Source organism: Mytilus californianus, unplaced genomic scaffold (assembly GCF_021869535.1).
Source record: "Mytilus californianus isolate M0D057914Y unplaced genomic scaffold, xbMytCali1.0.p SCAF_14, whole genome shotgun sequence".
Lineage (NCBI taxonomy): Eukaryota > Metazoa > Mollusca > Bivalvia > Mytilida > Mytilidae > Mytilus > Mytilus californianus.
The window spans coordinates 4,097,348-4,169,436 of NW_026262626.1; positions in this window are offsets into that span (position 1 = coordinate 4,097,348).

Sequence of the window (72,089 nt, forward strand, 5' to 3'; positions counted from 1 at the left end):
GGGAAATCACATTAATTCATTGCAACCAATGTAATAAAGGTTTTTAAAAAGGTAATCAACTTACTACTGCATCTGCCCATGACTTATGCCTATTACTGATGAAGTAGCAGGAATTTCCAAAGTGCAACCATCCTCGCTGACATTCAGACTGCGCATCAGATATTAAAACTGTTTAATGATTGAAAAATAACATTACAGAAAAATGTACAGACTAATTTCAGGAATACCATGAATTTAATATCCAGATTTGAAAAAAAATGAATGAAAGAACAAATCAGTAAATACGAAAATAAAACTATGATATCAACTAATAATGAGTGCTTTGTTTTATGTAACTTTTAATATTTCGCTCGAGACAAAAGTTGAAACGAATGGCATATAAAACAGACAATAAACAACAAAACAAAACAAAACAAATCAAAGGTATCAACTTACCTAATTATTAAATGTACACGAACAAATACTAAAAAAAAAAAAAAAAAGATTGATACAAATGCCTATAATATTTGAAAAAAACCTTCAACACTTCAACATATATATATGTAAAGAATCATATCTACTCTAACATTGTTAGGTTGATTTTCTAGGCACTTTATAAATATTCTAACGCCTGGTATTTCTTAATCATAAGAAATCCGTTGACAAGGTATAATTTGCAGTTGTCACTACTGGCAGAAATATCTAATTATAAATTCATAGTGATTGTATGCTTCTAACAATAGAATAGCATCATGTAATTATACTGAAGAGATGAGTAGATGATCATACCTGTACACTTAAAATTTTTTATATGTGTGCATGCAAAACAAATTTCTTGGTAGAGGGGTTTAAATACAGCACAAACAACATTTTCCAAAAGACCACAACAAGTGAAAAAGTATATTTTAACAAAACGCATTTGACTAGCAGGTCGAACAACGGATGTTCTTAAACCCTGCTGACTGCCATTGGCGATTGCCAAATAAACGGATCAGCAGATGTAACAAACTGGATCTTTACTATTAATTTAATACCAAACAGAAAACAATAAACTTGTGGATAAAGATGGTATACCGCAAACAAACAAAAGGTGCAAAAATTAGTACACCATATCCGGATTTCGACAATTAATGTCTCTTCAGTGATGTTAGGAATCGAAACGGTATTTGGAAGACCATATAAATTACCTCAATTTAGGATAGACTCTTGAATCTTGAAGACTCGAAATAGGATGAATGGATCATATAAACCCGAAGGCAAATATAATACAAGTCCAAACGAAAAAATATAAACAAGTCTAAATTGAAAACAACGTTTAAACCTATGATTGCGTTGAATAAAAACCGCAATTGTTATACGTGTGCATGCATAACAAATTTCTTGGTAGAGGGGTCTAAATACAGCTCAAACAACATTTTCCAAAAGACCAAAAAAGTGAAAAAGTATATTTTAACAAAACGCATTTGACTAGCAGGTCGAACAACGGATGTTCTTAAACCCTGCTGACTGCCATTGGCGATTGCCAAATAAACGGATCACCAGATGTAACAAGATGGATCTTAACTATTTATTACCAAACAGAAACAATAAACTTGCGAAAAAGATGGTATACCGCAAACAAATAATAATCGTCAAAAAATGACATATGAGAAGCCAAATCGTCAAAAAATGACATATGAGAAGCCCTGAAGGAAAGCAAAGTGATAATGATTTTCTTTCTAAAGTATCGTTGTTCAGGTGTTAAGAAATCCTTTTCATGTTTGACAGTTTTGCTTTTTTATTTTGACTTACTTTTAGCTTATTTTGCGCTGAGAATTAGGTTTGTGAAATCAAATACATTTTTTTGACGCTAAAAACGGACGGCAAAACGATGTTTAACTTTCAGATGAGCTTAAATTTTGTGACCGTTGTCTTGTGATGTCAATCCAAAAAGAAAACACATGCCATTGTAATGACTAAATGAAGAAGAATGTATTAATAAATAGATAAAGGAACGGATTCATCTGTCCATCGATGACCAAACAAGATTAAATCTGCCGAAAATGATAATTAATTGAATTACTTAAAATCTATAAAACGGCGGAAAATTCAAAATTGGTGTAAACAAACGGTTTCAAATTTCTTTTCTCTAATAAATCCATATAACTTTATATATTCTATTGAATGTAATGCGCTTACCTACAAGCTATATAGATAGACGAGACAATATTTGTTAACATCAAAATGTAAAATTATCAAATATTGAGGATAGTTCAGATATGACTTCCTGTTACTTTTAACATGGTCCAATAGAACTATCTCTAATTTTAGTATGTCTTGCCTGCTTATCTTAGATATCTGTATTAGTATTTCCTTGTTGTGTCGTTATCCTGCACTTCTGTCATAACGGCTTGTCTGATAGTACTGTCTGCCAATAGTATAGGAACAATGCCATGTCCGCTTCTGACAAAAATTTTAATTCTTTATAATGTAAAGATTCGATGTGTGGCAAAAACATGATTTTTATTACAATATTTGGTTTTTTGATTCCTTAAGCATATATAACTTATATATAAACAAGTCTAAATTGAAAACAACGTTCAAACCTATGATTGCGTTGGATAAAAACCGCAATTTTTATACGTGTGCATGCAAAACAAATTTCTTGGTTGAGGGTCTAAATACAGCACAAACAATATTATCCTAAAGACCAAAAAAGTGAAAAAGTATATTGTTACAAAACGCATTTGACTAGCAGGTCGAACAACGGATGTTCTTAAACCCTGTTAACTGCCATTGGCGATTGCCAAATAAACGGATCACCAGATGTAACAAAATAGATCTTAACTATTTATTACCAAACAGAAAACAAAGCGGAAAAGATGGTATACCGCAAACAAAAGGTGCAAAAATAAGTACATCATATCCGGATTTCGATAATTAATGTCTCTTCATTGATGTTAGGAATCGAAACGGTATTTGGAAGGCCATATAATTTACCTCAATTTAGGATAGACTCTTGAATTTTGAAGAGTCGAAATAGGATGAACGGTTCATATAAACCCGAAGGCAAATATAATACAAGTCCAAACGAAAAAATATAAACAAATCTAAATTGAAAACAACGTTTAAACCTATGATTGCGTTGGATAAAAACCGCAATGTTTATACGTGTGCATGCAAAACAAATTTCTTGGTTGAGGGGTCTAAATACAGCACAAACAACATTTTCCTAAAGACCAAAAATGTGAAAAAGTATATTTTAACAAAACGCATTTGACTAGCATATACATATATATAATAAAACAGGGACGAAAGATACCAAAAGGACAGTCAAACTCACAGATCGAAAACAAACTGACAACGCCATGGCCAAAAATAAAAAGACAAACAGACAAATAATAGTACAGATGACACAACATAGAAAACTAAAGAATAAGCAACACGAACCCCACCAAAAACTGGCATAATAAGTTGTGCTTTCGTTGCTATAGCATACGTAATGCTTTCTGCAATAAAGTATTCATTCATTCATTAATTCATTCAATTCTCGTTTTAATTATATTGTCAATTATTTTTCTTTTTTTAGTAATGCTCTTATACTACATGTATAATAAATGAAGCATTATTACTATGGGTTTATGATTACAATATCTATTAATCTGCTGATTAGGCACTGGTATCAATCTTTATTAATACTAGAGCTCAAGTTAAATTTTGCCACATATTGATTTATGCATCTTTTATACTTCTTCATTTTATTCGTTAAGTCAGATATTTCCATTATCTATTATTTAACGTTTTAAATACTGTAAGTTCAGATATATTGCGAGGTTTTTATTAATGGCAATAATGCGACTGGGTGAGTATCGCAAAATATATATATATAATATAAATTACGTAATTGTCCTGAAAGTTATGTTGCAAATCCTCCAGGCAGTTGAAATGAAACCGATATATCTACTCTGTTTATAGTCATTTTAGTTTTGACTCCTTTTTTCAGGCCTTAATACGACTTTTCGATGAAGAACCGCGATATAAGCGTGCCTTTGCTTAAGTTTTTTCTTTTTTTTTTCTTCATTAGTTTGGTGTAACTTTGTGTCAATGGTTTATGACCACAACCTTTGTTTTAAATCAAGAACGATCCACGTATTAGGCTTCATAGCAAACGTCCGAAAAGTCTTTTCTAAAACATATACCATTTTTGGCTGGAATCTGTATCATACTATATCATACATATCTATGTAATACTTTCCCAAAGGTTAATTACCAGGACCATGGAAATACTATATATATCGAAAATACAGTACTTTCATGCAAGGACCAAGTCCAATAATTTAGTGATGCTACTATAGTCAGAGACTGTAAGGGCTAGCAATAACCTTCGGTTAAAAAAATGAAAACTGATTATTTTAAATGTTCTTGCTTTGATTTGCTCAGAGAAGTACATTAATTATTAAGACAGTCGCATTTTATATTTTATTAAGCAGTTTAACACTTTAAATTTAAAGAATGACCCTTCTCGATATCCAGTTGGACAGTGACATTGGTTACTTATCAAAACGTGTCTTTAACTTAACAAAATACATGTACATGTATTATTGTCATACAAAATGAAATTTCAACATTGCAACAGTGAAACTGTTCATCTGAATGCACTATATACTATATCCAGTTTACTTGTTCGTCCGAAAAGTCGTTAACATGACGTTAATGAAGGGATGAATCATGAACCCGGTCTCGCTACTTTTGAAGTTCATGCGATTCTCTCAGTTTTAGTTTTTACCTTGATTTGTTTCTTCTTGGTTAACTACTGTCTAAATGTATGCCTTTAACGGGACGAAAACAAAGACGTTGACAAAAGTACCATTACCTCACCCTTCCAATCAATAGACTAGGAAAAAATACTTTTGGCTAGGATAGAGCATGCTTTAAGATGAGTCTGAGCTGACTAGTATTTATTTTTCCGCCTCATCGTCACGTGATTGTCACCGAAACATGAAAATACCAATTAAACCAAAACCTTTTTGATTTTATCAGCTCTTCAATTTTATTTTTTTTTGTACTAAATTTTGGATATTGGCCGCTACCTTCATCGATCGTTAATGCTATTATTGAGTGTTTCGTTGGTTCCCGCTGAAGATGGTGCAACAACATCTAGAACTTAGGACAAGCACGCTAATTACTACGAAACTTTCTAGGCGGTTACAAAAAAACTATATAAATTAATCATTAAAAACTATGTGTGCCGGACAACTAAATCCAACTGGTAATATAAGAAATATCAATGGAAATAAAACGAATATCGATTAAATGAGTTTTGATGTTACTGACATTGATTCACTTTCGTATTCTGATCTCTCAAAAATATGAAGTGCCGTGTTCAATGTCTTCATAACAATTCACAAGAATTTTCGAGAATAAAACTTTTATGCATTTACATCCTCGTTGGTATTGTAGGAGCGTGCTCGTGTCGAGGGCAGGAACTAGTTGATTCGATCTATGTCCGATTCAAAATTATTGGCAAGATTCATAATCATATCATATATATATATGTTCTCGTATATATATGCTTTTAATAGATCCCAATCCATCAAACAATTAAACAATTTTCAGGCAGCAAGAAGTGGGAAATATTTTATTTCGATTTCATCGTTCGAAGTTTATCCAAGAATGCCTGCTCCTGATGTTGGAAATCTGTAAAAGAAAATGCACATTCTTATATCATTTGTAAAAGGTCTCAAGTTCGTTACATGATTATGAGTTATATTTCTGGTTTTTTTTCCTCTTTTGAATCAACGTTGTTTTGAGATAGATTTAGACTGGCGTTCGTTCGTAATTTTGTATTTAACACAAGTAAATCAAATACTCTTCCAAACCTAAGAGTTAAATTCATTAGGGATATTAAGAACATTTCCAGAAACGATGACATAATGATTTCGGTCTTTTTTTTTTATCTAGGTGATTATACTGCAGTATATTCATTAGTGTGGTATTGGTTGTTGGTTTTAAGCCAGACCCCAACCGGAAATCAGCAATCTCAGGATACACTCTCTCTCTTTCCGGTTAGCTAAAAACGACGACATTCATATACCTAAACTAGCCAGACAGAACCTAGACGAATCTGACAAGATCAGTACTCAGCGAACTTGGTAAGTTGCTTACAAAGTATCGGCAATTACAACATTAGGAAACAATTGTCTTTTGCTTTTCCCTGCACCTCCTTTCAAAAACACTGTTTCATTTAATGTAACCTTTATCGACAATTAATTGTATATTGTTATACTTCGCGCTAAAATGCCAAATTTAGATTGGTTAATACGAGGGAGACATTTTACTCTATTGCTTGGTTTATTATTAAATTACCCTTCACAGACATTTGATCATACAAGTGCCCTTAATTAAATACGGATGGTTGGTATGTACATGACGTCATAGTCTTTTACTTTCAATTCAAAATTCAAATGACAATTAAGTATTATAAGTCGAAAAGCACGTAGCTGAGAGGGTGACAGACCAGATTGTTGCCCCTCGAAAAAAACACTTTCAATTTTTGCTTCGCCTCGGTTGACAGTGTTTTCTCCAAGGGAAAAATCTGATCTATCATCCTTTCATTTATGTGTTGTTTATGGATTACCTCCGCGCACTCTTTTGTCGTATGATAATAGAATTGCTTTTTTTTTTTCTAGAGCATGTATTTTGCCAATATCTAAGTTGAATACTATTGGTTTGTTTAAAATCCTCTAAAAATGTAAAGCTATTAGACAAATGAAACGAAGGTTCAGAAATACTTAGTTTATATACAAGAGATATTAGCCATATATAGATTCTACCACTGCATCGAATATCATACTATATTCTCTATACAAGAGACAGTTAAATATCAAAATTAATCAACGGGTCGGTAAAGGTACAAAGAGGCTTAGAATAAGAGAAACAAATAGATTTGTGTTTTTATTTTTCATTAACACACACAGTATTTAACTAACAAATGAAAAAAAATTGTGAACTCGTGTTAAAACAACCAAATTACAGACCTTTCCATCTTTTCAGTACATCAAACAACAAAGAAAAAAAAATGAAACAAAATGTTTGCTATTTAAGTTAAGAAAAATGAATACATAGTGTGTGTCCTTCTGGTAAATAAACTCTCAATTATTCAAACAACGTGATCTTGAAAGTCAACCTTATAATTGAACTCAGTGGAAAAGTTAAGCATTCCTTATGTTATTGAAACTTTTATTGGTGTATTAACCCTTTAACATTCATGGAATTTTTACATTTTCTACCCAAATAAACGCTGTCCAATTTCATTCAATAGTACATTTAACATAGTTCATACAAAGGCCAACTTGGACTCATCTGACAGATAATTGATTGAAGTTTCCAGAAAATTTAATTTAAAGAAAATAATCATTTCCTTGGTCACATGGTATCTCTCAAAAAGTCACGTGACTTGCTGAAAAAAATGTGGAAAATGTACGATTCAAGGGGAAAAGTTGTAGTACAGGCATTTTGTTACCTAACCAGAACATAGGTTTAGTGTAAAAGCAATGCACGAAGACTTTTATAAACGTGTCGAAATGGTTTAAACGATGCATGGTGTATCCCCTTTTAAACAGCTTTTGTCCACTACATCTAAAGTTAATAGTGCAAACAGAACTTAATTATTAGTAATGTTAATCGTAAACAATGAATATGATAACGCAGAAATATTATCATCAACATCATGATTTCACAAATAAAAAGTAAATATAACGTAAATGATAAATGACATACTAGAACCTGAATTGGTCACGTTTTTAATTAACAATTATCCGCAGTTAGTCAAATGGGTACAAAACAGGTACCGTAGAAGTAAAGAATACGAAGGCCGGAATTTCGGGTATTTGTTATCAAAAATCTTTTCCCAAGATCAGTGTCAATGTTTTCATTACACCTATATTATATAACACCAAATTGTTTGTGTCTGCTTCTATTAATAAAGTTGAAAATGGAAATGGGGAATATGTCAAAGAGACAACAACCCGACCAAAGAGCAGACAACAGCCGAAGGCCACTAATAGGTCTTCAACGCAGCGAGAAAATCCCGCACCCGGAGGTGGTCCTCAGCTGGCCCCTAAATAAAATTGTGTACTAGTTCAGTGAAAATGGACGTCACACTAAACTCCAAAACATATAAATGAACTAAAATTAAAAAAAAACATACAAGACTAACAAAGGCCAGAGGCTCCTGACTTGGGACAGGCGCAAACATGCGGCGGGGTTAAACATGTTTGTGAGATCTCAACCCTCCCCCTATACCTCTAGCCAATGTAGAATAAAGAAACACATAGCAATACGCACAGTAAAACTCAGTTTAAAAGAAGTCCGAGTCCGATGTCAGAATAGGTAACAAATGAAATTAAGCAAAATGACAATGATACATAAATTAAAAAAGGACTACTAGCAGTTACTGACACGCCAGCTCCAGACCTCAATTAAACTGATTGAAAGACTATGTCTTCATCATATGAAAATCAAGTACAATCCCTCCCGTTAGGGGTTTAGTATCATACCATCATAAAATATATGAGAAGAACATAACCCGTATCATGCCAACAACTGGTTTTAGAATAAATGTTTTTATTTCCGATGCAAAGACCCTATGAGTGAATCAATATAAATACTAAAATATGCAATCCTTAATGATCTGACAACAGTATCGTAACTATATCCCTTCCAAATAAGTCTGTTTAAAGGTTTGGTTAGCTTTTGAGGTGAATGCCGACATTTTTGTGCTTTGTAAAGAATATTACCATAAAATATTGGATGTGAAATACCTGAAAGTATAAGATGTCTGCATGTTGATTTATATTTACGAATGATGTCCTTGTACCGATGATAAAATTTAGTAAATGTTTTGACTAGTTTGTGATATCGAAACCCCTGGTGTAATAATTTTTCAGTAATACAGAGATTTCTTTCGTTGAAATCAAATATGTTGTTACATACACGAGCGAATCGAACAAGTTGAGATATATAAACACCATAAGATGGTGACAAGGGAACCTCACCATCTAAAAATGGATAATTAACAAAATGAAAAATCATCTCTTTTATCATAAATTTTGGTATTAAGCTTCCCGTTAAAGATATAGATATCAAGATCCAGGAAAGGGCAGTGTTCATTGTTAGTATTAGCTTTATTTAAAGTCAGTTCGGCAGGATAAATCTCTTTAGTGTACATACTGAAGTCGTCATTATTGAGAGCCAATATATCATCTAAATATCTAAAAGTGTTATTAAATTTTTTGAATCAAATGTTGTTTTGATGGGTCTTTGCTGATTTTAGTCATAAATTGTAACTCATAACAATACAGAAACAGGTCCGCAATAAGTGGTGCACAGTTAGTCCCCATGGGAATTCCGATAACCTGACGATATACGGAATCTCCAAAGCGAACAAAAATGTTATCTAGTAAAAATTCAAGGGCAGTTATAGTATCAAAGCAGGTCCAATTGACATAGTTCTTTTGTTTGTTGTTACTAAAAAATGACCTAAAGGAGTTTGAACATATATATATTTGCATTTCGACTTTTAAATGCCCATTTAATCAGGTGTGTGAATGTTTTCTTAATAAGATTATGAGGCAAATTGGTATATAGGGTAGAAAAATCAAAACTTTGAACAGATTCGAAATCACCAATATAAGCATGCAATTTATCAAGTACTTCCAACGAATTTTTCCAAAAGTAATTAATTCCACTATTTTTCAAAGGCCTTATTTGAACAATTTATTATCAGGTTTTTTATTGTACCAAGTGTACTAGTAAGTAGAATAGATAGTTTAGTAGTGGAACAATGGCTTGAAGACGAAATAAATCTATATTTGTAAGGAGTTTGTGCAGCTTCGAAAGCCAGTACATAGTTGGAACTTTCATTGTATTTGGTTCTGCTTGTAAAGAGGTAGCTAAAAGTTTATGTTTGTTACAGATGTCATTTTCAGAAAATGGAGTCAGTTGAAATGTTGGTGAATTCGTGATTTCCTTTTTTAGAACCTCAATGTAAAATTTACGTCAAACAATAATGACATTGTTAGCAGCCTTATCAGCCGGGACAAAACAAATTCCTTGGCGAGTTCTTTAAGCTTATGTTTGATACGAGAAATAGGGCTATTATGGTTGTTGTTAGCAGTAAAATGATCTTTAAAATGTTGAATACGTATATCAACTATGTTCATTACCGAATTAAAAAAAAGAATCTAATGATTTCTTGTCAGCTTTTTCTCGTTTTATCCATTTAGAGCAGTAAGTACGGAATGAGTCGTGGATGATGTTACGACACTCATTCCAATTAATAATTGACGTAGGACGATATTTAGGTCCTTTACTGAGGAAAGATTTCAACTCTCGGTCACGAACGATGTTAAGGTCTCCTGTTATAACATTGGAACTGGGTAACATATGCTGGCAGAATACTTCATGAATATAATCATCAATCAGAAGTCAGACAGGACTTAAATGTGAATATCTGAAAGGCGTAAATTAGATTACATTAACTTTACTATATTATGAAATGACTATTGTGTCTAAGATTTGAAGGCGTAAATATTTATAATTATGTATAAATTACTGCTACTAATTTATTATGTTTATTCTCAATTTCTTCAATCAGACATTCAGCATGCATTATATTTCTTCGATATTTATACTTTTGAAACTGTTTACTAAACGTGATGTTTGCAAATTCAATACATAGTATTTTTGTTTTCGATTTTTCCTTAGTTGTTTTTTTTTTTTTTTTTTTTTTTGCATTCTTTTTGGTTATTTCGAGTTCATTAACCCACAACAATTCATTTCTTAGATTTTCTTATATTTAGGTTTTGAGAAATGAATTTTCAATATAAGCAAAAAATAATTAACTACCGACTTCCAAGGTAAATTCAAAACAGGGGAAATCCATAAAATTTGACAAATTCAACGCTCAAGTATTTCAGGCAAAGTGATTTTTTTTTTTTGCAGCATTTCTTAAATTTGTTATACATACTCCATTTCACAGATAAAGTGCAATTTTTCCAAACAGTTGTCATCATTCCATTTTCCCACGTTGCCTGGCCACTGGACTATCTTAAGACAGTTTTCACCATTTGATTTTGCAAGGGTTGCATTGTTCAACTCAGTTTTGTAATAATTACTGTAACTTATTGGTATTCCACTCGCAGCCCAGACCCATACACCCTCAATTACTTCATCTGTTCCGCCTATCCAAAAACCTTCAATAAATAAAGGTAACAGTAGTATACCGCTGTTCGAAACTCATAAATCGATAGAGATAAAAACAAATCCGGGTTACAAACTAAAACTGAGGGAAACGCATCAAATATAAGAGGAGAACAACGACACAACAAAAACACAACATTAAAATGTAACACACACAGAAACGAACTATAATGTAACAATGGCCATTTTCCTGACTTGGTACAGGACAATTTAAGAAAAAAATTGTGGGTTGAACCTGGTTTTGTGGCATGCCAAACCTCCCGCTTTTATGGCAATGTTAAATATAACATTAAAATGACAACATTACAATGACATGACTACAATACAAATAAATGGAAGAACATATAGGACAAAGAAACACACGAATAATAGCTAACAAAAGGTACTAGGTTTAAAATTTAATACGCCAGACGTGCGTCTTGTCCCAACAAGACTAACCAGTGACGCTCAGATGAAAAAAGTTTGAAAGCCAAAACAAGTACAAAGCTGAAGAGCACCGAGGACCAAAACTTCCAAAAAGTTGCGCCTAACACGGCCAGGGTTTTCTGCCTGGGACAAGAACATCCTTATTATTTAGAATAATTTATACTTTTGCAAACAGTAAATTTTATAAAATGACTATATAATAGATATAAATGATAAAACCGAAGTGGGACTAACTACAGAATAAAAACAGATACATTACATAAAACAACTTAATCCAACACATAAAAATACACAGCCGAGTATTTAAAATATAAAAAAATAAAATTTAATAAAAGAGATTATAATTATATCGTTATTTTTTATGGTTTCATTTCCTTTTTCTCTGTTTTAAGAGGAAATTTGGTGGAATATTGATTTAGTACTTTGAATGACCAAATACAAATTGATTTCCAATTTTAAATGCAGCAAATACATATAAATCGTATACGTACGAAATAGAAAACAAGGTCAGTATTTATGAATTATTTTTTATGAAATAGTCGTATATTTTACATAATTTAGTTGTAATAGGTTATATACTGCAACAACTCTTTTATTGTAAATAATATCTGTCAAATTTACAAGAACTTTTAAATATGTAGAAACCGAAATCATGATTTTAAGAATTTATATATCGAATTTACTTGTTTTATAATTTCAGAATTTACTGGAAGACCGAACAATTAAGTCATTATTATATAGCTCAGGGTTGAGAAAGGAATACTGAATGGGCGCTCGACGTACATATACATGTACATTATGTATAGGATTGTGAATAATAATATCAACCTGATACTTGTGTTTTCCAAAAGAGGGGTTTAAAATTGTCAAATTTCGCGAAATTTATGAATGCTTATTGCATTACACTATTCAACATTGAAGATGATTATATGCTTACCATCACCAGTAGATAAAACGGGTAGCGATGTGGTACTAACTCTGAGTGGATTCTTTGTGTAGATTGTTGGTGGTGTTACATGTGGTCTTGTTGACTCTGCGTGGTGAGGCCCTTCATTCCAAAGAGATTATATTGATACAAGTTTTGAAAAAAGCTTATTTTCTGTATACTCCATAGTTTAAAATTGTTTAAAATATTATGTACACTATACAAGTAAGACAGGGTAAAAAATACTAAACGATCTATCTGATCTTTATATGTTAAATAAACCAAACTCTTTAGTTTGAAACATCAAGATATAAATGAAAAATACAAAAGTCACAAACTACATGTATCATCAACGTGCTTTACTTGGTTAAGCAACCCATGTGTCAGTCCTTTATAACAATCCAATAAGTTTGATCCTAGACCAATTTCATTTACCTCATACATACCATAATCTTAATCCTCATCTTTTTACATGCCCTCATATTTATTAAAGTTATTCCTCGTTCTAAACGTGTGTCTAATATCCTCACATTTGTTATACATACCCTCATATTTATCAGAGTTATTCCTTGTTTCTTTAAATGTTATATATACATAAATCTACTTTATAAGAGTTATTCCTCATTTCATTACATGATATACATACTCTTAAATTCATCAGAGTTATTCCTCGTCCCTATCGAAATGCTCATCTGTTGCAGTAAAATTGGTACCGTTCATGTTATTATATGCATATTATAGATATCCTCACATATATCAGAGTTATTCCTCTTTCCATGGTATTTTATACATACCCTTACAATCATCAGAGTTAATCTTCATTCCTTGATATTTTATTCATACCTCACATTTACTTATGTTATTATTCATTCCTTGATATTTTATACATACCTCACATTTATTGTAGTTATTCCTCGTTCCTTTATCCCTTCACATTTAACACACACCTTTACATTTATCTGAGTCATTCTTTCCATGTTATACAGACCCTCGCATTTTGGGGGTTTTCCATGTCCCTTTACATATGCTATTCATGCGCCCATAATTATCGTAGTTATTTTTCATCCTTTTTATGTAGGAACACCCACATTTATAATAGTTATTCCTTTGTTTCTTACATGTTACGCATAGCCTCACTTTTATAAGAGTTATTCTTCATTCCTTTATATGTTATACATACACTTACATTTTTCACGGTTATTTTTCATCCCTTTACCCGCACATGTATAAGAGTTATTCTTCATCCCCTTATACGTTATTCATACCCTCACATTTATCAGAGTTATTTGTCATCTCTTGATATGTTATACATACCCTCACATTTATTACAATGTTTTCTACAGTTAGTCCCAGACCAGCCACGATAAATCGATGCAGTACAAATATTATCTCCATATAAGTTACAATTAGGAATCTTGTCTACACATGGTGGTTTATCTGGAAGCAGATGAAGCTTTGATTAAAGGACATAAATATCTTTTATGCATTAGTGAAAGTTAAAATATCACTACCGGGATGGTGCTGGGTAGATAATTTATCATTTTGGATTAATACTTCACGTATGTTGAAAGGCTAGATTTTGATTGGTTAATCCGAGGGTGACATTCTACACTATCTTATGATGTTCATTATATAAATTTCACTGAGACGCCTGTATTAAGTCAGGAACATGATAATTTTTAACTATTCGTTCCGTTGGTTGATATAGTCGAGCGTTTGATTTTGTCAGGTTTATTGGTCGTCCCTCTTTTTTTAATTTACCTTAGCGTTCGGTATTTTTGTTAATACTTTTTTATCATTTGTGTGGTCTTTAAATACAAAAAGCTGTTATGTACATGACGTCATTGTTTATTATTTTCAATGTATCATTTAAAGACAACAATAAGAAAACAATCCGTATAATAAATCAAATAACGTATAGCTGAGAGGGTTATAGAGCAGACTGTTGTCCCGTCAAACAAAAATTGTCAACCTTGATCCCTCTCAGTTATGTGTCATTTATACATCGGTCAAAACACTGTTTGTCATTTCCTTTCTTTTTCACTCAATAATCCATATGTTAAAAAGCAATTTCATCTATTGCCTGTAGTCGTTTAATTCAAGACAGTTCGAAAATTTTATGGGAATCTTCAAATTGTTTATGTGATTGTCCTGGTTGTATTTTGACGGTTTCTGGTGGTTGAAATTTGATAAATTTAATATTGTGTTTGTGTTTTGATTAATACTTTTTTATAAAACTTCTGAATTTCTTCTGTCTGTGAAAGTGGTATAGATCTGGAGTTCATTCGAAAAATTTACGTCTTGTTTGTTTAACATATTGAAAAACAACATTTTGGTTTAAATCATGTTGCAATATTTATAACTCTTTGTGTTTTCAAGTCATGTCATAGGAAAGTAGAGCGAAAAAAATCACCCGTTTACTGATGACGTACAGTATTATTATCTAGGGGAGGTTATTTATTTTCTAGTAATGCACGGTATTATTTGTGAACATCCAAGTTTATTGTATAAGTAACCAGACTGCAGAGACAGTGCCTCCTTTTACAAATTTGTAAAATTAGCAGAATTAGAATATTTGGGGTACTGAATTTATGTTAGGAAAGAGTTTTATCAAGCACGTCAATATTCGTGAAGTTTTTTAGTAGTTCATATTCTCCCCGTTTCTTTATATTACGTTTATTATTTAATTTGAACAATATAAAAGAGAAAGATAGTCATGGCATTGCATATGGATCACAGTTACAGAAAACGTTGACAATATATAAGTAGTGCAGTCGACGGACTCTGATAAAATTGTAATGACAAGACAGTACAGAACTTATTCTATGAGTTCTAAGTTGGACCATAGTACCGGCAAATATAACGATAGAAATAAAAGGTAGCTATAGACAGCTCTCTTAAAAGCAAGCAACCATTAACTGCCAAATATAAGGGCATATTGCATGTAAATTTGGAGAAAAAACAATATCTCTTTAGATAATGTAATAAGATAAATGAAGACATCATACTGTGTATTGACATTAAAGCTAGTATCACACCATCATATATAAAATATATACATATTATACATACTGATATATAATTTATATATCTATGTTAATGCGTAAAAGTCTTTTGAAAAGATGTGTATATAGAATTAAAAAGCTGAACATTATAAAGCAAGACAAGAAATAACATTGCTGTATTGTCTAGCTTAGGAGTTGCTTTCCTACGAACAGCGATATAAAATTAGGCATGGGGTAATCAGTAATCGTGGTCAGCTGTAATCAACTGAATCGATTATAATGGAAAAAAACGATGCAATCATGATTACTTATAGATAACATCCATATGATTACTTGCTGATTACAAATGATGTATATGAATATTTGTTTTTATATACCAGCATGACTAACAAAATCAACCACCTAGTTTTCACTACGATATGATTGAACATATAAACTATTTAACTATTTCAGGTTTAGAATAACTATACATATGTACTTGTCTCTGTAAAAAACCTTGTATTAACAAAGTCAAGTTAAGATATCAAGATACATTTTTACAATGACAATTAACCTTGGGCAAAACTCTGTTAGCAAGGGTACCATGTCTTCAATTTTAATATGTTTTATCCAATGCGAAATTTGTGTAATGTTAATATATATTATGTCATAAACATTTCAATAACCTGCTTTAACGAACAATTTTCTCTTTACATTTTCTATTTTACAGGAAAATTCCTGTCACGGCACTTTTAACAATATCTCAAATTGAAATTTATTAAGTTTTATTTTCATCTTTTGAGGTTTCCTTTATATTTCATCAAAACTACGTCTCCAACATCATAGACAATTAATTTGGGGTATTCAATTCCATTTTTGATTATGATGATCGACATAAACAGAGACATACAAATGCCTATTTAACATTAAATTCAGACACAATTTGAATTTTTTTTGTTTCCATATAAATTTTAATATGGGTTTTTATAAGTATCAAATATTGAAATATTTCATAGAATCTTCGTCATATAATGAAAGTAAACTACACATAACTTGATTGATTATTGTAATTAATACAATTCATTGTTTCTACCCAAGCTCACCTATTGTTTGTCATAAAATATGAAGTAGTGATTAACACCTTTACAACACATATAAATGCCAACTAAGCCCCTATAGACAATAAGACTATATGACCATTAATAAGTTTCTATTATCAGATATTTTTGTTAATTGACAAAATGAATTGGACTAAAATGTTAATAAAAACAATGTTATTTCTTTTAAATACAAAGTTTCACAATATCTTCTTGAGCCATGCGACGATGCATGTGAATCATTCATTACTGGAGGGATCACACTGAGATAATGCACATGCTTGCAAAACTTGCATGGATTTATCTCACCTTCCTGCTACTTCTGCTTCAGTTAAACAGCTTTAGGGTCACTGGGAAAGTTTTTAGGAGCACACTTTAAAGTTACTGATTTTTTTAAATGATGATGATGATAAGTGCAAGGAAAAATATGTTTAAACGACGCTTGATAAACTTTTAAAAAAAACATTACCGCGCTATATAGCCTGTTTGTTCTGATGCGGCGTAAAGCAATCACCAATCAATCATTCAATCAATCAAATGAATAAATAAACAAGTATTACACTGATCATGTTATATGTTCATAATGACATGTTTAAACATTAAAGATATTAAAAACATAATTTTTACTCAAATCTTGCTTTTTCATGTGAGGATAAAATGTTTAAACAGTTTCTTTACTATCATGGTGTACAAAAACAAACCATAAGTAATCCAACGCCGCTATCATGATTACTTTAAACAAAATTACTCTAATGTAATCCATTACATTTGAACGTAGGTGTAAATGTAAAGTAATCGGTCACATTAAATTAGCAAAGTAATTGTAATGTTATCAATTACTTTTTAAGGCAATTGGCCCCATATCTATAAACAGTACAGCAATATTTAAACTATCTTGCTATTTAACTTCTATATTTACATCTTGATAAGGTATCTCGAATATCATGACAGGAAACTTAATGTTATGAGTTGTTCGGACTTAAAAGTACACAGTGTAAATATCACATACCAGGACAATAGCCACACCTATATGGACAGTTTGCTTTGGCCCAAGGTGCAAAAATTCCCAAGCAATATTCGACAGCATGGTTCCAACACTGGTCTTTTTTATCCATACACCCTGAAATATGATTTTAACTTCACTTTAACCTCTGAAATATGACCCAAATTACAGTTATAATTCAAGCAAACATTTTTAAGATTTAATATGCATGGTTTAAATTCGAAGATACCTTTTATTACAACTACTGATCAAAATCCAAAAAATAGACCACAACCTTTGAACTTGGGGTCAAATTGTAGGTCGTTAATTGCTGAACTTTTAACTCTCAATACTCTTTCACTATCTGGAATATTTTGTTAGATATGTTAGTAAAATTGTAAAATTTCCACACAAAGTATTAATAAAAACCATATACTTTCCGGTTCCCATAGCAAATGTCCTAGCACCCTTTAGGTCAAATTGAAGGTGGTTTAAAGCTCAACCTTTATCACTCAATAGTAATTCACTATTTGTAATATTTTGTTAAGATATTTGTGTAAAATGATAACTTTCCTAAAAGATAAAAAGATAGATTATTCTTTTTGCTTCGTTCTAGCACCCAGAATCCCAAGAAAAGTGACCCCTACCAATTTGGTTGTCTCTATATTATAGGGAATTTTTTTTAATATGCATTGCTATTTTGTTAGACAGGCATTATGTTTTTGAAAAAATATTAACAAATACTATTAAATGAAATCTGAATTTGCATTGGAATTGATACTAAGTTGTTTTTTACTGCCAAACTCCCAGAAATTTAAAGGAAAACCCATGGACCTGGTGCAACCATGCCGTAGCAACACTTTGTTTTGCATTTTCCTATTTTGTTTTCAACTAAATACATGGTTGTGTTAAGTTTCATGAACTAGATGAGCATGCGTGCTAACCCCTATATTAAATGGTTAGTCATTACCGAGAATTGCTATTTAAACACATCTTGAGATTACAAACTATCAAATAGTACTGTAGTATTGGTAGGGTTATTTTTAGGTCATCAGATAGACCATCTAGAGATGTACCGAAGAACTACCCAGGAATCAGCCTCTTCCGGTACATAAATAATGGCTAACAGACGAAGTTCATATTACTGAAGAGCAATCCGGCCGTTCCTGACATAGGACCGACCATCCAATGTATCTATTGGTATTTAGAGATTAGTTGGGCGACACTTTAGTACTAAGGAAATGTAGTTACTATTGCTTTCTTTGGCAAGTTTATTTTTTTTATCAATCTTCATTCACCTTTTCTTCTGATAGAATATGAGATTGGTTTTTTTTTTTAATTATCAACGTCGTTTTGTATTCTTTATATTATTGCATAAATACATAGGTCGAAAAAAGAGGGACGAAAGATACCAGAGGGACAGTCAAACTCATAGATCGAAAACAAACTGACAACGCCATGGCCAAAAATAAAAAGACAAACAGACAAATAATAGTACAGATGACACAACATAGAAAACTAAAGACTCAGCAACACGAACCCCACCAAAAACTGGGGGTGATCTCAGGTGCTCCGGAAGGGTAAGCAGATCCTGCTCCACATGTGGCACGCGTCGTGTTGCTTATGTTATTACAAATCCGGTAAATAGTCTAATTCGGTAAGTCACATTCGTGAAAAGGGAAGGGTATTGTAGTTACGAAATGATCTTTTGATATATAAAACTAACTAATTGAGAAAAGTTTAAAATTGCAACCTTCTATTTTCCTTCGATTTAGAGTGGTGCGTTTTGATGTGTCTTTAGTAGGTTTTTTTTACGCAATCAAATGTATGAACTGGCACCTATTTAACTAAAGGGGTTAGATACAGTATTACTATACCTGTAAGATTAGTCTTTTCTACTGTAGACTTGTGTTCATTTGGCATTGTTGGAACCGAGTCTGGAAGGACAATATTTCAAATTTGTTATACAGGTCAGATATAATTTCAAAGCCAAGTCTGGAATCTGTAACAAAGCATTCTTTTATGGACGCTGAAAAGCTATTTGTGAGTAACATGCCAGTCATTTATGTAATACATAAATACCCCCCCCCCCCAAAAAAAAGAAATAAACGAAACAACCAAATCTGTTCTTAAAATATTATTTTTTTCAAAAATTAGCGTGCTTGAGACATGAAAACACGTGACCTCTTAGGGTCAGCTTTTGTAACGCTGCACGTGGAAGGCGTACGGGTATAATAAGGGGAGGTAGACGTGGAAAACATTGCCTCATCTTTCAGCCGGTTTATTTGGTATAATAGACACATAACCGTTTATTTAAATTAGGTCGTTAAATTGTTTCTCGAACCCGCTACGATATGCCAAGACCAGACACAGCTACACAGATCATCTTCATTTATGGTCTCCAGACCTTTGAATCAAACAATGCAGTCGCTAGACTTTATAATATTCACCGGAAAACGATTTCATGAATTGTGCAAGAGTACCGGATATCCGGTTCAACAGCTGATCGTCAACGTTCTGGCCGACCTAGGATCACATCATCAGCCCAGCACCGCAACATCCTGGTACTTCATGTAAAAACCGGACCGTGACAGCAACATAAACAGTATCAAATGTGTCAGGTCTAACGAGAATATCGGCACAGACAGTCCGAAACAGTCTCTGTGAAAACGGCTAACGCGCCAGACGTCCTTACTTTGGCACAGGAATGAGACGCAGGCATCGATTTGCAAGGGCTCGATAGTGCAACATAATAAGGGGTTTGACCTGCAAAAGTGGAGGTGAGTCTGTTACAGGTATGGATCAAGATTCATGCTGCAGAGAAGAGATTGGCATGCACGTGTCTACAGACGCCGGAATGAGAGGTTCGCAAAGAACTGCCTCTTTGATGTCGATAATTTTGGCGTGTATTGTGATGCTTATTTCAATTTTTGAAATGATGTTGAAAATTTGAAGTGAATAACAAAATTGTTTACAAAACTTTGAATTTTTGAAATACTAAGGCCTTTCTACCTCAGGAATAGATTACCTTACCTGTATTTGGCAAAACTTTTAGGAATTTTTGGTCCTCAATGCTTTTCAACTTCGTACTTTATTTGGCCTTTTTAACTTTTTTTTATTCGAGCGTCACTGATGAGTCTTTTGTAGACGAAACTCGCGTCTTGCGCAAATACAAGATTTCAATCCCGGTATCTATGATGAACTTATTTACATGTTTTCACAGGTTGCGTTTCTTTTTTGGGAAAGTATATTTTATGGTATTTCTTATACTTCCTTGTAGTTAATAATGGCTGCATGTAATTAACTTAGCAAATTAAAATTTATTTTTTCGGGATATAAAAGTGGCATTCTCGTTCATCATAGTTACATGGTCATCTCATAGATGCAAGTTTAAGTGAGAATAAATAAAGAGTAAACTCCAGTGCTCCAGTAGGGTAAGAACATCCTGTTCCAATAGTGGTTCTCTCAAGTTACTAATTCCAGCCTAGTAAAAATACGGTGATATGTCACATTCGATAAAATTGCAATAAGGAAGTTTTTATGATATTAAATAGGATACGAGAATATACAGAGAAACAATCAGAAATGCAAGAAGTCCGAAATGGTTCATGACTGACACATTACTCTGTTGGAAGTTTTGGTTATCGTAAACATCGTTTAACATAATATAGCCAACGCTTGATATAGCCACCGTAAATTCAATTTTCAAAGATGGAAATTATATGCTTCAACTGTTATCTATTATCTATTATATACTATCAATCTATTATATTCTACTGTGTTGTTAACCTTACTTTGTTAATATGGTTATGCAATGAATACTGGCACATTGACTTTGATATTACAAATCTGTTGACTGTACTTGTGTGTTGTTTTTGGGAACATGAATTGAGGCTAGAACTGAAAACAATATAATTAAAATTAATAAAAAGCAGTTAATTATTCAAAATTAAATCAGAGAACATTTCGCTTTATATGGATTACAGAAGAAGATGTGGGGTAAACGTCAATTAAACAGCAACCCAAAACTAAAAAAATCGGAATAAACGGAAATCATCTATTATAAGTAAAAATAGATGTCAGGTATATGTCATTGACGAAGCAAAAAGAACAAAACCAAGGGCAATAAGGGCAATATAAATATTTTATCATATATCTAAAATTTTAGGAAACTTCCCGCCTTCATTTGAAATCATTACAAAATATATAAATTTAATAGATCTTATTATTTATAATTCGTTTATTGAAGACATTTATTTATTTGTTTTGAAACGTTTAAAAACATTATATAACGTCACAGTACCCAAATTGCACCGAGTATCCAAATTGCAGCTATTCAACAAAAATAGCTGTGGAAATCTTACAAGTTTTCTTTGAGACTAAACAATTTGTATTTTTATGATTTGACATTATATACGTTTTTCAACATAGGTAAATATAAATATACACAAAACGTTCACAGTATATATCAACAGATGAAGTATTCCCTGGAAAAATAAAATCTAAGGAAACGTCGCCATGCGACGTTCACAAAAAGTCATCTTTTAAAAAAGAGCATATAAAATATGTTACAACCATGTATTTCTTAAAAAAATTAATACTAAGCATGGACCAATGTCAAATTGTTCTAAATATTTGAAGAAATAAAACAAAACATCTGTTATTCGATTTGTAAGGAAGTGAATTTAAGCATGGATGCAATTTGGGTACTCCTAATTACAGAATCATGGATCGTTTGGAGGTCGGTTCAAATCAGTTTTTCTATGATTCAATATGGATTCAAAATTAAATTGGTGTAATTATATAGTAAATAAGAATACGTCTAAAAAATAAACACAAAATGGAAACTTTTGTCTGGATCATAAAAAAAAGTAGGTGAAAAAACTGTCAAAATAGGCGCAATTTGGTTACCCTCACGTTACCAATATAAAGAACCTTTAATAACTTTATGAATATTACTTTGCTAAATTTAAAGATATTTTACAGACCGTGAGAGACGCACATGGATAGCCAACTTCAAATCGATAAACACTACCGCATCTTGTGATATTGTCTGTATGTTCTCCATAGAAACAACACGAACAAGTTTTTGGATTGCCTATTCTTAAAGCAGTAGAATATTTGTGGAATAATATGTATACAATTTACTTTTAATTTTATATAAATGACTTAGGTGTGTTACAAATGTCTCATTTGACATTTGTAGACATTCCGCCTGTCAGGAATAAATTATGATTGAAACCTACATTAAGCATTTGAACTTTTTTTTAATAGATTATATATGAAAGCAAATTTTTATTATCTCCCCATAATAATAAAATTTGAAAAAATTAAGCAGAGTTATACGGCATTCATGACAAAGAAGGGCGGGTACATACTTTTTATTTGGAGCAAAATTAACTAGCAAACAATTTTTTACTGAAGATTAATGTCACTTTATTCAATTATAAGGACCTAAGGTTTGTCAAATTTATAATTTTATTGGATATTGTTAAATTTATGAAAATAAATAAACTTGTTACTGATTGTTCATCATTGTACATGTAGTAGAAACAGTTATCAAATGTATCTCTACGTTTATCTCTTTGCATGTAAATTATTTTGGATGTTTGTCTGTTTTTGCCTTGATATTCATTTCCCAACAGTCAAATGTCACAATAGGGAATATGACACAACCGGTAAATGCATAGAACTGACCACACATTTGGTATATTTTACAAAACGATCTAAGACAGCATAAATTCTACCTTTTGTGAGTTGAAACACAGGGGCAGCGTAGATAAAACAATGAACACATGAATAAATAGGACGGGATTGTGATTTTGACAATTGAAACATTTCTGTGCTCAATTGTCAACTTCCCATTTCTCTGTAGTAACATACCCTCTGCCTCCTCTGCCCCATCATATGCGTATACATATCCCAATTTATACAATACGCTCAAGCATGTTCTCACAATACGGACTTCATTAACAGAGGTGCAGCTCCTGACACAAAAACTGCCCCAACATAGTTATAACAAAAACAAACAAAAAGTAAAACAACAAAAATACCGAACTTCAAGTAAAATTCAAAACGGAAAGTCCCTTATCAAATGGCAAAATCAAAAGCTAAAATCGGCACTGCATAAGTTTAACGGCCATCTTTTCAGTCTTGGCTCTTTAGATTCCAGAATAATCATCTGCTTTGTAAACTTTCAGATTGTGTCATTTTCCCGATTGTTTCATTTTTACTGAGTTTGGATTCGCATGGCGGATGATGCATGCATAGTTGGAGTCGCTTACCTTGTCTTATTCCTTTCGGAGTTCATTCAGTTCCCCCAGGTCTTGTTATTTTACCTTAATTTGTATCTTCTGAATCGATGGAAGATTTGAACATCGGTGTACCCCACACTTATAAGTTACATAGATTTTCCATAACTGTCCACCAAATTAAGAAAAGTCTCTAATGTGTTCATTGTTTACGATACCGAGGTCCCCTTCTGTGTAATCGAGGATATTAAAAATGTGGGTAAAAAATATTTTCGGATTTTGGTTCATAACTAAGTTATTTTTAACAAACAAATACTAGTAATGCCAGTTTAACATTAGCATATGATATTTTTAACAAAATAATGATTATTTCAGGGACTTTCATATGTCTCCTTTAACAGATTTGTTAGAATCTGCATAACTTTTAACTAACAGGGCAAAACAAATATTATGTTTAAAATTTACGATCAGAGCTTCGCTGTTTGGATATTCCATTCTTTATACGTGTTATACTGTCTGCTAGGAACTCATTTTCTACACGAGCATCTACTGATGCGAGTTCCGAATAGTACGCTCTACAGAAACTCTAAAAATATAATGATTTTCTGAATTTGCAGTAGCTATGTATTGACCATATAAACATGTGTGATATACAGTCACTGGTCATATAAAGGTAATAAAGTGTTTCCATAGAGTTATATGAGGGTCTGGATGAGGTCTACAGAATTGAGAATAACGGCCCAAGAAAAATGAAAAGAAAAATTAGCAAAACAAAAACAAAGAATAATGTGGTGCAATAGTATAAAGAAAAAAAAAGAAAAATAAAGGCATTCGGTTAATATATATAAATACAAAACTGATATCAGAAATTATTGTTGTACAGAATAAATACAATAATTTTATTTGCAATATACACCCATATTGGTCAAGCAAAAACACAAAATATAACACAGTATTAACATAGAAATCAAGAATTACTAGTATAAACATAAAACAGAAACAAAGTTAATTTAATGTAACTTTTGATGGACATGGACCTCATTTTCGCAACTCTAAAGATTGCTTTATAAGGTCACTAACTGCTGGCAAAAGTTCAGATGTAGGATTAAAATATTGTTTTGGCTTGAAAAGTTTGATCATTTGTATAACCAGGTTTTATATTATTGATTAAAAAAAAGTAACTGATCTCTTAAAGTTGAGTTCAGTTTGCAATCTAGCATAAAACGAATGTTGCGTTTTATTTAGAAAACGATTTAGTGTTGGAATACCTCGCGTTCGAATTCTAATGAAACATAAATATAATGTAATTATTTTGTTTAAAATTCTAATATGACGCTTTTCTTTCGCTTTGTAAACAGAGCCATGCTATAATTCCAATAAAACATGGGGTGCACGTGCTCAACGTCAGTTGTATTTTGGAAATCAAAGTAGACATTTCTGTTTGGTGTTGGTGTTGGTCGATAGGAAATTTAACATTTTTTTTAAAGTACGTCTACATGCACTTGTACACTTTTTAATCGTTTAAAGCTTCGTTTTCGAGAACTTTATAGATTCGTCATTTAAAAAGCTGCCTTTCTAACGTTTCTAACGGGTGCCCTTTAAGGTAACAAGGTATGAAATTTTCGAATTTGTTCGAAATCTTTCATGTCATGCTCAATTATCATTGAACATGGGTAGGCCTTATATTTGTCAACATTTTACGACTCGTTATTGCTCGATATAAAGCTATAGATAGTTATAATGCATACCCTTGTAAAAATGAGCATAGTATAGAGATTGACCTGAAACAATTATTTCTTTACCAAATATAAATTTAATTTGATCTCGGCTTTAAACAGGATACCTTAATCTAATACCCCTTCACCGATTTTTCTTACGAGTCCGTAAGAATCGCAACAGTTCACGGATCCTTACGATTTGGTCGTTTTTTCGAGCGATTTAGGAGTTGTAACAGTTATTACGATGTCTTCACGGCAAAATTCCCCGATTTGTTACGAGTTGTCACGGATTACTACGAGTAATTTACGGGCATTCTACGAGCTTTTTACGGATTGTTACGAGTATATTACGGGAAGTTACTATGCACTGAATTTTGTAAGTGTTAATTTGAAATTGTTTACATATTGTAACGAATAGTTACGAGTTTTAATGAGTCCGTACTATTTTGCAGCTTTCCGTTACTATTCGTAAAGTACTCGTAACTCGCAATGAATGCTCGTAATAACTCTGAACAATCCGTGAAGCCATCGTAACACGACCTAAACGAAATCGGAAACAACACTCTTAAAAATCCATAAACAAATCGTTATCTAACCGTTACAAATCTTTAAAATAATTGTTTCAAGTCATTTACGGAATCTTGCGGATGGATGGTTACGTGTTGTTGCGGGCGGTTTACGAAATTAAAAGATTGTTACGAATTATTTACGGAAAAATTAATCCGTGGACAATCGTATAAAGATTTTTGACAGGTCATTTAATTTACCTCTCCGATCACGGATCCTTAAGAGTGTCTGCGAGTTGTTACGAGTTGTGACGAGTTATTTACAGATACCTGTGAGTTATGTAGGGATGCTTTCGATTTGCTACGAGTTGGCGATCCGCAATGATTCGTAAAAATCCATGTATGTGAAGGGGGTATATGCCTTGTACAAAAAAAGATTTTATATTTTAAGACAATGTTCAGTCATTCTTTAAGTATACTGCAACCATCCTATTTGCACAGTCAATATGGATTTAATGTATAAATGTTGGCTCTATATACAATCACTATGCGTGTAAAGCCTTGATTTTAATTTTGATACTAGTATTGTTTTCTGTAAATTTTTAATCTACGTCTTCTTCTTCAAATTCAAAATTATTGATCTTCCACGACAAATTCATTTGGAACAGTTTAAGAGTTTCTGCTCAAGGCATTTCATTTGAAACAGTTCAAAGAGTTCCAATATAAACAAAACAACCATAAATTATCTCAAATTATAATATTCTATTTGTACTCGGCTCGAAACAATATGAAAATGTTTCTAAGCCATGTACAACTAATTGTATATGTTAAGATAATGTATAGTTATAACTAAAGCTTTCTGTGGAAATATGAAGCCTTGTTCGACAAGATATGCCCGAAATGAACTGTTTATATCTCAGCAACTATTAAAAGCAGGGTTCAGAGAATTCATAAAATGAGACTTTTCTCAAAGAACAAAACATGTACAACAGTTCGTAAAATAAAATAATAAACAAACAAACAAAACCATACCAATACCTTAAAAAAATACAACCAAAAACTAACTCCATGTCTGTTTTGTAAATTACACAATATTACTCATCGGTGAATCCATCCATGACATGAATATAATATTGATGGATTCAAAGTTAAAGTAATTTCCAAACACTCATAAATATGTACACGATGCATAGCATTCTCAATCGCAGCATTAATTATACCAATAATTAGTTTATCTATTATATACATGTATTTATAAATCTGAATCTTTCTGGATATATGCAAATTTTTATGCAAAATTACTTACCGCTGCACCCATCCATGACATACGACTGTTACTAATAAAGTAACAGGAATTGCCAAAGTGCAACCATCCTCTCTGACATTCCGACTGGTCATAATGTATAAAATCTGTATATAATGATAAAAAAAAACATTACCGACAATTTACAGGATTACCAAAAACTAAATATCCAGATTTAGAAAAAAAAATATATACGAATACATAAGTAGATATGAAAACTTACGAAAAACTATGATCTTAACTTAAGTGCTTTCCCATTTTCCAACATAAGTGTATTTTTAAACGGGTTTTCCAACGGTTGATAATTTGAGATATTACAACGGGATGCTGGAGCAGTTCCACTGATATAACTTAAGAACCGGTCAACCAACGTTTTTTCTAAATTTTGCTTTGTATTTAATGATGACAAAATTGAGGTTTAATTAGATATCAACAAGTTTCATTTTTGTCTTTCGATAGTGATGGTCTTTGTGTTTGGTATAAAGGTTGTGTTTTTATATAGGTCAGTCAACAACCATAGCTGCCATGGCCAACAATAGAGCACAAGGGTTAAATGCGCTAATTTATATTTTGAAAACCCATAATAGATAAAAGAAAGTATGAGAAGATAAAAAAAAATACACAGAATGTCAAGATCTACCTACTTCATATTTTAATCACCAAAATTAGCAGATAACTCCTTTAAGGAGTTATTACTCTTCAATGTTTAGAATGTCAAGGTGTTTATATTCTTCATACTTTAGTCAACATTATCAAATGACTCCTTAAGTAGTTAATGACAACTTTTGGCTAATTTTCATGGTTTTGCATATCATCTCTTACGTAGAAACTATTAATGGTAAAAATTACCAGCAATGAAGATCTACAAAAAAATGCTAAAATCACCGAAATCATTGGATTGTTCTTTAAGAAATTATTGCTGTTAAGCGACGGTTTTTGAATTATTTTCCTGCCCTCCGTAATTTTTTTTTTTCTGATACTACTGAAGCAATTACCATCAAACTTGGTGTGATTGATCCTTAGGGCTTCAAGTATATAGTTTGTGGGTTTTTCTTTTTGGTCGGTCCTCAAATATGGCTGCCATGTTTGTAGATCGACCGAAAAAAAAAACACAAACCCGAAGAGTATCATGCATTAATTGTTTTATATCTTGAATACTATTATAGATAGATAGAAAAAAAAACAAAAATGTTCAACATGTCAAGATCTACCTACATATGTTTTTCATCCAATATTATCAGATGACTACTTTCGGGGTAATTGCTCTTAAATGCCGATTTACTGCTTATATTCATGTTTTTGCCAAATATCTCAAAAAACTTTGATAGATATGTATAAACTGTTAATGGCAAAAATGTTCAACAATACAATATCCACATAAATGCCAATTTGATAATAACCATTAGGTGACACCGTAAGGAGTTACTGCACGTATATGGTGTGTTTTAGCTAATTTAAAAGAAAATTGCCTACTATCTCGAAACTTTAATAGATGGATAGAAACTATAACAGAAAAAAAAATCAACTATACGAGATCGACAAAAAATGTTATACATCTGAAATCATTCGATTACTCGGTAGTCTCGTGGTAGCGTTCGTGGGTTCCAACCCCGGCTGGGTCAAACCAAAGACTTAAAAATTGGTATTTGCTGGTTCTCCGCTAGGCCCGCGGCTCGGAGTCAAAATTATGTGTCCGGGTATGGTGATATGTCTTCCTGCGGACTTTTACCTTATGGACTAGCACGTTAAAAATCCGGCTCAGCGTGTCGGTCTAGTACAAAGAAGGGTTAACATTCATATTACATTAACATGTTCTCGTCCTGAATATGCATATTAATTTGCCGCCGGACGTTATGCAGCCATCCATAATCATCATCATCATCATCATCATCATCATCATCATCATCATCATCATCATCATCATTATCATCATCATCCTTATAAGAGTTATTGACTTTACATGACAATTTTTGACTATTTTTATAATTTTGCGAATTATATAAAAAAAATATACTAGTAATAGATAGGTGGAAACAGTAAACACCAAAAGTTATCAGCCATACACGATCTACAAAAAAAATAGAATGTCCAAACTATTGAATGGTTCATTAAGGATTTATTTTCCTTTAATTATGATTTTTTTTTTTAATCCATTTCATTTTTTGGGTGTTTTGGGCAAATGTTATAAAAAATAAAGAGAAAAAGAAAAAAATGCTCAGCAATAAACATGACAAAGATGATAAAAATAAGCTATTTTGGTCATGAATTATTTTTAGTCTATAGTGTAGGAGAATGGCCATTGTTGAAGATGCATATATATATCAAGGTGAGCAACACAGGCTCTTTAGAGCCTCTAGTTTAATATTTTTAGTGATGCACACTCTAGAATTAGAGCCAAATGCAAATAAAAACATATCATAAGAAATAAAACAAAAAATATTCTTTTCAACGGGCATAAAAAGTATGCGAACAAAAACTAAGAATAACAGGATAAACTGGATATTGAATTTTTTTTGGTGGAAAGCTTGTTTCGTTAAAAAGTGCAAAAAATCGCATTTCATTTCCAAGTTACCTCTATGCAAATTATGAGGCAACTTTGAAAACGGAGAAAACCGAAAATTGAATTGGATGAAAATTCTTAAAATACCCAAAACAACTTTTACGTAAGTTATTATGTATATACTTCTTAATGAAATTGATGAAAATTACATTCTTTGTCATAACCATAGACAATAAAAGATTTCCTTGTTCTTTTTTTTTGTTTTCGGAAGATGGTGTATACACGGGTTGTACAAAAGGGTAATACAAAAATATTCCTGTTCAAAGTTTGTCTCTAGACATTAAGAATGTATCAATAAAATACTTACAAACAATGAGAATCAAATAATGTAGAAATGTCGTATTTGTACCCATGATCTCTGCAGTGAACAAACTACTATGGATAAGATAAGCAATGTTACGTATGTAGCTGTGAGATTTTCAATCAGTGAGATTAAGCACATTATACCTAAATCAGGTGGAACATTAGGCAATACTGATATGAAACTAAATTGAATGTGTATTTCTTTGATAATATTAAGGATTTTTTAGGCCATATATTTTCTATTAAAGTACCCCATGTGTTTAGGGGTTTCCATTCTATATATTCTATATACTATCTTTCAGATCTAAATTAGTTCATTTTAATCAAACTTTAAGATGTCCTTCGACGAAAAATATTACAAAAGCATGTAAAATTAGCAATGTTGTCTTCAAAAGCAATATGAAGCACTAAAGGAAATTTTGCCTTTGTGGAAATATAAAGGATTGATGAAATTTTATTATAAGGACTTTTCAATATTCAAAAAATTTCCGATTATATCCCTTTAAGTGGAATGTATGCAGATGAAATTGGCCCTATCTCATTTTAATTATTTTTTGTTATCAAGTGACTCCAAACCGTTCTTTTACTTGTATGTGAATTTCAAAGAATACAAAAATTGAAAAGTAAATCCTTTTTTCAGATCAACCCTGCTAAGATACGTAACATTGCCATTTCATCAAGTAAGCTATGTCCGAGCTGTTTTTTACCTCCAATGAAATTGTTTTAATTGAAAGACTTAATTCTCAAACGAAAAATATACACCGATTTACAATGAAATAGGTTTCATTATGTATTTATTACCTGTCGGATCAGATATTAGAACGACCATAACAATTCTATACCAAAACCAGCAAAACAAGAACAAAAGAAAAGAAAAACAATCTCCTTTTTTTTCTTGTGAAAGAAGTTGTCACGAAAACAAGACATCCAGTAAATTCCATTTATTACTTATTAATAATTAACTGAAAAGTGTTCCAATATTGCATTAACTGATTGATTTAATAACCCCGGCCCACTTCGTATACAAAATATTACAAAAGGGAGAAGCGCTTAAAACGGTTACCAGCCACCTAGCGGTTTGAACAAACAGTTTCCAATTCCAAATTCGGGTTGTTGCTTTCCTTTTAAAACATTTAATTCATATTCATTTTTAAACAAAACCAGCAATCTAAATAAAATTCATACTGACTAAGCTTGATAAAGGAAAATTTTACATGGGTGTACTTGAGTTGTGTTTGATGTCTGGCAATTTTTTTCAACAAACATTCGACAAGGTACAAGCAGTTTACAGCAATTTCTTTACGGTATTTATTCGAATTTAATAGATTAAACAGGGATTTCACGGGAAACGGGGGCCTCGTTGGCCAATTGGTCTAAGTAATTCATCCATGATATCACTAGGTTATGAGTTCGAACTCCGCAAGTGGCAGGTGCGTTCGACTCCGATCTTAATTGACTAGTTTTCTTCTCGAGGGTCGGTGGTTCTCCTACAATCAAAACAAGTAAAACTAGAAATATATTGTCATTTTTCTTTAAAAGGATGTGTTATACAATGAAATAAAATTGATGTTAAAGAGAGATGGAAGATACATAGGGGACATTCAAACTCAAAAGTCAAGAAAAACCTACAACGTCATGGCAAAAAACGGAAAAACAACGAAATGACGAGCAAGACTACAAAACACTGCACAATATACTAGAGACTGTTCAAGTTTAATGAAATTAAGGTCAGTCATTTGATAAGATTTGTAATATGTATCTTATCAATCAAAGTATACATATCACGGGCGGAAAATCCTATTCATTGTTTGTGTGACATGCGAGAAGGAATGAAGGGAAGCATATTAATAGCGATTTTCCTCCGTAAGTATCATACGTTGTTTATAATGTGGATAAATCTTTTTCCTGTTTTCTATTTTTGCTTTTCTATTTTGACTCATATGTTGCTTATTTACTTCATTTCTTAATATTTGTTCTATTTTCAAAAGTAGTATTGTTCATTTTTTCCCTTTGTTTTTATTTGATAGTTGTCTCACTGGAAATCATACCACAACTATTTTTCTCTGTTTGAACTGTCCATTTTAAGCTTTCAGTGCTACACGGTTTCTGTAATTAAGGAAAACCCATTTATGAAAATAATGCAACTCCAAAAATAGTCAGTTTAAGTGGAATTTCCATTTGGGAAGGAACTACCATGAGGAGATATTTGGGACAATTTAAATAAAAATTTAGCTAACAGGAAAGCGAAACAACTTCAATGGAAGTTACTTCATAATATAATTTACCGGAAGAAAAATTACAAAAAATGAATCACTCAAACGGAAATTGTCAATTTTGTAATAAAAAAAGAATCACTATTCCATCTTTTTATATACTGTAAACTGGTGGAAGAAGTTTGGCGGGCAATTTTTGTGAAAATATGGGTATTTTTTTCAAAATTGAGTATCGGAAAATTCCATAAATCAGAAATGAGTATCATTTTGGCTGTCATAAAGGCAGACATATCTTATTTTCAAATTCAAAATACGGTGCTTCTTATCACGAAATGGGTTATTTGGAAAACTAGAAACATCGCAAAATATCAAAAGAAAGGGATAACTACATCGAGGATTTTGAATATGATAAAACATGAAATGGAATTTTTGTTCAAATCTCTTAAACAAAATACGAACAATGAAGCCTTTTCTACTATGTGTGAGACTTTTTGTATATAACTATATATTTTTTGCATGGTCAGGCCAGTGTAATGACCACTTCAATACTTAATTATCATATTCATTGCAATCAACTCCCTCTATGTACTTTTCTATTGTGTATAAACTATGTCTATTACATACTTGTAACAAGGACAAGTTGTATCAACAGGTACATATTATAACAAAATATTTACTCACCATATCTTTGAAATAACTCCTTTTTGGGAAACAAAATTATAAATTCTTCTTTTTATGAATGATTTACACTTTCCTTTCAAATAATTTTTAACGAGTAGCACGTGGCAAAAGATCACTCAATCAGAAATTGAATGTAATAGAAATTAACATAACAAAATAACGGAGTGAAGTGCTATAAAATACAAACTCCTTAATATATACAGGTAGTTCTTGTGAGAAAAAATATTCAGATAGAATGAATACTTTATTCAAATGGTTATATATGGTGTCATGTATAAATATATAAATAAATGATAATTACATAGATAGGTGATGATTATAAAGATAGATGTTAGTTTATTTATAATGGGAGGTTTTTTTTCTCATTTGCATTTCCCCCGACAAACGTGACTGTAAAATTGCGGGGCCCCCTTAGTTGCTTCCCTGGGCAACTTAGGGTTGATGTAACAGGTGATCATCAATAAAATATGTTTAAAATTTAAATAAAAAAGGGAAACACATGTCGCACACTTCAATTTCTGTTTTTTCTTTCTATGTTTCCATTTTTACTGTGTCGCCTTTCTGCATTAGCTGGCTTCATCAACTACTCTGAAATTAAATTTTGTTATTGAACTTGCATTACGGTTGTAACTCCCTAGTGTTAAATTATTTGTAGAAGTTTTTATATTGTTCTCAAGGATATACTGTAAGGACTTTGGTAATAATATCCTGCAAAGAATCTAGTTGGGGAGATTTCATTCCTGTATTCTTTTACTTTTTGGCCATGTTTTACTAATCTTTATATTTTTGTCCGTTATTCTCTTTTCTTTATATTTTAGCACCCCATTATACTCCTTATTCTTATGACAATAATTCTATTCTCCCCTACACCCTCCCCCACCCCCACCCCCATCCAGACGTTCCCCCATTGTTTCATATTTTTCATTTCCAAATCTTTTGGTATTAGCTCTACCTGAATCATTGTACTTTTATGAGACATTTTAATGATTATCAATCTGATTAATTTGAACAGATATAACCTTTGTACAGTCTGAATGTCAGAGAGGATGGCTACATTTTGGAAACTCGTGTTACTTTATAAGTGATACTCGCAAAAACTGGGCCGATGCTGCAGTAAGTATGGCGTCATCTTCGTAGTCACGTGATTTTATGGAAGGTAAACAAAGACATTATGTTTTATAAGCGGTTATACAATGATAAATTAATATTACAAAATACTCGTTTGGCGTCACAGTGTACCATACTAAATACAACTAACCATAATTTCGCACTGGTTAAACTATTGATGGTGTGTGGTGTCAATTCGTGTGTGCATGTGTGGGGGTACTTCCTATATACAAGGGGATAGGACGTGCCGCTGGAAAAGGTAACATTGTCCATGTGTATAGGTTAAGAAATATATGATAAGGTCAATAAAAATCCCATTACTTGTAATATGAACAGCCCTATTAGGCTGCCACAGCCGAAAGTCTCGCCGCAAGTAAACATTTCATAATGAATACCTGAGCTGAGTTCCGTTTCCAGCTCACCATACAAAACCCAACTAATATTGGAAAAGGTTACATATTTACCTACCCAACATATGAAAAGGTATACATTCTTAAAATCTATATCATATGAAAAGGATGGGATAACAGAACCACAGGTGCACCCTTATCAATTAAGTATTGAAGTGGTCCCCTCGAGGACGTCAAATATATTCTTTTGTTGTGACGCTAAAAACACGGAACCACATGTAAAGTGTTTAGTAGAAATCATTCGTCACCCACATTATTTGTCTATATAGTTCATATGTATAAACTACAATTTTTAAATATAATTGTAATTTTATTATTTCTGTTTCGATTTTGATTAATCTGGTACACTGTATGAATTAAACAAAATTGCCACAGGTTTATTCATTATTTGTTTATTACTGTTTTAATTTGTTTTGAAGCGTTCTCTTTTTTCTGAAGATACAAACACAAGTAATATGTTTTGTTCGGAAAGCTATATATTTTACCCTAATAAAATTGTTGATAACTATAATATATACATGATAAATGTTTACATCACGAGAAAACAAAATCTGTTGAGGCAAAACTACAAAACTATGACCTAGTGCGATAATAGACTTCAGACAATTCTGTCTTTCGATACATTGTTTGTTAAAATCAAACCATAAATGCCTTCAAATATTTTCTTTAAAAGACGAGTTTTTATATGAAATATTTAGAAAAAAAAAATGTACGTAATGCATACAGTGTACAGTGTACAAATCAGATTTATGTAAAGTCACAAAAAACATTACTCGTATATAGAAGTTGTGTACCTGGCTTATCTTCGTAACTGTTATTAAGGAATTGTTTAAAGGCAACAGTAGTATACCGCTGTTCAATAGTCATAAATCGATTATGCGAAAACAAATCCGTGATACAAACTAAAACCGAGGCAAACACATCAGCTATAAGAGGAAAACAACGGAACAACAGAATCATTGAACTGCAGCAAAATAAACGCAAACATACATAGAAACGGACTATTTGATAACAACTGCCATATTCCTGACTTGTACAGAATATTTTAAGAAAAAATAGTGGGTTGAACATGGTTTTATGGCTAGCCAAACCTCCAGCTTATGTGGCAATGTAAAAAATACCGCAACGTAATGACAACATTACGTGACAGGTATACAGTACAAATAAACGCAAGAACACTTTTGACAGAGAAATACACAAATGAATAATATAATGGTACATTACAACATGTAAACCACAGCATAACAACGGTCACTTCCCATGAATTTACGACTGTACATATTATGATCAAACATGGAAAATATCTCAGACATGACTTCCTCTTCCCTATCTACTTATCTTTAATATCTGATTCTGTTCTAGTGTCAAATCAGGTCAATTCAGGTCGTTTCAGTTCCAAAGATAAAACATTTTGAGAAAAGTAATCGATGTGCATTTCAGACATGTATTGTTATTATATAAACGATACTACGTCATGGAAATTAAAGAAATATAAAAAAAAATGAGTGTAAAACGTTTTTTACCCGTCCTCTCGCAAGTCCGTCAGTCTTGTTTTTGTCATTGCACACCTCTGAAACCAAACCACAGAATTTCGTGAAACTTTCAAGATAATAAGGATATACTATGTAGATGTGCATATTGAAATTATGATTCAATTGACTTTCAAACCTTTATGCCCCTTTAAACTCAGAATTTGGCCATAGTATACTACTGTAACAGTTTGTCATCGCAACTCCTCTGAAACCACACTACAGGATTTCATGAAACTTTCTAAATCATAAGAACACACCATGAAGATATCAACAGGAAACTATGATTCAATGTATTTTCTGGGACTTAGCACTTACCGTTATCTTACTTGATGATATGTTTTGTTAAATAGTTGATTCTCTAAATATACTGCTAAAATTTACCAAAAGGAACTAACTTTAAATAAATCAAATATAAACATGAATAACTGTCCTTTCCTAGATTTAGATATTGCAGTATTACACCAGAAATTCTACAAAAATTAACGGCAAAAGGGATGATTGTTCTTTCCCTGTTGTGAATGTTGCCTTTTTGGACGGTGATGCTCCTTTGGCACCGTTTTACAGTGTTTATATATCCAAACTCGTTCGTTATGCTCGTGTCTGTAGTGACGTTTTGAATTTCAATTAGCGTAATCTATGTATTACTAGTAAATTGATAAGTCAGGGATTTTGTTACCATACATTACTTAAAACCTTTACTAAATTTTTCCATGGCTACAAAGATTTGGTTTCAAACGGAATATAACATCCTAAATTTTACGGTAATGTGGTAAACCGAGCCCTCAAATTTAGATACGATCCGGGTAAACTTATCAACCATTTAAACAAACTTATTCTAAAAGGTTACCTTTTCAACGCTGTATTTAAATCTTTGAATATTGTTTTATTGGTTTAAATATTGATTTTGTCATGAGTAGATTATAACCATATTAAATATTACACATATGTACTTTCACGGTACTATTATCGATATACTATGTCGATACCTATAGTTTGGCGTTGCACAAGGTCATGTTTTTCTTTGACTGTTAATGACGTCTTAACACTAAATTCATTGGATGTTGGATGTGTACTGATTGATATTTTAATATTAGATACATGAGTTTGTTATCAGTTGTTATTGGCTTTAAACTAGCTGTCAGTAACTGCGAGGACTCTCAGATCTGTACTTAGTACCTTTTTGTTGTGTGGATGTATAAGTACCCGTCCACGTCCACTCTTTGATTTTCTATTTGTGTCCATCTGATGAGTTGAGTTTGTTTTTCTATCTGTATCAATTTGATGTGTTAAGTTCTTTTCAACTGATTTTTATAGTTTGTTATTATGTTGTACTGTTACACCACTGTTCCAGGTTAGGGTTGAGCGCTCAAGAAATTTTATCAGTTGACTTTTGTAGGACTATGAGTTTTGAACTTAGGAATCTGGTCAGATTTTGTTTGCCCAGTGACAGTGTGCTGGAATGGGTATGTGAGCGTGCTCACAAAGGTTCTTCGATTTGTATATGTATAGCATGACTACTAAACAAAATATGGAATGACGAACATATACCTGATGACTGGCGTAAAGGAATCCTTATTAAACTACCAAAGAAAGGCGACAAATCAATCTGTAGCAACTGGAGAGGTATTATTTTGCTTTACATTCCTAGCAAAGTCCTATTTCACATCATCCTACAGAGGTTAAAGAAAGAAGTTGATAAGTTACTGAGAGATGAACAGGCCGGTTTCAGACAAGAGAGATCATGTATTGACCAAATTGCCACATTAAGAATCATCATTGAGCAAACCATTGAGTGGCAGACATCCCTATACCTAACATTTGTAGATTTCGAGAGGGCCTTTGATAGTATAGACCATCAAGTACTGTGGAACATCCTTAGATATTATGGAATACCTAAAAAAATCATATCCGTCATCCAACAGCTCTATGACGGTTTTACATGTCAAGTGAGCCATGCAGAGACTCTGACAGATCCATTTCCTGTATCAACCGGTGTCAGACAAGGATGTTTACTTTCCTCTCTCCTTTTTCTGATAGTTATAGATTGGGTGAGTCGGAAATCATACAACACTCCTCTAGGTATTAAATGGACGTTACAGTCATGCCTCGAAGACTTTGACTTTGCAGACGATATCTGCCAGCTTTCCCATCGCCTTGAAGACTCACAAAACCAAGCAACCAACCTTGAAACAACGGCAAAACAAGTAGGACTATACATCAATTCGAAAAAGACAAAATCTATGAGGGTAAACGCAAACCAACTTAACAAAACCAAAGTGAGAGATGCTGAAATTGAAGATGTCCGAAAGTTTACATATCTTGGAAGTGTCATCAGTACATCAGGAGGGACAGATGAAGACATCCAATCAAGAAAAAGAAAAGCTCAACAAGCCTTTGCTATCCTTAAACCAGTCTGGAGGAGCAAAGCACTTAGAACAAACACCAAAATCAGGATCTTCAACCCAAATGTAAAATCTATACTTCTCTATGGGTCAGAAACTTGGAGACTAACAGCTGCATCTACAAAAACATTACAAGTTTTCATGAACAGGTGTCTAAGAAACATCATTGGAATCAAGTGGCCAAACACCATTAGCAACAAAGAATTGTGGAAAAGGACAAGACAAGAACCAATAGAAAGAACGATAACAACACGCAGATGGAAATGGATTGGACACACTTTACGTAAAAACAACACAAATGTAACTAGACAGGCGTTAGATTGGAATCCTCAGGGTCATCGTAAAAGAGGGCGACCAAAATCCACCTGGCGCAGAGATCTTACATCTGATCTACAGAAAATTGGGAAAACATGGGGTGAAGCAAAGAAACTAGCCAAGGACAGGAAAAGATGGAAAGCTACTGTGGTCGCCCTATGTCCCCCATGGGACGAAGTGGATTAAGTCAAGTAAGTCAAGCATGAGAACCTGGTGCTTATCCTGTGTACGACAACAACTGGTTTCAGTTTGAACAATGCTGTCATGATTTGATTTTTTTAACTTCATATATATTCTAAGCTCTATAAACATTTTTGCCTAGTAATTTCAGTGTCTAAATTTTTGTTTCAGAATTTTTGTCGTGCATATAATTCGCGACTGGCATCAGTTGAGACAAGGGCAGAAAATGACTTTTTGGCAGATATCATACGTTTAAAGAATGGATTAACCAAACGAGGATACCGGAGCCTTGATAGTGAATATTGGATAATTTATTTTGAATATTGCAATATACCATCTAATATTGCAATTGCATTAACGAAATTAGGTTTAAAACAAATTTATATATGAACAGTAAATGAACAAGTTTTAGTTTAAATTCTTTGCCAAATAAAAATCCATAAGTAGAATGAACAATCGAAGATTGACAACAAATAACGTTTTCAAAACAAAAACAAATAAAACTATATCTGTATGGTTTTTTTTTTTGTTATTGTGAATATTAAATCATATAAAAAATGAAGTAGAATAAAACAATTCAAAGCAATATCAGAAGTGTATACGAAAAATATAGGGTTAGCAGGAATATTTTGTAATAGAATGACATAGCACAAGATCAAAAGGGTTAAACAATAAACGGATTTATTATGTGTTGATTGGTAAAATGAAAAAAGACTATATATCGCCGAACAAAATAAAGGAAAAGAAAAGGTCGAAAAGCAAATACTCTTTCAAACTAAACTTAATACTAAAAATTGCAAACGAATGAAAAAGCGCAACTTGTCGATATTTCTGAAGAAAGAATAATTAAGTTTCAGAAGTTTTTTCGTCTTTTGTGTCTTCACAAAAAAGTAGTTACACGTTTGGTATTTAGGTAAATTTTGTCTCCGAATGACGTTAGATTTTTCTCCGAATAACACACATTCTGACGTCAAGCAACAATCACTTCTTAATTATGACGGTTTTTTTTAAATTATGATGTCGAATGTTACGGGAACTTGTGTGATTTTAAGTAATGGCGGACAAATTTGCATACAGGTGTAAATAATGTTATCCTTCTAAACACAATATTCCTGCAAATGCCTCATGTGAACGATTGATGATAACAGGTGGATGTTATCTAAGGAGGTTAATGACACTTAACACACACTGCTAGTTTTATTCTGGAAGCGGTCTTGTCTTCATATCATGATAATATTTACTAAAACTAATACTTTGCAGATGATTATTGGATAGATGGAACGGATGAAATAATTGAGGGTGAATGGGTCTGGGCAGAGAGCGGAAAACCACTGACCTATACTAACTGGGTACCAGGTACTCCTGAACTTAACCCACGAAGAGATGAAAACTGTTTGGAGATAGTCAAATGGACAACCCACGTGGGTCAGTGGAATGACGACAACTGTATAGATACATCACATTTCATCTGTGAAATGGAGTATGTAAAATATTGTAATGTATATGAATTGTATCCGCCCATCATTCAATGCTAAGACACTAAACAAACTGATCAGATGCAGTCATTTTTGACTTAATCTTTTTTGCAATATTTACCATTTTTTAAAAGTTTAATCATTGTTCGAATTAAACCTGATCAAAATGAGTGCCTTGTTCGCTAAAAAATAGACATTTATGATTTTTTATTGTATACAGAAAACAAAATATCGACCGTATATGAAATTATAGAATTATAAAATGTTACTGTGAATAAAATGTATCGAGGATATCCCTGCAAATAAACATTCATACCAGTTTTTGCAACTTAGTGGTAAGACTATGTTATACAACAGAAAAAGTTAAGTCTTCTTCATATCTTGACTTACATCTAAAAATTGACAATGAGGGTCGGTTGAAAACAATATTTTACGACAAAAGAGATAATTTCAGCTGCCCAATTGTGAACTCTCCATTTCTATGTAGCAATATTCCAGCAGCGCCGGCATAGGGAGTATATATCTCCCAGTTGATACGATATTCGAGGGCTTGTATTTCCTATCATTATTTCCTTGATATAGTGATGCTGCTCACAAGGAATCTATTAAACAAAAACTTCCAAGTGGTGAAGTTGAAATCATCCCTTCGTAAATTTTACGGACGCCATCACGATTTAGTTGACCTCAAATGATAGCGGATATGTTCTTAACGTCGCAATTACAACCCCGTCCCCTTTTCACGATGTCACCTACCGTAGTAGACTTGTTACCGGGTTCGTACTAGCATGAGCAACACGACGGGGTCCACATGTGGAGCAAGATCTGCTTACAACCTCCATTTTTTGGTGAGGTTCTTGTTGCTTAGTTTTATGAGTTGGATGTCCCTCTGGTATCTTTCGCCTCACTTTTATAATGGACGTTAAATACGAAGCCTCATGAAGGGCACTATAGGTTTAGAAAATTGCCGACTATTAAAGAAATAGTGTGTCAACCACTACAGTTTTGTAGATTTGTGATTGTTCTGTGGAGCGTGTTTTTATTTGATTTTTTCATCCATTCAGATTCCCAGCTGAAGGTCCTGGTGGAATATCTGGATAAATGGAATAACGTAAAGTTATTGCTGTTTTAAAGAAGAATATTGTATTTATGAATAAAAATGGTGTCTTTTTTCCTAAGTAGTTGTTTACTCATTATGTAAAGTAAAGCTGTAGATTATTCGAGAAAGATGTTTTAGGAGTTCATGTATATTATGACTAAAAAATCTCTTTGGTAACAATTTGTGCAGCAATAATATTAAATACTACTGTATTTCGGTGCATACAGTTTCGGAGGAGTCAACTGTCAGTATTTTTTCAATATTCCTTTGGTACAAACATGTGACAATTCTGTTGAAGTAAATGTTTGTGAACGAGATATATTCTAGCCGAAACAAGAAATTGCATTTCTCAATAGAATAGAAAATGGAAACGGTTAATGTGTCAAAGAGATAACAATCCGACCAAAGAGCAGAAAACAGTCCAAGGACACCAATAGGTTTTCAACGCATTGAGAAAATCCCCACAACCAGAGGCGGGGTCCAGCTAGCCCCTAAACAATAATGTATACAATTTCTACGAAATGGACGCCACACGTAACTCTGAAGCATAAAAATGCACCAAAATTTTTAAAAAACCACACAATGCTTTTTAATACAAAATCCGGCTTTCTAATTTCTTAACTTTATTACATACTTTATGAGTTGTTTTATCAAATATGACTGAACATAGATATTGTTGAAGATTGATAAATCTTACTGAGAAACATCAATCATAAGCGCTTTAATGTAGTGTTCGTACATTTTGGTGTAGTGTCGTGATGACTTTTTTGTCTGTCGCTTTGTTCATGGTATAGTATGTGTGTTTATTGGCAGTGTAGGAATCATATTGGCCCTACGCCCATTTGTTTGGGTTTTTTTTTCTTTTCATTCATATGTTCATCCATTAGTCTAAACATCTTTGCAATGAGCAATACTCCTCCTACATCGCATGGTAAATTTTAGTGAATTCAAAGTTTTGACGTGTACATATGGAGATTGTCCATGAAGGGATTTCATTCATGAAAAACACCTTCAAGTAAGGTTAAATAGCAAGCAATTCAAATTCACCATTACAGTTCTGCTCTTAAGTTATCCCATTTTTAACGCTTGTTTTTCTCACATTCAAACATACCATTTTGTATGGGTTGTTTGTGTCAACTAATATCAGACACTTATTGAAGTTAAGCGATCTTCACACCATTAGAAACAAAACGAACAGATTATTGCATTCAAAGCATTGGAATGTAGAAAAATAAACTATTTTATTTTTTCGTGTTATTGTTTGGATAAAGTTTTTCTTTATGATGAACTTTTGGAATAGACAATAATTCAAACCAACTAATTTTGTCAACAACTTGTTTACGCAACTTTTGTGATCAGAAAAATAACGTGATTGAAATTAACCTCGTTCTTATCTAATATGAAAATAAATTGAAATGAGTAAACAGGGGGGTTCAATTTACCAGGGGGAGGGTAAACTGTTTTGTTTATGAAATTTGGTATTAATATCCTCCAAAAGTATTTTGATGTGGCGATTTCATTCATGTATTTTATGGCATTTTTCTCTTATCTTTATATTTTTGATCCATTATTCTCTATTCTTTATAGTTAGCACCCCCACCCTATAATTCTCTTTCCTTATTTGTGACTTTCAAATCTTTTAGGGTCAGTCCTATCTGATTGCGTTTTTATTTCAAAAACACATTTCATACATTGTACTTTTAAGAGACATTTTACTAATTTTTGTTTTCTCCTTATTATTATAAGAGTTTACTAAATTCATGTTGCTTGACACGGGCCCATGATGGTCACTACAAATATCTAATGTCTAATGTTCCTAATTCATAGGTTTCCACGAAGTATTGCCTTGTTTGTTTAGGTCACAAAACACTACACAGTAAACTAAAGACTGTCACTTCAATGAAATGTAGGTCAGTAACTTGATAAGAATTGCAATCTGTATCTTATCAACTAAACACTTACGAGTGGTATTCGTATGATATGCGAGAAGTCATGAAGGGAAGCATACTAATTGTGATTTTCTACCGTAAGTATATTGTCTGTGATGCTAATAAATCTTTTACGGGTTTAACATTTTTGCTTTCGCAAAAAAAGTATAATAACAAAATTCCGAACTTCGAGGAAAATTCAAAACGGAAAGTCCCTAATAAATAGCAAAATCAAAAGCTCAAACACATCAAACGAATGGATAACAACTGTCATATTCTTGACTTTGTACATGCATTTTCTATCTAGAAAATGGTGGATTAAACCATTGTTTTATAGCTAGCTAAACCTCTCACGTGTATGACAATTTTTGACTCATATGTTGCTTATTTACTACATTTCATTATATTATCTCTATTTTCAAAAGTATAATTGTTCACTTTTTTGTCTGTTTTGAATGTTCCATTTGACGGTTTCGGTAATTAAGGAAAACGTATGTTCTATACGTTTCCATTTTTTACTGTGACCTGAATCGCTTTTCTGCAATTTCGGGCTTCATCAAGAACACTTATTAAATTATGTGATTGAACTTATATAACGGTTGTAAATCTCTCGTGTCAAATTATCCGTAGACGTTTTTATATTGTTCTGTAGGATATGCTGTATGGACTTTGATAATAATATCCTGCAAAAGGATCTTGATTGGGAGATTTCATTCTTGCATTGATACTTTTTTGCCATTTTTCTCTAATCATTATATTTTTGTCCATTATTCTCTATTCTATATATTATAAAAACTCATTATTTTCTTTCCTTTTTTATGCCAATTATTCGGTTCTGTACACCACAATCCTGACCCTCCCCCATTGTTTCATATTTTTGACTTCCCAATCTTTTAGTATTAGCCCGTCCTGATGAAGTTTTATTTTTCAAAAACAAGTTTCCAGCATAGTGAAATTGGTTACATATATTGTACTTTTAAGAGACATTTTTCAAAATTTTAAATCATGTATCTGATTAAATTTAACAGATATAACCTTTGTACAGTCTGAATGTCAGAGAGGATGGCTACATTTTGGAAACTCGTGTTACTTTTTTAGTGATGCTGAAAAAAACTGGACCGATGCTGCAGTAAGTACGGCTTTATCTTCGTAGTCACTTATTCAAGACGTTCGGAATTTTATGAATAGTAAAGACCCTATGTTTTAACATCTTCGCTAGCCACGGGCTAGCGAAGATGATGTTTTATTAGGGACAATGCAATAATATGAAATATTTTGCAAAAAAATGTAAGTAACGCATACTAATGCATTACACTGTACTTCCATGAACGGCGGGGGAAAATCGATGGATACCCGTGAGATTCGTCAATTCATAAATTGGTTATATTTTTATAAAATTTCTACAGAAATAAACGTTATTTTTCAACAAAAAAAGCCTGAAATTATAACAGAATAAAATTATCACAAAAAGTAGTCACAATTAAAGTTTATCTCTGATCAATTATTTTCGGTCGGGCGGGGAAAGTAGGTACATAACGCAGATCCATGAAATTTCACAAAAACATTGCTCATATATTGAAGTTGTCCACCTGCTCAATCTCGGCACCTGCTTTTAGGGAATTGTTTAAGAAACATTTTGCGCAACCCGGCCATTTAAGTCTGATCCATTTGTCTTTATTTGTCAATGTCCGACTAAGTTCATCAAGTTGTTGTTAAGAATTTATACATCACCAACTATTTCATTATGTTAATGTTACTGCCCAATATATATTGCTTCGAAAGACATTATGTTTTGATAGTGAATTTCATTAATTTCCCTATCTGCTTACCTTAAATATCATAATCTGTTCTAGTATCAGGTTAATTCAGGTCGTGTCGGTTCCAAAGATAAAACATTTTGACAATATTATTCGACGTACATTTCAGACAGATATTATTTTGTTTTTTTTATGTGTTTATTGGCAAAACTGCATTTATAAATAATTTATGGTATAATTACGGTAGTTAATCCATAGCACATCAGCAAAATCAAGACAAATACATATAGTTTGTTCTTAGAATCATTTCAGAAACTTATAAATAAATAATAATGATAAAAAAAAACTAGGCAGTCTGGATTCGGAGGATATTTTTATTACTTAAAAGTTTACTTGTATAATTATTCTATTAGTTGGTGCCAGGGGTTCCAGCAGGAGTACGCTCTTTGCGATGCTTCATTTTTATAAAATATTATTTTTTCATTAAACAAATTTTCTTTAAGATATGTTTTTAAAGATACAATTTTTACTCGTCCACTTTGCATTTTTGTTCTGTATATATAATATTTAGTTAGTAATATTATGAGGTTTCTTATGTAATTTTTTTTTTTTTTTTTTTTTTTTTTTGTCTAATATCCCAAATAAAACTATGTCTAAGTTAAGTAGTAAACAGATATTATTATTGTATAAAAGATACTACGCCATGAAAATTAAAGAATAATTTCTCTTTTCCCCTTTCCTTTTTTTTGGGGGGAGGGGGGGTCGGGTTAATGTGTTCTATCAATAATAATGACATTATAGTAAATAATAATCTTGATAAATTGAGCATATTGGTTGCTTATTCCAATTTTCCATATTTTTTTTCTCAGTCGTTGGCATCCATTTCTTTTGAATTTTACCACATTCGTCCTGAATATGCATGTCAAAATTTCCACTGGTTTGGTAAGCAACTAACACTCATTCAATCTCAACCAATGTATCTTTTTCAAATTTATCTTTTTTTTTTTTTCCTATTAATTTATTATTTCATTGATATGTTCTTTAATGTGTTTAGGGTCAAGCTAAAATATCAAAGCATTGTTCAACTGAAATCCCAATGTAGTTGATTATTACAGAATCTCAGTGTCTCAACGTTTAAGAAACACGTTTTCTGTGTCGAAGACCCAACGTGACCACAATGTTATATGTTACCGGTTTTTTCATTGAAAGAGTGTTGCTCAATCTTTATTTTCGTGTTGTACTTCATCAATTAACTGAATCACTTTTCGTCCTTTTTGGTCATGGTGATCTCTGGTGTTTTTTTGTTATGCTCTCTCTCTCTCTCTCTCTCTCTCTCTCTCTCTCTCTCTCTCTCTCAAATTTGTTACATTTGTTTTTCTTTAAGTGTGCTGTATAAATTAAGTCGTTAGTTTTCTCGTTTAAATTGTTTCACATTTCTTATGTCGCGGTCGTTTATAGTTTTTTCACATTGTTAGAGGTCGTCCGGTGACCTAAAATTGCTTTTATCTTCGTCATTTGAACTCTGGTGCCTGGTTGTCTCATTGGCAATTATGCTTCAATTATTTTTCTAGGAGTAATGCCCCTTTGAGAATTTCACGACATTTTGAAAATAATAAGGACTTACTATGTAGATGTGCATATCAACAGGAAATTATGTTTCAATTTTTTTTCTAGGAGTTATGCTCTTTGAATATAGAATTTTGACTTAAACATATAAATGCAACAGTTTGTCAGCGCAACTCTTCTGAAACCACACAACACAATTTCATAAAACTTTGTAGTTAATGAGGACATGATATGTAGATGTGCAGAATTACAAGAAATTTTATCAGTTGACTTTTGTAGGAGTTATGAGTTTGAACTTAGGAATTTGGTTAGATTTTGTTTGCCCAGTGACAGTGTGGGGCATGGGTATGGGTGTGTGAGCGTGCTTTGATCTTTATATGTATAGTATGAGAAGCTGGTGCTTACCCTGTGGACGGTAACAACTGGTTTCAGTTCGTATTTAAGTTGTCATGATTTTGATTTTTTTACATTTATTTATGTATATTCTCAGCTCTATAGCACATTAATAATTAGTAATTTCAGTGTCAAACTTTTTGTTTCAGAATTTTTGTCGTACATATAACTCGCGACTGGCATCAGTTGAGACAAGAGCAGAAAATGACTATTTGACAAATATCATCCGTTTGAAGAATGGATTAACAGGAAACTTGAGCCTAACTAGTGAATATTGGATAATTTATTTTGAATATTGCAATATACTATCTACTATTTGAGTTGTATTAACGAAATCAACTTTAAAATATTATAGATAAGTATACAATATCATGATCATTAATTCAACATGTTTAAGTTCAAATTCTTTGCCAAATGAAAATCCATAAGTAGAATCGATGAAGGACTAACAATAACAATTTTCCAAATAAAAAACTCAAATATTCTAACTGTTTTTTTTTTCAAAGACAGTATGATGTTCAACTCGTTTTCATTTTATTCTTAACTAAAAATGATCAGAAATAACAATATTTTGTAAAAAGCAGTTCAGGAGGTATAGAACATTAAAACTAAGGTAATATAAAGATAAGCCAATGTGCTTCTTCGTGGTGAACAATCATATGAAAAACTAGAAATTTTGCCGGAGAAGGATGTCTTATAAAACATATAGAATGTGAATGTTAAATTATAGTAAAAAAGGAGAAGAATAAAAGATTCAAAAATAATTTTCAAACGCGTATACATGTACGCAAAATATAGGGTTTGGAGGACTATTTTATAATTGCATGACATAGGACAAGGTCAGATGGGTTTAACAATAAAAGGACTTATTGATTGATGATTGGTTAAAAGTGAAAAGACTATATCGCGACGAACAAAATAAAAGAAAAGAAAAAGTCGAAATGCAACTACTTCTTCAGACTATACTTAATACTGAAAAACACAAATGAATGAATAAGCACAACGTGTCGATAATTCTCTGGAAAAATTAATTTAATTTCGGTAGTTTATTCGTCTTTTGGTGCCTTAAAACAATTATCTGCTAACCGTGGTGAATGTTATCCGTATAAACACAATAATTGTGAAAATGACTCATGTGAACGATTGCTGGAAACACGTGGATAATATACATATTTAAGGTAGGTTAGTGACAACTATAAACTGTTAATGGAAGCGGTCTCATTTTCATTTCATGATAATATTTACGAACATATATACTTTGCAGGTGACTATTGGATAGGCGGAACGGATGAAAAAATTGAGGGTGAATGGATCTGGGCAGAGAGCGGGAAACCACTGACCTATACTAACTGGGTACCAGGTACTCCTGATCTTCACTTACCAAGAGAGGAACACTGTTTGGAGATAGTCAAATGGAAAAACCACGTTGGTCAGTGGAATGACGACTACTGTATAGATCCATCATATTTCATTTGTGAAATGAAGTATGTAAAATATTGCTTATAAAATTATCATCCGCCCATCAGTAAATGCTGAGAAACTGACAAAACTGATCAGATACATTCATATCTGACTAATTTTTGTCATATTTATCATTTTTAAAAAGTTTAACCATTGAACAAACCTGATCAAAATGTTATCCTTCTTTGCGAAAAAAAATAAATATTAATGATTTTAAATTGTATATAGATGAAAATTATCAATCGTATAATATGCAACTAGAGAATTATAAACTGTTATTGTGTTTAAAAAGGCACTCGATGGTAACCCTGCAAACAAACATTCATACCAGTTTTTGCAACTTAGGTGACTCTCTTATAATGGACGTTAAATACGATGCATCGTGAAGGGAACTATAGGCTACGAAACATTTGGACTATTAAAGCAATAGTTTGTCAAACACTATAGTTCTGTAGATTTGTGAATGATCTGCTGTGAGTACTTTTAATTGATTTTTTTCATCCATTCAGATACCCAGCTGGAGGTCCTGGTGGAATATCTGGATAAATGGAATAACGTAAAGTTAATGCTGTTTAGGAAGAATATCGTATTTATGAATAAAAGTGGTGTCTTTTTGTTTAATAGTTGTTTACTCATTGTGTAAATTAAAACTGCATGCAGAATATTCGAGTAAGAAGTTTTAGGGATTCATAGTTTGCCTTGAAATCTCCATGGTAATAATTTGTGTAGCAATAATTTTGGAGCTTTTGTCGATTACGGTATTACAATGCATACAGTTTTAGAGTAGTCGACTGTTAGTACTTTATTTTCAATATTCCGTTGTTAAACATTCTTTATGATACCGTTGTAGTAAATGTATGTGACCGCGATATATACTGGCGGAAAAAAAGAAACTGCATTTCTGAATAGAATAGAGAATGGAAACGGGGAATGTTTCAAAGAGACAATAACCCGTCCAAAGAGCAGAAAACAGCCAAAGGCCACCAATGGGTCTTCAACGCATCGAAAAAATCCCGCACCAGGAGGCGGGCTTCAGCTAGAACCTAATCAATAACAAGTTCAGCAAAATGGACGCCAAACGAAACTCCGAAACACATATATGAACCAATATTTTAAAAAACATACAAAGCTTTACAATTAAAAATCTGGCTATTTTTGTTTTATGTTAGCACATTACTACATACTATATTAGTTGTTATATCAAATATGAATGAAAATTGATATTGTGGAAGATTGTTTACCCTTCCTGAGCAACTTCAATCATCACCGCTTTAAGGTAGTGTTCTTAAATTTCGGCATAGTGTTTTGAGGACTTGTTTGTCTGTCCTACTTTAATCGCTTTTATCATGGTATAATATTTGTGTTTATCGGAAGTGCAGGAATTATCTTGTCCGTACGCCCATTTGTCTTTGTTCTTTTCATTCATATGTCCATCCATTAGTTCTAAAATAAACTTTGTAATGAGCAATACTCCTCTTTCATCGCTTGGTAAATTTTAGTGAAGTTCAAAAGTTTTGAAGTGCACATATGGAGATTGTACATGAAAGGATATTATTCATGATAAACGCATTCAGAAAAGAGTTGAATAGCAAGCAATCCAAATTCACCACTACAGTCCTGCTTTTTAACGCTTATTTTTCTCACATTTAAACATACCATTTTGTTAAGAAAACAAGACAAAAGAAGCCAGATCATTTAATTTCACATTCAGATATATGGATGATGTTCTTTTCATTAACAATCCAAACTTTTCTGATTGGGTCCATTAATATATCCTCCAGAACTAGAAATTAAAAAGACAACAGACACGGCTTTCTCTGTCTAATTTTTAGACTTATACCTCGAATTTGACATAAGCGGTCATCTCAGAACCAATATTAAAATTAAATCCTTTAATTGCTCCCGTTCCGGTGCTTGACATATCAGAACGAGAGCAATTAAAGGATTGAATTTTAATTATATTGTCTCAGCACCAGAATCTATGACTAACGAGACGATTTTGATGGTGTGCCACCGGAGATGGATCGGGTCATCTGTATGCAAGATTCTCAAAATAAAGATGGACAATGCCCAGTTTTTTTTTGCAAATGTTCTCGAAATATAGATGGACGATGATCATCTTTTGTGCAAGGTTCTAAATAATGGATCGGATTCATATGAATGAGCTAAATGTGTTCTTAACTTCAAGCTTTACTTTCACTATATTGGTTTCTGCCATGGCTTAAAAACGTCCAGAAGTCATACTTCCATAAACTCTCTAAATAGTAAATATTTAGCTAGAGAGTACAATCCAAACAAATGAGCAACAGCTCATCAAACAAAAAAAACTAATTCCTACTAACACTAGCAGACGGTCTACATTTTAAACCACACAGAAGATCAACAATTAAAACAAGTAATACAAATGAAAATTTATAACAAGGTGAGATGCAGGGCATCCCTTAATTGGAAAAAGAAAAACTAAGCAGCCATACTGAGGTGTCTGAGTACATTGAAATAAACCTAAAGTAAAACTAAAATATCTAACAATATATATTGTAACACAATGTAAAACCAAGCGTTTGTATCGATCAGATGAGTTAAACGCCTTTTTCAACTGATTATTATAGTTCGTTCTTATGTTATACTGTTACACGACTGTCCAAGGTTATGGGAGGGTTGAGCGCTCACAAACATGTTTATCTCCGCCACACTCTTTATGTGCTTGTCCCAAGTCATGAGCCAGTAGTTCAGTGGTTGTCGTTGATTCAAGTCAGTTTTATTTGTTTTTAGTAAATTGTTACGTTTTAAATTAGGTCGTTAGTTTCTCTTTTGAATTGTTTCACTTTTTTTCATGTCGGGGCCTTTTATAGCCGATAATACTTTATGGGTTTTTCTCATTATTGAAGGCCTTACGGTTGCCTATAATTTCTTAAAAATCCACTTCATTTGAATTTTGGTGGATAGCTGTCTCATTGCCGAAATCATACCACAGCTCCTAATTTGTATATTAAACAAAGGTAACAAAATCTTAATTACAATAATGTTTGTTTCAAATCATTCTCCAATATCCCATCTATTTTTGAGAATTTCATTTGACTGTCTGCAGACTTTCCATCTATAGCGTGGACCTTAAATAGACATATTTAGAAAGGTAGATCTGACCTGACCTGACTGGTGACATTTGAAAAACTTCTTAGGTTTACGTTTCCTACGCGATCTCATCCGTCTCTTCAATACATTAATCACAATTTTGATTCTTTTATGTACAGTATAACAAAAATCTGAACTTCCTGACTAATTCATAGTCTATGAATCACCAGAAAAATGAACAGCTTCATATTTTATAGAAAGTGATAAAGCCTCATCTAAACTATGAAGGCGCTTAAACGTGACAAGTATGCCATCGCAGTAAACAAGTCAGTAAATTACAAATCTTAATCTGAAAAATTATCAGGATAAATAAGCCTTATTTGCTAGTATCTAAATATTAAGAAATTGTTTCATTTTCCTTCAAACTACAAACCCAATTGAAATTTGAAATATGCCAACCTCTTTTTAGCTCACCTGGCCCGAAGGGCCAAGTGAGCTTTTCTCATCACTTTGCGTCCGTCGTCCGTCGTCGTCGTCGTCGTCGTCGTCGTCCGGCGTCGTCTGTTAACTTTTACAAAAATCTTCTCCTCTGAAACTACTAGGCCAAATTTGTCCAAACTTTGCCACAATCATCATTGGGGTATCTAGTTTAAAAAATGTGTCCGGTGACCCGGCCAACCAACCAAGATGGCCACCATGGCTAAAAATAAAACATAGGGGTAAAATGTAGATTTTGGCTTATATCTCTGAAACCAAAGCATTTAGAGCAAATCTGACATAGGTAAAATTGTTTATCAGGTCAAGATCTATCTGCCCTGAAATTTTCAGATGAATCGGACAACCCGTTGTTGGGTTGCTGCCTCTGAATTGGTAATTTTAAGGAAATTTTGCCGTTTTTGGTTATTATCTTGAATATTATTATAGATAGAGATAAACTGTAAACAGCAATAATGTTCAGCAAAGTAAGATCTATAAATAAGTTAACTTGACTAAAATGGTCAGTTGATCCCTTAAGGAGTTATTGCCCTTTATAGTCAATTTTTAACCATTTTTCGTAATTTTTTGTAATCTTTTAAAACAATCTTCTCCTCTGAAACAACTTGGCCAAATTTAACAAAACTTGGCCTCAATCATCATTGGATTATCTAGTTTAAAAAATGTGTCCAGTGACCCGGCCAACCAACCAAGATGGCCGCCATGGCTAAAAATAGAACATAGGGGTAAAATGTAGATTTTGGCTTATATCTCTGAAACCAAAGCATTTAGAGCAAATCTGACATGGGTAAAATTGTTTATCCGGTCAAGATCTATCTGCCCTGAAATTTTCAGATGAATCGGACATTCCGTTGTTTGGTTGCTGCCCCTGAATTGGTAACTTTAAGGAAATTTTGCCGTTTTTGGTTATTATCTTGAATATTATTATAGATAGAGATAAACTGTAAACAGCAATAATGTTCAGCAAAGTAAGATCTACAAATAAGTTACTTTGACCAAAATGGTCAGTTGACCCCTTAAGGAGTTATTGCCCTTTATAGTTAATTTTTAACCATTTTTCGTAAATTTTTGTAATCTTTTACAAAAATCTTCTCCTCTGAAACTACTTGGCCAAATTTGTCCAAACTTGGCCACAATCATCATTGGGGTATTTAGTTTAAAAAATGTGTCCGGTGACCCGGCCAACCAATCAAGATGGCCGCCATGGCTAAAAATAGAACATAGGTGTAAAATATAGATTTTGGCTTATATCTCTGAAACCAAAGCATTTAGAGCAAATCTGACATGGGATAAAATTGTTTATCAGGTCAAGATCTTTAGAGCCTCTAGTTAATGTTGAACCTCTGAATTAGTACATTTTCAAGCAGTCATAATCATACAACTGTGGTCTTTTTAGGAAACGTACTAAAACAGTTTGAGCATCACCTCTCAAATTCATTATCAACTGACATGCCATCTCAAATGAATTCCACTGATTCTAAAGAAAAACTGTCTCAAAATGGACAAAGTAATCGATTATATCAATACCAACACTATCAAATGAACATGGCTTTTCCTCAAATCGAAACATAACTAATAAACTTTTTTGTATATTCTTACATTGCTCCATTTCAGTTTTCAGTAATAATCTGGCATAGTTGCTTTCAAAATTCCGCTCCCTTTATATAAACGCATTACAATTAATGATATATTCTTTGTCAATATACGCTCTCCTATCAGAATTGAAAAAAATGTATCCAGGATTCCTCCCCAATGCTATTAGTATTAGGATTCATCCCCAATACTATTAGTATTGCACAATTTACAAATTAATGTTAAAGAAGCAAACCTCTATTGCTGTTCTTCACGTTAAAATTTAGGATCTGTGTCTTTACGAAACACAACCAAATCCAACTATTTAATTTGTGTTAATCTGATGTGTCAAGCTTTTTAACTGATTTCTATGGTATGTTCTTATGTTGTGTTGTTGAACTACTGTCCCAGATTAAGTGGAGGGTTGAGGGCCCCGCAAACATGTTCAACCCTGCCACATTTTGTGGGTACATGTCCCAAGTCAGGAGCACTTGCGTCTTGGAAATGGACCCCTCTTTTTTTATATATATTTTTTTGTGTTGTAATTTCTTTAAGTAAATATTTCCTAACATTTTAACTTTTTTAATGTGTTCTTGCTCTTATCCACATGATTTCACAATCACAGTAGTTTACTGATATGTGATGGCCCTCTTTTATCTTCAGTGTGGAAATAACAGCTTGTATGAATAAAATGAGATGTGGAATCTATGCCAACGAGACACATCGTAACAGATGTCTATATAATGTCTTAATCATTAATGTGATTATAAGAGCAAGAAATTTCTTCGAATTGATTTCAACTGAGGCACTAAAATAAAGCTCCATTTTGAAACTCCTACCTGAATGTATGTATATGGTTTTTCCTTGTCAGAGGAGGGTTTTAAAAGGAATTTTGCCCAAATTTTGAAACAAAAAATATGATTAAAATTGTATCTTAAAATTGCATGGTGACATTACTGCAACAAGCATTCTGAATTCTGAGAGTATTTATTGCCTGGCAATACATCGTCCCCTGCCGGTTAAAAATTCATTGTACTGGAACAAAATGTTAACTCGATCTATAACTTGTCATGGTTAAACTATATAACAAAAATCAAATCAATATCTTCAAGTACGACGAAGAAAGTGTGGAAAACTGATTATTTGCGTGAATTTTCTAAATCAGAGGACCATAACTCTGCTATTAAATCTTCTGAACCGAATAAAATTTGAACTTGATCTGTAAATTGTCATCGTTAAGCTATATAACAAATATCAAATCAATATCTTCAAGCATAACAAAAAAAAGTGGGGAAAACTGATTATTTGCGTGAATTTTCTAAGTCCGAGGACCATAACTCTACAAAACAAATCATCCTAACCAAACAAAATTCGAACTTGATCTGTAACTTGTCATGGTTAAACTATAAACCAAATATCAAATCAATATCTTTAAGCACAAAGAAAAAAGTGTGGAGAACCATCGACCAGTTAAGATTGGAGTCGAGCGCACCTGTCACGTGCGGAATGTATACGAGTTTAAAAACACCAATATGGTATTAACTCCACCAGCAATAGCAGTAAATATTATAGAATTATTTGTGCAGCTACAAAGCTTTAATAAACCCAAACTTTGTGGAATCATTTCAAGATTTTTTTCTGTATCATCTTGCACAATTTTCTGCAAAGATGCCCGGAACTTGATTAATATAGTTTTCTGTGGGTTTTGTTCTATTGTTATCAGTGCTTTTAACAGGTTGGGCACAAGTCAGGAAAAGTGGGGTATTCCCTGTTTTCAGGGAACACCCCAGTTTTCTGGTGTTAAAAAACCCCAGTTTACAGGGACTTCCTTTTTCTATTTCAATTTATGGCATGAAATTTACAAAAGGGCACGTTTTAACTGCATCAGTAGTATTTGTAGATACTTAAAGTATTTCAGGAACAACATAACATGAATAAGTGAAGCCTTGTTTTTTTCTAGAACTCAAAAACATACAAATCTTTTGTTTAGTAATCAATTGACCAAGCTGCATGCTCCAGGTGTAACTGACCATAACTGAATGTAGGACAGAAAGTCACAGGACAAAAAGTCACAGGACAAAAAGTAACAATTCAGTTTTGAGATTATTTTTCTTTGAACAAGAAAAAACTAATTTAAAAAGAAATATTTTGTTTTTTTTCTTAAACTATTATTTATAAAGCAACTTTGTAATTAAAATTTATGCAATAAATATTAATAATGATCAAATAATTGCTATGAAAACAAAATGTCAAAGAGGCTTGATCCTTTATTGACTTCATGGTGCCAAGAAATATATCCTTTGCACCATAAAATTTAATAAATTTTCATTTATCAAGGCTTATGAACATTTTCCTAAACTTAAAAATGAATATATGTAATAAAAAGAAAATATTTCAAGATCTTTCTCTTATATATTCAAACAATTGTCAACAAACTATTTGTGACTTTTTGTCCTATCAAATTTGTGACTTTATGTCCTGTGACTTTTTGTCCTGTGACTTTCTGTCTGTTTACCACTGAATTATGTTCACTTCTATTGAAAATTTCTATTCATTGAATTTGAATGCCCAAGTGATTAACTTATCTTTTTGTCATCTCATAATTGATGATCAAGGTATGAATTGGTGAACAAAGGAATTGTTTTGTTGTGAGTTAAGCATCAAATTAGACTTGAAATTAGCTTGATTTTTGAACTAATAAAAACACTTGCTATCATAAAACATTGTTATCACATGTAGAAGGTGCCCTTTTGTAGATTTCATACCATGAATTGTATAGGAAAAAAGAAGTCCCTGTATACCAGGTTTTTTTAACACCAGAAAACTGGGGTGTACCCTGAAAACAGGGAATACCCCACTTTTCCTGACTTGAGCTCAACCTGTTTAAGGAATCAGTTTATTTTATTCAACAATTTTAGAATATGTAAAACCATGACATGTATATATGAATTAATGTCAAAATATAAATAATGAAAATTGTTTTTTGTCTTGACATTTATTTGAAACAAATTCTCTGTTATCTGAGCTCCACTAAATTATGTTAGTTAGATTGATATACCATACTTATTCTAGAACTTTACATTGAATAATATTGGTCTGAAGTGAGTAATATTAAGTGTAACCTTAATACCCATTTTGATCATGTGAACAACTGGTTTATTTGTTTAGCTCCATATTATTTTCAATCTAGTTTAGATGAAAAATGTTCCTGCATGTATTTTTAGAAGATGTAATCCTACCATATAAGAATTTTGAGGTATGCAAATTTAGGTTGATAGTGTTTTAAAGGGGCATTAGCTGTCAAATTCATGTTCACCGATTTGACTCAAATTTTCATATTTTATTTATAACATACTAAAACCTATATCCAAATTACTATAAGTCTAAAATAAACAATTAACAATGCATGGATTCGATAATATATATCAGTATTCCGTGTGTATTTTAGTCTAGACGCCATCTAATTAATCATCAAGATGACCTCCGAAGACTGCCTGCCTGCCGACAGTCACATAACCCGATATAAACATAAATATAAATTGAAAGCGACCTTGTGCAATTGGACTTTTCTAGGTCTGTTGCAAGTGAATAATTCATTAGCAATGTTTCTTAGCTTATTTTTACAAAATTGATCCAAATTGGCTGCTAAAACTGAATTATTATTTCACTAATGATTGAACAAAAAAAAAACATTTTAATTTTTTTTATATCTAGTAGCTAATGCCCCTTTAAATCAGATGTAGATAATTATACTATATTGCGATCAGTATCATTTAAAAGGACCTGTGACCTTCAAAAATATTCAAATCTGTTTTATTTAAATGTTTCATTTGCTGATAAGTGACCTGGTGGACTGGAACAGTTTTTAAGCAAGACCTTGTGACATAAGGAGGGTATCTTACTAGAGCCACAACAAACTTATTTCTTAAGTTGATGATGGGCATTTTGGAGATAATACCTATCATGGTTTTGAGATAGTCTCATACACCTCCAAAGGAATTCGACTCAAAATTATACTGTAAATACCAATTTTTGTGGTTTGAGGAAAAATTGTAGTTTCGTGGATATTTTATTTCATATTTTCTATGCAAGAAATGAGATTAAAATTTCTGGATAGAGCACTGTAAATGTTAGGCATTTACTTTCACTAGACCTTTAAACTGCACAAAATTTGGCAAAGACTGTCGGTAAATTAAGTTTTTTAAGTGTTTGATCTCCCCCCCCCCTCTTTTTGGTTGATTTTTTTCTGTACATACGGATAACTATAGTGAGTAAAGAACAATAGAAAAGTCTTCTAGTAGTTAAGGTAAAAAAAAAATTTTTTGTTAAGATCAGTAACCATACTAAAGTAGTTTTGAAACATTTTATTTGATAAATTATTTGTTTAACTGTGTTTAAAATGTAAGTGGAAATATACATATTTCTGATATTATTTTTCTATTGAATCTTGTGTCATTTTCGTATTTTCTGCACATAGGCAAAAAAAGAAAAGAAAAATGAAACATTGGTAAGGAAATTATGCATTGTCTTCAGGTCTTTCTATAAATCAGCCATCAGCGTGTCTGATGGTATTTTCCAGCCTTTTCATTCAATCCCTCAATTTTCAACAATTAAATTTTGGCACACATTGGTCAAGGAACACAAAATGAAGATAATGTCTCTGTGTTAGAGCTTATTTCCTAATGCTTGTAGATTAAGACTTTGGTTGGCTTGCTTGCTTTGTTTGTATAAACAATTGCTCAAGCATTGTAATTACGATTGACATCTGCGAATTAATAGATTGGGCGGAGTTAAACCTTACTTACATTGTCTTTTAATGTTTATATGTACAATTGGGTGCTCCTTACCTCCAGGACAACATCCAATCAAATTTAAGAATAATGTATACAGGTTTAACTCCGCCTATTCTATATTGTTTGCAGATGTCAATCTTAATTACAATGCTTGAGCAAACATCAATACAAACAAAGTAAGCCAACCAATGTCTTAATCTACAAGCATTAGTAAATTAGCTCTAATGTAACAATTAAAATTATGTTTCTTAAGTTAAAAAATTATAAGAAATTATTTTAATAAAATAACTGGGGATGACAATTTGATATTTTTAGAGGGGGGCAGGGGCAGTATGAATATTTCACGGTGTGTATATTCACTTTCATCTGTCACAACGCCAGCACATGCTTATTTTTTCTGTGGCATTGCTGTGTAAAAATTTGTTTTCATTTTTGTACACACTTGTTACCTGCATTTAGTGTTGAAGAATATTCTTTTTCATCCTGTCAATTGCAAAATTATTTATCTTTAGCTCCTACCTGGCCAGGATATTCATTGTCAAAATCCTCCTGCCCCCTCCCTCCCCCAGAAAATCAAATGGTGTCTCCTTAGAGGCATCAAAAGTCTTCGTTATTTATTTACATGTATATGTTCCAATAACACTCCTAGAATTTGCTTTGGTGACATTATCTTAAAATCTTAATTGTAGCTGCATATGCATTTCTATGGAGATTGTTTGGCCCTGTACCTTCAGTCATGGTTCATTGACTTTGAATGTCTTACATGTTTAAGTATGATGATTGCTATTTTTATTTCAACATTTGTATTTTACTATAAAAAAAAAAGAAAAAAAGGGGAGACAAATCTCTAACAGTTTATGTTTGTATTTTTTTAACTTCTATGATTTGGAATTATTGGTAGGTTACTGTGACATACACAGCCAGTAGGGAAAAAAGTTGTTGAGACTTCAGGAAGTTGCTCATATAAAATTCTTGTATTCAATTTTGCACTTTCGTTAAACTCCTTTAACAATACTCAATACATGTATCTTTTTTTTTTAAACTTGAAGGAAATCAACTCCTGGCCCAAAGCTTTTCTCATCACTTGGCGTCTGTCGTCGTCTGTTAACTTATATAAAAATTTTCTCTGAAACTGCAGGGCCAAATTTGACCAAACTTGCCAACCAACATGGCCGACATGGCTAAAAATAAGACATAGAGGCAAAATGCAATTTTTGTCTATTATCTTGAAAACCACCATAGATATAGAAAATCTGATAGGGCAAAAAATTATTAGAATGATGAGATCTACATATCGTCTATCTCCATCAAAACTCTCAGACGTTTTCTTATTTTTTTATAGAAGTTATATCCCTTAAACGACTAGTTTTACCAATTTTTTTTTTCATTTTTGCCTATTATCTTAAAAATTATAATAGACATGATAGATAGACAGAAACTTTAGAAGCAAAAATGATCAGCAGGACAATATCTACACATTTGTCATAAGCCATAATCTTAAGTTAACTCGTTATTGGAGTTATTGCCCTTTAATGATAATTTTCACAATTTTTTGCATTGTTTGCTCATTATCTTGATTTTTTTTAAAAATAGATGAATAGAAACTTTAAAAAGACAAAATGATCAGCAGGATAAGATCTTCAAATACCTGCCTAAAATTGTTTATATAAGTTAACTCTTTATAGGAATATTCCCCTTTAATGATGATTTACTAAAAAGAGGGTATTATTGAAGATAAAGGTAAGCAACACAGGCTCTTCAGAGCCTCTAGTTATTGATAGTTGTGTTAATCATTACTTATTTTTTTGTTTGAAGTTACAATCAATAGCCTATTTGTTGAGAACTTGGTTTACATTGATGATCTCTATTTGATAATTTTTTACCAGTTTGTCCACAGTTTAGAATGTCAATAAACATGATTTCAATAAAGAGATACAATAGTCATATTCAGAGTTATGTTTATGTGATATTGCAGAGGTGGATTTAGGGGGTCCCCCTTATGGAGCGACATTTATGGTTAATGCAGACTTTTTACCTGTTCAACTCAAAAAAGTTGCCTAGTTTGGGGGCCCGCAGGCCCCTCCCTTTTTCAAAATCCTGGATCCGTATCTGTATGCTAAAAAAAAAATCCCCACATCCATTTCTCAATGATCAATTTATGATGTCTTCATCAGGACCTCAAAATCATGTATTGGTATATTTCACTTAACTAAAGTGTCATATTGTATATATTTCATTTTTCAACTGAATTAACCCAAATATCAGTGGTTATATATGTACTCATTTAAATGCTTTGGCAAATATCATGCATAGTTTACAAAATTAATGCAGGTTCTTGGAGCCTCATGTTTTTATACGCCCGTCAATTTTTGACGGGACGTATTATGGTATACAAATGTCTGGTGTCCGTCCGTCCATCTGTCTGTCCGTCTGTCTGTCGGGCGTAAACATGTCGCACCGTAACTTGAGAATGACTTATCAAAATTTCATGAAACTTAACATAGTTGTTTCTTAGATGGTCAAACGATCTGTATACTTTTTGGTGAAAATAAGATTAAAACTTTTTGAGTTACGGGACTTAGTAACTAAAACAGGTGTGTGTTTTTTTTCACATGTCACGCTGTATCTCAAAAACAATTTATGATTATTGCTTAAAACTTTACACACTTCTTAGTTATATTAATCTTAAGATCTGTATACTTTTTGGTGATGATTCAAAATTTTATTTTAGAGATATTGAGTATTTTGTTAAAAAAGGGGGAGGGGTTTTTCACATGTCGCGCCATATCTCAAAAACAGTTTATGATTATTGCTTAAAACTTTACACACTTCTTAGTTATATTAACCTTAAGATCTGTATACTTTTTGGTGATGATTCAAAATTTTATTTTTGAGTTATTGAGTATTTTGTAAAAAAAGGGGAGGGGTTTTTCACATGTCGCGCCGTATCTCAAAAACGATTTATGATTATTGCTTAAAATTTTACACACTTCTTAGTTATATTAATCTAAAGATCTGTATACTTTTTGGTTATGATTCAAAATTTTATTTTTGAGATATTGAGTTTTTTGTAAAAAAAAAAGTGGGTTTTCACATGTCACGCCGTATGTCAGAAACTATTTATGCTTATTGCATAAAAATTCACACACAAGACGAAGGGCGTATCATGCTGTTTATTATGTTTAACTGTTCATAAATTAAAACTTTTTACTTTAGGGGAATGCTTTATTATCTGAACAAAATTACTCTGATACATATTTTGTGAAATACCTTTGTCAGGTTACATTATATTTTTCTACCCTGAGCCAGTTTCTCAAGTGTGAAGTGAGTAGATTTTGAGTGAAAAGATTTTTACCTGTATGATCATGTGACTAACAGGTTTGAATTGATGGATTTAAATTAGTTTGGTCTTCACTTGGACAAAGACTTGCATTTTTTCTTCAGAATTATTAGTGGGGAACATGAAATATGATTAAAAGTTTTATGAAGAGTTTAAGGTATCTAATATAGTAATAATTATTTACTTCAATGTGATCATGATGTGTTTTGGATTTCAAACTTTTAGTTCTAGAAAATTACTTTTGAAGAATAGAAAGATTTAACAAATTTTTCACACAGAATATTAGGTTGGATGTGAAACAAATTAACAAAATGATGAGTTTTTACCGTTTCTTAACACTGGTTTATTTATTGGAGATGTATAACATCTTCCAAATATCTGTACAAAGTCTTTAAGTAATAAAAGTTTTGCAAAAGTAACAGCAATTAACCTCAGTAACCATGGTAACCTAATATGGAATCACATTCAAGTAACCTCTATAACATATTGAGGAAAGGAGGTTGCATTCATCATGACATTCATGTATCTGTTAAAGGAACAATAACAGGAGTGGATCGAGCCATTTTAAAAAGGGGGGTCCAACACATGCAAGTCATATAAAAAGGGGGGGTTCCAACCATATGTCTCCATAAAAGCATTAGTTGTCAAACAAAAAAGGGGTTCCAACCCCTGGAACACCCACCACCACCCCCTGGATCTGCCACTGAAAAACTATTTACTGTGAATTCATTATTATTCGTGGAATACCAATTTTCGTGGATTTCGTGGGTACTGGTAAACCACGAATTCAAATGTTCAACTATTTACAAACTTTCCATTGGTTTGTATGCAGACTTAAGCTAAACCACGAAATTAAATATCCACGAAAATGCAAGATTTCCTCAATCCACGAAAATTGATATCCACGAAAATAAATGAATCCACAGTACCTTTTGAATTTGAGTTAAGATTTGTTCTGGTTGGGCACATTTTTATACCCCCACTTTTTTTTATACTGTTTTACCTCTGTCTGTCCGTCAGTCCGTCCCATGAATATTTTTCGTCGCATCTTTCTCAGGAACTACATAACAAGGATTTCTGAAATTTGGTTTCAGGGTTTATATGAGTCAGCTATACCCTGTGATGCGTTTTCAGATTCATCACTCAACAATTTCCTGTTTACCTTATACTTTTAGCGGGCGGGGGTATCATTAGTGAGTAGTAGCTCACAGATTCACTTGGTACTTACTGAATATGTAAGTTGAAAACTTTGTATTCTAGGGTTATTTCACTAAATGAATATTAGAATGTATTGAGGTGAGTTTGACATCTTTTATCAGCAAGTAGAATAACATTTTTCATTGACTTATGCTTTAATATTAAATGTTTCATTTCAGTTCTTTGATACTATGAACTTACAGTCATCTCAATTGGTATTCAGATGCATTTAGGAAAGAAAGACAGTATTACAACTCCATTATATAGATTTTCAACAATGGTAGACCCAGTGTATATAGGTATAATAGTCAATAGTAAATAAAAAAAAAAACTTATACTAATCCTGTTTTTTGTCTCACATGGGACCGTCACTGGGACGAAAGTCACAGTATGCAAGACATAGGGTTTACTAACTGGCAGAAGCAACGGTGTATACTATTTGTATAAAGCTTTATATTTCAGAAGGTAGATCTGGATGCTTCATACCTTGTATGCAGATGCCATATGTTACTAAGTTTCCGTCTGTCATAGGTACATTGCCCTTGACCTCATTTTCATGGTTGAGGGACTGCTTGAAAAAAAATTATAGTTTTTTTTGTCATGTGATTTTCTCACTTAATAGATTAAGATTATGATTAATAGGATAACAATATTTGGTATATGGGTTCCTTGCAGTGTATACATGTCCGTCAAATAGGGTTTAAAAAGTTACAAAATTAGGTCTGTTTCTCAGATACTATAAGCAGAAAAGTCAACTATATGTGGTGTATGGAATGATTGTAAGGGGTAGAAATTAACAGTGGCGCCACCGTTTGCCAAATAGATATTTCTGCTTATATATTCTTAATATACCATACTCTTTATTTTTCAAAAAAAATTTCAATGGGCGAGGGGTGGCGCCATATAGAAAATCGTGAAATAAGGTTGAAAATTTCTAAGAAAATGGACGAAAATGAAATCTTTTCCTTGTTTAGGCTAATATCTATATAAATATGAAGCAGATATACAACTTTTTCTTATTATACTTTCAATTAACATACATTAACTAATACATAAAAGTTAGATTTGCATTAATTGATAATTAAAGTTTTTAAAAAACACTTCTACAGGGCCGTTTATTGGGGTTCCTGGCTCTACTCCTTTATGTGATACTTGTAGTTAAACCTTTATCTTTAAGACTTTCAACATAAAATCAATATGGCAAGCGAGACGTTTCAGCATGTGCACTCTAATGTTTTACCTTTTGGATACATGTAGCTAAAAAGGTTAATCAGATAATTATAACAAATTTTTTTCAACATTATAATATCTGCCTATTTCTTTGCTTTAATAATGAGCTGATATTCAGTATTTACAAATATTTGCTATGTATTATAGTTTATAGGTCTATCCAAATGATATTGCAAAAAATGGACCCAAGACAGGGAAGCATAAACAAAAAAGCTTCAATAAGTTTTTAAAAGGTTTGAATGTATGAAATTGTACATTCTGTGGCTACTGAAATATAAAAAAAAATCAGTTAAAGACATTTAATTAAACAAGGAGGTTATATAATATAATTTCCTTGATTTTACTAATAAATTGGGACCATAGTATCTTTTTGAAAGGCTCATTATATGTAATTTCCTTTGCAGTATGGGAAATGATAAAAGCAAATGGTTGAAGGGCCTCAACTGGTTATGGTTCATCGTAACTTGTTTGAATTGTTTTACATTTGTCATTTCAGGGCCTTTTATATCTGACTATGCGATGTGGTTTTTGCTCATTGTTGAAGGCCGTACGGTGACCTATAGTTTTTAACTTCTATATAATTTGGTCTCTGGTGGAACGTTGTCTCACTGGCAACCCTACCACATCTTCTTATTCTTATATATGGCTGTGTCTACACAACAAACATAATTGATCACAGAAAAACCTGTGCAACTGAAAAAGTTTTAATGCCTAGCAGGATCTAGTTATATAAAAGTAAATTGCATTTTGTATTTCAGAGAATTTACAACACTGTATCTACAACATTCTCAATTTGATGAATTGTTAAACCACAGAGACTTTAAGAAGTCCTACAGAACACCTAGGCTGTATAGTATTAAGCTTAAGCTTTACAACATTTAAAATTATTCATAAGTAGATATAGGAAGATGTGGTATGAGTGCCAATGAGACAACTCTCCATCCAAGTAACAATTTATAAAAGTAAACCATTATAGGTCAAGGTACGGCCTTCAACACGGAGCATTGGCTCACACCGAACAGCAAGCTATAAAGGGCCCCAAAAATTACCAGTGTAAAACCATTCAAACGGGAAAACCAACGGTCTAATCTATATAAAAAAAACGAGAAACGAGAAACATGTATGAACTACATAAACAGACGACAACTACTGTACATCAGATTCCTGACTTAGGACAGGTGCAAACATTTGCAGCGGGATTTAACATTTTAATGGTACCAAACCTTCTCCCTTTTCTAAAACAATAGTATAGCATCACAACATAGAAAGACACACTATAAAATATCAATTGGAAGGCTTAACTCAATCAAAGAAAAAAAAATAAACACACAATGAACGAATAAATTTGATCTGTGATACCTGAATGCAAATACATAGTTAATAAAAATTATAAGGGATAAATAATTAAGGTCAAAAATAAATAAACAGGTTTAAACAAAGTTAAAGTATGATACCACTGTGAAATGTATGTTTTGGTTGAAATTTACTTTTTATAAGTTTACATTTGCCCTCATTATCTTTCAACATAAAAAGGGATATCTTTTTCAAGTATAAGATAATTTACGTAATTTGCTTATTCAAAAGGCTTTGTCCTTTCACGATACCTATTGCAGCAGTATTGCCAAAATATTTTACCCAATTGCATTTTGACCTCATCAACTGGTAAAGCTTTTTAGCTCAATTTAAAGGTTGTTAGTGTGAAGCAAAGGCAATGTAGTAAAAAATATTATTACCAATTCTAGTGATTGAAACCTATCTATGAATGACTTGGTTTGGCAGTATAAATAATACCAGTATTGATAAGGAGATGTGGTATGATTGCTATTAAGACAACTACCTGGTATTCACAGCAAGACCAAAACAAGGTTATAAACAGCCAAAGGTCACAGAACAATTACCTTAATCATACTTCATGATACATGCAAAGAAATGTTTGATAGTTAAGTTTTACAGGATAATATTTATCTTTGGTTGGACATTTGTATTCTTGTTGAGATAAATATATTAGAAATTAGGTGAGAAATGGCATTGATTAAAGGAGGTGTACCAAAGAAAACATACGACTGTCTTAGATTGAATAAACATTTTATAAAGAACAGTAAATAAAATAGATTTTTAAGTTTCCATCCTTTCAAATATTTTATATATTGTAGAGGAACCCAACAACTGAGCAGAGAGCAGAACAGTATTCAATGACCTTAAAGAGTAAGCAATGTGTACAGGAAGACAGCTATCTCAGACTCTAGTTACTGAAGAGTATGGTAAGAGCATACGTCATCTATAATTATACATGGTGAGTATTTTTTTGTTGGTTAAAAGTTATGCATCATCAGGATACTTCAATGTTTGTCTTAGATCCTCATTATGAAAAAAAGAATGCAGGGTATACATCAATGAGGTCTTCATCTATAGACTAATGTTTATACAATAAGTGAAGTAAATTTTTTGAAGTATTAAAGAGTTGTGAATGAAATGAAGAGAGGCTAACAAAGAACTTATATGAACACAAAATTCTGACTGGCACATGAGCATGTGGCAGGGTTGAACAAGTTTTTTCTATATATCTCAAAGCTCACCCTTAGTAATGAATTCTTGCAATTACTGAAAGCAAGCTCAAAGTTCTAGACCTGTTGATATAAAATCTTGTGCAATGCCTAAACCTAGACCTGTTGATATAAAATCTTGTGCAATGCCTAAACCAAACTACAAAATTTCATGCAGAAAACTTTCTTTCTTTTGAATGGCTTCAAACTTTAGATTAGCTAATTTATGTTCTTAAAAGAAAATACCAGATGCAACTTATAATTGAACAACAAACATTTTTGAAATTCCATGAGATGACATCAAGAGAAAAATGTCACTCTTATTATTTCATGTAATACTATCTCATTGGCCTTATTTATTTCAATTGCTCTGGTACTTTTTCAAATTTTTAAAAGTGATTGGAAGTTGTTTTGATGACTTTATCTTTAATCAATGGGAGATAACTTTGACCACATGTATTGAAATTTTGAAAACTCAGTGCTCACATCTGTGATAAACATTAAGATTGTCATTTCATTCTGACTAGTAAACTTTTCTTTCCATTTTTTTTGGCATAGAAAATAATACATGTTTTACAGTAAAGCAATTATTGCCTTCTTCATAAATGTTTAATCTTCTAATTTTTTACTAAGTTGTGTCAAAGATGTCAATTGTTAAATATTCTCCACCATTTTAATGTATACATTTTAGCAGCAAAATGGATTTTTATTTTTATTTTTACTTACTTTATCAATTTGTATTTCAATACTTGATAAATTTATTCAAGTGAGTTATTTTACATGTATTCTTTTTCTAAATCTGGATTTTTGATTAAAACAAAATTTTATTTTCACAAGAAACTTATAATATTTCTTTTCTCAAATGTTCCTTCTGTTAGTGTTTGGTATTCATAATTGATAACTAAGAAAAAGAAATACAGAAACTGGTTATATATCATAACCCTTTGCCTTTGCTTATACATCAACAAAAGAATTTTTTTTTCATTTTTTCACAAAAATAAGGCAATGATGTGGGATGCCGTTCTTCTAACAAAACAAGTAACAGCATGGAGACCCTCATCAGCACACTATAACATGTCAAATGAGTATCCCACATCATAAAGCAAATATCATTAAATAATGTTCAATAACAAGTTTGTGAAGTAGAACTTTCATTAAAAGATTTTACTCATTTCTACTCTAGATCTGTAGAGACTATTTCACTAACACTTTGACTGAAAGACTTAAGACTTCCGACAAACAAATATTTATTGAAGTTAAATGGCACTAGTGACGACTGAGTTGAGAACCTTGAAAGCACTTATAAATTGTTGGTAGTTTTTTGGGCTTTGACCTATTGAATGAGGTCTCACAAAGAAACCACATGTTTGTTAGTGTTCAGTGCATTATAGCTGCTTAAGACATCTGATTGACATTGACTGTAGACTTATTTTTAGTTTCTGCAGAGTATACATGAGTTTGATCAAAACACAGCTTATAACCTATTTTACAGCTCTTCTATAAAAGCATGCAAAGCAAACCTTTGATCAACTTGCTTGCTATGTTTGTTTGGATGTTTGCAAACAATAGGTAGGCGGAATTTCAGTCTGTTTTATATATACTGGGATTTGATTGGACAATAAAAATTGACATGCAATGAAGTTAATGTTTATTGTCCAATCAAATTCCATTATATAGTAAACAGACTGAAACAGACTACTACCTTTTGTTTACAAACATCCAAACAAACATAGCAAGCAAGTTGATCAAAGGTTTGCTTTGCATGCTTTTATAGAAGAGCTGTAAGTGTTAAGAAGATTTGATTTCATCATGTTTTACTATTGATAGCAAGGCTTAGGGTTTATGCACTAGAATATACTTTTTTTCACAAGGAGATTGTCAATGTTCCTCAACAAACAATTAGGAATCCAACAAATTTGTAAAGTGAAACTTGAGGGTGATATGTTAGACACACTTAGGAGAGATACCTTTTTTCTTTGAGGTTGAAATTGTTACAAACATTACTTAATTATATTGTGTCTTTTAGCCTGCTTCCACTCTCTTTTTAAAAGTTTGAAAAAATTCATTTGGAATATTTATCACTAATAGATAAGCATAAGCTATGATTTAGAAAAAAAATAACAGCAATTTTTGGTAAACATTAATTAAAGTGGAATAATGAAGTAATAATTTGTTATAAACACACAGTTTGGTTAAATTTTGTAAAAATGATCGAGCTCAAAAAAATTGCTGAAATAGTATTATTGTTTACCCAGACAATAATTCAATCTCATTTTGGTCTGTTTGCATGCAGCTTATAATTTGACCCATAGTAGTAGATGGTTGCACATATGCTCAGCATTGTCAGTAATTCAAAAGAAAGGAATGTCAAAATAAAAAAAAAGGGATCAAACACGGAGACGACAGATTTGGCCCACAAAAATTATTCTTTTGCAGGTAAAACTCAAAATTTTTATGCTTCCACTTTTGATGAGCTTGAGAGAAATTTTCTTTGAAAAGTATAAATCTTATATTGAATTTTGACAGCAGTCATATCGCCTGAAAGATGTATGGAAAAGTGGAGTGAAAAACATAATTTTTTATGGCCCGCCGCAAAGTGGTCAGGGCCATATAGTTTTACCCTTATCAGTCATTGCACAACGAACAGTTATACAGACTTTTTTCTAAACGTCTTCACAAATTGAGCTGATTTTTAGTATGTGAGTCTACTAAGATGAGTTACTGATCAAGTTTACGTTTGGTTCCTCTCCGCTGATTTTTGCCGAAATTACAGGTTTTGGACTTTGAAAATTTTGTGAAAATAAAAGTTATACAGACTTTCATTCTCAAATTTCCACTCCTAAAAATGGTTTCAAGCTTTTTTTGCAAGCGGGGCCATTCGTGTCATTCCAACACATCTAGTTTTAAATATATTTAGAATTCATAAAGGTTTAAAAGTTACTTCAAAGATTTGAAAATAAGATTGGTTGATTCATTTTATTTTATATATTTGTATGTGTAATATTGTATATACATGTATATTTATATTTCATTTCAGAGTTCACCCAAAGATGTTTAATGTTTGTATTTTTTCTGTTACAGATGCCGGCCAGAGGATGTTTCAGTTATAGACCTTGAATATGGCTCCGTTGTAGCAGACTAGGGAGAGTGGCATATAGATTTCCGTAACTCTATACAATAGTAGCAAGATCAATCTACTCTGAGCTTGTTGAAGGGCCTGTTTGATGAAAGTGACACTAACGTTCTCCAATACACTACTAATTCATAAATTTTATATTTTTTACAGATGCGACCAAGAGGATGTTTCAGTTATAGACCTTGAATATGGCTCCGTTGTAGCAGACTAGGGAGAGTGGCATATAGATTTCCGTAACTCTATACAATAGTAGCAAGATCAATCTACTCTGAGCTTGTTAAAGGGCCTGTTTGAAGGAAGTGACACTAACGTTCTCCAATACACTACTAATTTATAAATTTTATTTTTGTTACAGATCCAGCAGAGATGATGTTTCAGTTATGGACCTTGAATATGGCTCCGTTGTAGCAGACTAGGTTGAGTTATACATAGATATTCACAAGCTCATACAATCATGGTAACAGGCTAAATATACCCTAAGCTTGTTAGACAGTCTGCTTTGATGGAAGTGACAACAAATTTCTCAAACACATGACTAATCTTTATTTTTTATTTCCATTACAGAGTTCTCGCAGAGATGTATAGATACATGGTATTTATTAATTTAGACTGTCTTTGTGTGTCCTCTGTGTGTTATTTTTTGTCTTAAAGAAATAGCATGTGGTATTAATGTCAATGAGATAAAACACACAGAAGAAATCACCATTATTCTAATCTTTATAAGTTCTGCAAAGACTAATGGTATGATATCATTAAATGCATATACTGGTATGCTGATTGAAATCTTTTCAGGATAATTAAAGAATAACCATGTTGACCATTATAAAGGATCATGTTCAGTAGCCATATGCAGGGTGGGATCTGATATTCTCCTCGTCAGATATCATTGATTTCTAAAGTTAATGATGTAATTTGAGACAACTTCCTAGAACACAAAAATATATAAAATATATCCCACCTCACAAAATTTAATTCATGAAACATCTGAATTTTCCCCCTTTCATGAAGCATCACACAAAATTTCAAGTAAAAGGTATCAATGACCTAGAAACTCAGAAATTGAATTTTCCATCATAAATTTGGAATTGGTGTATCTTATACATGTACTAGAATTTCCACAATTATCATTAAGTTCCAAACAGTCAACAGCATAATGATCAGAAGTGATATACGTAAAGGAAGATATGAAGGGGCAATCTAGAGCCAAGTGGTGACGAAAGACAGACCAATTAACCAAAAGACTACAAAACACTACACTGATTACTATCACCAAAACAACCAAATACCAGGGATGATATGAGTTGACATAGATTAGAAGGGTAAGTATTAGACATGTTATTTACAAATTGACAAAGTTCAATGTTTTTTTTAGATTATTTGCACTGCAGTTTCTTCAATTCTAAATGATGATACCTTTGTGTCAAGATAAAGATGGCACAAAATATTCAAATATATTTTTCAACTCAAAGTTATTTCTTCGTCTGTTAATTTGTATTATCATCATGTTTAACAAAATTTTAACTTCCATTGAACTAAAAAAAATAAGTAGATACTTTCTAAATTAAATCAAAATTTAGAAATGTTATTTCTCTTCAACTTACTGTAATCCACTGATATAAAAATGATAAAATCCTAAAGAAATTTGCAAACTTTTTACATACATTAAATATTTGAATTATTGAATGTGTTTTAAAAATTATAAATCAGAAGATTTTTAAAAGTATTATAGGGTATGCTTCTATGTGTTTTTACATTTAAACTGTTCCAAAATTTAACTGATACACCTTTTTTTATAGAAAATAATTGGTTATTTATTTTAACAATCATGTGAGTCAAGTTAAGCAATGGCTAATGGGGACTCAGTCCTTCTACATGAAAACATTGATATCTTGCATGACAGTAGAGAGAAAAAAAATCACT